At 59.8% G+C, this 54,802-nt stretch overlaps 1 protein-coding gene across 1 annotated transcript; it reads left to right on the forward strand.

Moving 5' to 3' along the window:
- Positions 1-7,414: 7,414 nt before the first annotated feature.
- On the forward strand, positions 7,415-53,094 carry LOC139684141 (fructose-bisphosphate aldolase A). The gene is made up of 9 exons (XM_071579737.1): positions 7,415-7,508; positions 9,228-9,346; positions 21,639-21,842; positions 24,065-24,127; positions 28,171-28,331; positions 29,178-29,261; positions 34,354-34,528; positions 46,016-46,215; positions 52,850-53,094. The coding sequence occupies exons 2-9, from the start codon at positions 9,235-9,237 to the stop codon at positions 52,943-52,945; spliced, it is 1,095 nt and encodes a 364-aa protein (XP_071435838.1). The 5' UTR covers positions 7,415-7,508; positions 9,228-9,234; the 3' UTR covers positions 52,946-53,094.
- Positions 53,095-54,802: the final 1,708 nt, after the last annotated feature.

Consider the following 54,802-nt stretch of genomic DNA (forward strand, 5'->3'; position numbering starts at 1 on the left):
GACCAAAGAACACAACACATGACAGAGGAGCTGGATTATGTGCTTGGTCTGGGGATAAAGGCACTGAGCTACTGGTCAGGGTGCTCTGATTACACTCACCCTCTAGAAACTGAGTTTATTAATACAGTTCCAGCCACATGTTACAGCACAGAGGATAAATAAGGAAATAAATTGCTCACTTTAGCTTCAGCACAGCTCCACCAGAAATAATATATTTTAAAAATTCAGGGCATAAAACCCCCAACATCACTGGTAAGTTAATCCTTATAGCACAGGGCTGAAGGAGGGATAGAAATGGATTATTTCATCCAGGTCACAATAACCACTTTTTCTTTCCATATTTTCTTCTTTTCATGTGTGTTAATTCATGTCATCAAACCCACTTTGCAAACCTGAGCAATTCAGAGCTCCTGCAGGAAAAGACCCTGTGGCTGAGCACACATTGCTCCTGTGGAACAGGAGTGAAGAAAATTCAATCCATCCAGAGCCACAAAGGCAAAATCCAATTTGCTTCCAGTCCCATCATGTCACTTCTCCAGCTGCACCAACTGCTTAGAAGAGGTTTTAAATCCCCATTGCTGTCACCATGTCTCTGAAACACTATAAATTTTGGTGGGGAAGCTGTGCCCCATGTTAGCTGCTGGACACAGCCTGCACTCTGAGCTGTTTGCCCACTTCTAACACCCTCTGCAAACAGGACCACACCTTTCAGTGCTGCCTGAGAGGTGCAGGCACCACCAGGGGAACAGCCAGGCAAGGCTGGGATTGGGGATGGGGCTTTGCTGAGCTGCTCTGCCAGCCCTGCCCTGGGATTTTCCAAAGCCCTTTAACTGCTAGAGCTAAAGAGGGTTAAGGGTTTTTAAAACCCCCATCTGCACTCACAGAGAGACCCAAACAGCAGCCCATGGAGCTTGTGCTTTCTTTGGAAACCTGGCCTTGAAGGCACAGCCAAGGCCTCTCTGTCATTTGGGTTGTGATAAACATCACAAGGGGCAAGGAATGGTCTGTTCTCCTCATAAAGCATTCCTGCTGGGGCACAGTCTTCAAAACACAAAGTGGCAGAATGCAGAAATAAGTTGCAAACCAAGTGGGAACACCAAAGGACCAGCATGAGGTGAGTGTCACCTGGTCAGCTGGAAAGTCCAACACTGTGCAACCAAACCAAGACCTCCAAGCAAATCCTCTTGGTCCAAAGACACACAAACACTGCAGCAACCAGGAGACTTTTTCTATGGAACTCAGGAAGGAGCTCCCCACTCCCAGCAGAGCTGTGTCCCAGGTCAGCACAGCCACGGGGGTGGGATGGGACCGTGGTACCCACCGGTTTGGGGCAGTGGATGTACCGTGCCAGGCTGATGATCAGGTCGTGGGTGATTGGATCCACCAAGTTCCGAAAGCTGGCGTAGCGGTACAGGACATCATCCAGAGAGGTGGACTCCATCCCCAGATCCTGCAGGGACAGGGCAGAGCAGCAGTATTAAGGAGCTGAAAAAGCCAGCACTATGGGGATGTTAAAAGGAGCCCACAGTGGTGGTGCCTGTGGAGAAGCCAAGAAGAAAGTGATCCCCATCACCACCCAACACAAGGAAGGGACACATGAGCACATCACCTGCACTCCTGTCCTCCATCTGCTCTGCAAAGAGGCATTAGGGGGGCAGGATGAACATCCTCATGCCAGTAATAAATCCATGCAAGCCATAAATAAATAATCAATCTGAACAAGCCATAAATCCACTGAGCTAATGCTGCGCTTGCAACAAAGGAAAACCAAAGATGACTCCAAAGAATGTGACAGCTCAGTCAACATGAAACTGAAGGTGAAAAAGGAGAAATTTATGAGGTAAAAATGAGGATTTTGGGGAGAAAAATGAGGAATTTGAGGGATTCGTGAGGTAAAAATGGTGATTTTTGGTGAAAAATGAGAAAATTGTGAGGTAAAATTTGGATTTTTGGTGAAAATGAGGATTTTTGTGAAATTTATGAGGTAAAAATGTTGATTTCTGACGAAAAAGGAGAAATTTGTGAGGTAAAAATGTGGATTTTGGGGTAAAAAATGAGGATTTTGGGGAGATTTGTGAGGTAAAAATGTCGATTTTTGGTGAAAAAGGAGAAATTTATGAGGGAAAAATGTGGATTTTGGGGAGAAAAATGAGGATTTTTGAGGGATTTGTGAGGGAAAAATGAGGATTTTGGGGAGAAAAATGAGAAACTTATGAGGGAAAAATGAGGATTTTTTGAGATTTTTGAGGTAAAAATGTGGATTTTGGGGTAAAAAATGAGGATTTTTTGAGATTTATGAGGTAAAAATGGGGATTTTGGGGAGAAAAATGAGGATTTTGGGAGATTTGTGAGGGGAAAATTTGGATTTTGGGTGAAAATTGAGAGATTTGTGAGGGAAAAATGAGGATTTGGGGTAAGAAAATGAGAATTTTTGAGGGATTTGTGAGGGAAAATGAGGATTTTTGGTGAAAAATGAGAAATTTGTGAGGAAAAAATGTGGATTTTGAAGAAAAATGAGGATTTTTGAGGTAAAAATGTGGATTTTTTGGTTAAAAATGAGGATTTTGGGTGAAAATGGAGAGATTTGTGAGGGAAAAATTGTTGATTTTTGGTGAAAAAGGAGAAATTTATGGGGTAAAAATGAGGATTTTTGGAATTTCTGAGGGAAAAATGAGGATTTTGGGGTAAAATGAGAAATTTGTGAGGGAAAAAATGTGGATTTTGGGGAGAAAAATGAGGAATTTGAGGGATTCGTGAGGGAAAAATGAGGATTTTTGGTGAAAAATGAGAAAATTGTGAGGTAAAATTTGGATTTTGGGGTGAAAAATGAGGATTTTTGTGAAATTTATGAGGTAAAAATGTTGATTTTTGGTGAAAAATGAGAAATTTTTGAGGTAAAAATGAGGATTTTGGGAGATTTGTGAGGGAAAAATGTGAATTTTTGGTGAAAAATGGAGAGATTTGTGAGGGAAAAATGTGGATTTTTTGACATTTTTGAGGTAAAAATGAGGATTTTGGGGTGAAAAATGAGGATTTTTGAGGGATTTGTGAGGGAAAAATGAGGATTTGTGGTGAAAAAGGAGAAATTTGTGAGGTAAAAATGAGGATTTGGGAGTGAAAATTTGGATTTTGGGAGATTTGTGAGGGAAAAATGTGGATTTTTTGAGATTTTTGAGATAAAAATGAGGATTTTGGGGTGAAAAATGAGGATTTTCGGGAGATTTGTGAGGGAAAAATGGGGGTTTTGGGGAGAAAAATGAGAAATTTGGGAGATTTGTGAGATAAAAAGGAGGATTTTGAAAGAAAAATGAGAAATTTGTGAGGGAAAAATGTGAATTTTGGGTGAAAATTGCGAGATTTGTGAGGTAAAAATGAGGATTTGGGGTAAAAAATGAGGATTTTGGGAGATTTGTGAGGGAAAAATGTGAATTTTTGTTGAAAAATGAGAAATTTGTGAGGTAAAATGTGGATTTTATGAGGCAAAAATGAGGATTTTGGGTAAAAAATGAGAATTTTTGGAGATTTGTGAGGGAAAAATGTGGATTTGGAGGAGAAAAATGAGGATTTTATGAGGCAAAAATGAGGATTTTGGGCTGAAAATTGAGAAATTTATGAGGTAAAAATGAGGATTTTGGGAGATTTGTGAGGGAAAAATGTGGATTTTTGGTGAAAAAGGAGAAATTTATGAGGGAAAAATGAGGATTTGGGGGAAAAAATGAGTATTTTGAGACATTCGTGAGGTAAAAATTCTAATTTTGGGTGAAAATTGAGAGATTTGTGAGGGAAAAAAGTGGATTTTGGGAAGAAAAATGAAGATTTTGGGAGGTTTGTGAGGGAAAAATGAGGATTTGTGAGGGAAAAATGAGGATTTTTGGTGAAAAATGAGAAATTTATGAGGTAAAAATGTGAATTTTGGGGTAAAAAATGAGGATTTTGGGGAGAAAAATGAGGTAAAAATGAGGATTTTGGGGTAAAAAATGAGGATTTTGGGGAGATTTGTGAGATAAAAATGAGGATTTTGGAAGAAAAATGAGAAATTTGTGAGGGAAAAATGGATTTGGGGGTGAAAATTGAGGCGTTTGGGAGAAATTTGTGAGGGAAAAATGAGGATTTTTGGTGAAAATTGAGGATTTTTGTGAGATTTATGAGGTAAAATTGTTGATTTTTGGTGAAAAATGAGAAATTTGTGAGGTAAAAATGGGGATTTCGGGGAGAAAAATGAGAATTTTGGGAGATTTATGAGATAAAAATGTGGATTTTGGGTGAAAATTGAGAGATTTGTGAGGGAAAAATGAGGATTTTTGGTGAAAAAGGAGAAAATTGTGAGGGAAAATTTGGATTTTGGGGTGAAAAATGAGGATTTTTGTGAAATTTATGAGGTAAAAATGTTGATTTTGGGGAGAAAAATGAGAATTTTGGGAGAGATTTGTGAGGGGAAAATGTGGATTTTGGAAGAAAAATGAGGATTTTTGAGGTAAAAATGTGGATTTTTGGTGAAAAAGGAGAAATTTTTGAGGTAAATATGTGGATTTTTGGAGATTTCTGAGGGAAAAATGAGAATTTTGGGAGATTTATGAGGGAAAAATGAGGATTTTTGGTGAAAAATGAGAAACTTATGAGGGAAAAATGAGGATTTTTTGAGATTTATGAGGTAAAAATGAGGATTTTGGGGCAAAAAATGAGGATTTTGGGAGATTTGTGAGGGGAAAATGAGGATTTTTGGTGAAAAAGGAGAAATTTATGAGGGAAAAATTTGGATTTTGGGGTGAAAAATGAGAAATTTGTGAGGGAAAAATGTGGATTTTGGAAGAAAAATGAGGATTTTTGAGGTAAAAATGTGGATTTTTTGGTTAAAAATGAGGATTTTGGGTGAAAATGGAGAGATTTGGGAGGGAAAAATTGTTGATTTTTGGTGAAAAAGGAGAAACTTATGAGGTAAAAATGAGGATTTTTGGAGATTTCTGAGGGAAAAATGTGGATTTTGGGGTAAAATGAGAAATTGGTGAGGGAAAAAAGTGGATTTTGAGGTAAAAAATGAGGATTTTTGAGGGATTTGTGAGGGAAAAATGGTGATTTTTGGTGAAAAAGGAGAAATTTGTGAGGGAAAAATGTGGATTTTGGGGAGAAAAATGAGAATTTTGGAAGGTTTGTGAGGGAAAAATGTTGATTTTTCGTGAAAAAGGAGAAATTTATGAGGTAAAAATGTGGATTTTGGGTAAAAAATGAGGATTTTGGGGAGATTTGTGAGGGAAAAATGAGGATTTTCTGAGGTAAAAATGTGGATTTTGGGGAGAAAAACGAGAAATTTGTGAGGGAAAAATGTGAATTTTGGGAGAAAAATGAGAAACTTATGAGGGGAAAATGAGGATTTTTTGAGATTTCTGAGGTAAAAATGTGGATTTTGGGTAAAAAATGAGAATTTTTGGAGATTTGTGAGGGAAAAATGTGGATTTGGAGGAGAAAAATGAGGATTTTGAGAGATTTGTGAGGGAAAATGAGGCTTTTATGAGGCAAAAAATGAGGATTTTGGGGTGAAAATTGAGAAATTTATGAGGTAAAAATGTGAATTTTGGGGAAAAATGAGAAATTTGTGAGGAAAAATTGTGGATTTTGAGGAGAAAAATGGGGATTTTTGAGGGATTTGTGAGGGAAAAATGAGGATTTTTGGTGCAAAATGAGGATTTTTGTGAGATTTATGAGGTAAAATTGTTGATTTTTGGTGAAAATAGAGAAATTTTTGAGGTAAAATTGTGGATTTTTGGAGATTTTTGAGGTAAAAATGGGGATTTTGGGGCGAAAAATGAGGATTTTGGGAGAGATTTGTGAGGGAAAAATGAGGATTTTTGGTGAAAAATGAGAAATTTGTGAGGTAAAAATGTGGATTTATGAGGCAAAAATGTGAATTTTGAGGAGAAAAATGGGGATTTTTGAGGGATTTGTGAGGGAAAAATGTGGATTTTGGAAGAAAAATGAGGATTTTTGAGGTAAAAATGTGGATTTTTGGTGAAAAATGAGAAATTTATGAGGTAAAAATGTGGATTTTTGGAGATTTCTGAGGGACAAATGAGGATTTTGGGGAGAAAAATGAGGATTTTGGGAGATTTGTGAGGGAAAAATGAGGATTTTTGGTGAAAAAGGAGAAATTTGTGAGGGAAAAATTTGGATTTTGGAAGAAAAATGAGGATTTTTGAGGTAAAAATGTGGATTTTTTGGTTAAAATGAGGATTTTGGGTGAAAATGGAGAGATTTGTGAGGTAAAAATGTGGATTTTGGGTAAAAAATGAGGATTTTGGGAGGTTTGTGAGGGAAAAATTTGGATTTTCTGAGGTAAAAATGTGGATTTTGGAGAGAAAAACGAGAAATTTGTGAGGGAAAAATTTGGATTTTTTGAGGTAAAAATGAGGATTTTGGGAGAGATTTGTGAGGGAAAAATGAGAATTTTGGTGAAAAATGAGAAATTTGTGAGGGAAAAATGAGGATTTTTGAGATTTCTGAGGTAAAAATGAGGATTTTGGGGTAAAAAATGAGGATTTTTGAGGGATATGTGTGGGAAAAATGAGGATTTTGGGTGAAAAATGAGGATTTTTCTGAGATTTATGAGGTAAAATTGTTGATTTTTGGTGAAATTGAGAAATTTGTGAGGGAAAAATTGTTGATTTTTGGTGAAAAATGAGAATTTTGGGAGATTTGTGAGATAAAAAGGAGGATTTTGGAGGAAAAATGAGAAATTTGTGAGGGAAAAATGAGGATTTTGGGGAGAAAAAGGAGAATTTTGGGAGATTTGTGAGGTAAAAATTTGGATTTTGGGTGAAAATTGAGAGATTTGTGAGGGAAAAATGAGGATTTGGGGTAAAAAAATGAGGATTTTTGAGGGATTTGTGAGGGAAAAATGAGGATTTGTGGTGAAAAATGAGAAATTTGTGAGGGAAAAAAATTTGGGGTCCAAAGATTCCAATTTTGGGGTGAAAAGGGACCGATTTGGGGGTAAAAGGAACAATTTGGGGGAAAAGTTGCAATTTTGGGGTAAAAAGGGACCAATTTGGGGTCCAAAGACTCGAATTTGGGGCGAAATTTGTAATTTTGGGGTGAAAAAAGTCCAATTTTGGGGTAAAAAAAAATCCAATTTTGGGGTGAAAGGAACAATTTTGGGGTGGAAGTTTCAATTTTGGGGTAAAAAGCCGCAATTTTGGGGTAAAAAGGAGCAGATTTGGGGTCCGGTCTCGGCTCCTTCGGGCCCCACCCGGGTGTGGGAGGGGGGTGGGCGGGGCCCCCTCCCCTTGGCCCCGCCCCCTCCTCCCCTTGGCCCCGCCTCCTCCCCTCCTTGGCCCCGCCCCCTCCCCTCCTTGGCCCCGCCCCCTCCCCCTCCTTGGCCCCGCCCCGTCCCCTTGAGCCGCCCTTGGGCCTTTCCCGGATCCTGCCCCGCCCTCCCCATTCCGGGAGCGGCTCCAGCGGGGACAGACCCGGGACAGACTCGGGACACCCCCAGGACACCCCCAGGACACCCCCAGGTCTGTGTCACCTTCCCCCGAATCTTGGGGTGTCCCCTGCCCCCCCAATGTCCCCTCCAATGTCCCCCCAATGTCCCCCCAATGTCCCCCCAGTGTCCCCCCCAATGACCCCCCAATGTCCCCCCAATGTCCCCCCAATGTCCCTCCAATGTCCCCCCCAATGCCCCCCCCCCAATGTCCCCCCAATTTTCCCCCCAATGTCCCCCCCAATGTCCCCCCCAATGTCCCCCCCCAATGTCCCCCCAATTTTCCCCGCAATGTCCCCCCCCAATGTCCCCCCCAATGTCCCCCCCAATGTCCCCCCAATGTCCCCCAGTGCCCCCACTGTCCCCTCTGTGCCCGCAGTGCCACCATGTCCGCCCCAGTGCCCCCCAGTGTCCCCCAGTGTCCCCCAGTGTCCCCCCCAATGTCCCCCCAGTGTCCCCCAGTGTCCCCCCCAGTGTCCCCCCAATGTCCCCCCAATGTCCCCCAGTGTCCCCCCCAGTGTACCCCCAATGTCACCCAATGCCCCCCCGTGCCCTCCCGTGCCCCCCACTGCCCCCCAGTGCCCCCCCGTGTCCCACTGTCCCCCCTGTGCCCGCAGTGCCACCATGTCCCCCCCCAGTGCCCCCCCGTGTCCCACTGTCCCCTCTGTGCCTGCAGTGCCACCATGTCCCCCCCCAGTGCCCCCCAGTGCCCCCCAGTCTCCCCCATTCCCCCCCAGTGCCCCCCAGTGTCCCCCCTGTCCCCCCTGTGCCCGCAGTGCCACCATGTCCCCCCTCAGTGTCCCACTGTCCCCACTGTCCCCCCTGTCCCCGCAGTGCCACCATGTCCCCCCCAGTGTCCCACTGTCCCCCCTGTCCCCGCAGTGCCCCCCAGTGTCCCCCCCAGTGTCCCACTGTCCCCCCTGTCCCCGCAGTGCCACCATGTCCCCCCCAGTGCCCCCCACTGTCCCCACTGTCCCCCCTGTGCCCGCAGTGCCACCATGTCCCCCCCAGTGTCCCCCACTGTCCCCACTGTCCCCCCTGTGCCCGCAGTGCCACCATGTCCCCCCCAGTGCCCCCAGTGCCCCCAGTGTCCCACTGTCCCCCCCCGTCCCCCCAGTGCCCCCCAGTGCCCCCCAGTGTCCCACTGTCCCCCCCTGTCCCCCCAGTGCCCCCCAGTGCCCCCCAGTGTCCCACTCTCCCCTGTGTGCCCGCAGTGCCACCATGTCCCCCCCAGTGCCCCCCAGTGTCCCCCCCAGTGTCCCACTGTCCCCCCTGTGCCCGCAGTGCCACCATGTCCCCCCCAGTGCCCCCCAGTGTCCCCCCCAGTGTCCCACTGTCCCCCTGTCCCCGCAGTGCCACCATGTCCCCCCCAGTGCCCCCAGTGCCCCCCAATGCCCCCCAATGCCCCCCAATGCCCCCCAATGTCCCCCCAGTGTCCCCCAGTGTCCCCAATGTCCCCCCCAGTGCCCCCCAATGCCCCCAAGTGTCCCCCAGTGCCCCCCAATGTCCCCCCCAGTGTCCCCCAGTGCCCCCCAGTGTTCCCCCCAGTGTTCCCCCCAGTGTTCCCCCCACTGCCCCCCAGTGCCCCCCAGTGCCCCCCAGTGTCCCACTGTCCCCCCTGTCCCCGCAGTGCCACCATGTCCCCCCCAGTGTCCCACTGTCCCCCTGTCCCCGCAGTGCCACCATGTCCCCCCCCGTGCCCCCCAGTGCCCCCAGTGCCCCCCCATGTCCCACTGTCCCCCTGTCCCCGCAGTGCCACCATGTCCCCCCCCGTGCCCGCGCTCACCCCCGAGCAGAAGCAGGAACTGGCCGCCATCGCCCAGCGCATCGTGGCCCCCGGCAAGGGCATCCTGGCTGCTGATGAGTCCACTGGTGGGCACTGGGAGGCACTGGGAGGGACTGGGGGGCACCGGGAGGCACTGGGAGGGACTGGGGGGCACTGGGAGGGCAGTGGGAGGGACTGGGGGGCACTGGGAGGGCAGTGGGGGGGCACCGGGAGGCACTGGGGGGCACAGGGGGACACTGGGAGGGCAGTGGGAGGGACTGGGGGGCACTGGGAGGGCAGTGGGGGAGCACCGGGAGGCACTGGGAGGGACTGGGAGGCACTGGGAGGGCAGTGGGGGGGCACCGGGAGGCACTGGGAGGGACTGGGAGGCACTGGGAGGGCAGTGGGGGGGCACTGGGGGGCACAGGGAGGGCAGTAAGGGGCACCAGGAGGGTACTGGGGGGCACTGGGAGGACCTGGGAGGCAGTGGGAGGCACTGAGAGGGCACTGAGGGGCACTGAGAGTGACTGGGGGGCACTGAGAGGGTACTGGGAGTGACTGGGAGGTCACTGGGAGTCACTGGAGGCGCTGAGAGGGCACTGGGAGTGACTGGGGGGCACTGAGAGGGCACTGGGAGGGACTGGGGGGCACTGAGAGGGCACTGGGAGTGACTGGGGAGCACTGGGAGCGACTGGGGGGCACTGAGAGGGCACTGGGAGGGACTGGGGGGCACTGAGAGGGCACTGGGCGTGACTGGAGGACACTGAGAGGGCACTGGGAGTGACTGGGGGCACTGAGAGGGCACTGGGAGGGCACTGGGAGTGACTGGGGGCACTGAGAGGGCACTGAGATACTGGGAGTGACTGGGAGTGACTGGGGGCACTGGGAGTGACTGGGAGTGACTGGGGGCACTGGGAGGGCACTGAGAAACTGGGAGTGACTGGGGGGGCACTGGGGGCACTGGGAGGGCATTGAGATACTGGGAGTGACTGGGGGCACTGGGAGGGCACTGGGAGTGACTGGAGACGCTGAGAGGGCACTGGGAGTGACTGGGGGGCACTGAGAGTGACTGGGGGGCACTGAGAGGGTACTGGGAGTGACTGGGAGGTCACTGGGAGTCACTGGAGGCACTGGTAGGGCACTGGGAGTGACTGGGGGCACTGAGAGGGCACTGGGAGTGACTGGGGGGCACTGAGAGGGCACTGGGAGTGACTGGGGGGCACTGGGAGGGCACTAGGAGTGACTGGGGGGCACTGAGAGGGCACTGGGAGTGACTGGGGGCACTGGGAGGGCACTGGGAGTGACTGGGGGGCACTGAGAGGGCACTGGGAGTGACTGGGGGGCACTGGGAGGGCACTGGGAGTGACTGGAGGGCACTGGGAGGGCACTGGGGGTGACTGGGGAGCAATGGGAGTGCACTGGAGGGTACTGGGATGGCCTGGGGGGCACTGGGAGTGACTGGGGGCACTGGGAGGGCACTGAGGGACACTGGGAGTGACTGGGAGTGACTGGGGGGCACTGGGAGGGCACTGAGATACTGGGAGTGACTGGGGGCACTGGGAGTGACTGGGGGCACTGGGAGGGCACTGAGGGACACTGGGAGTGACTGGGAGTGACTGGGGGGCACTGAGAGGGCACTGGGCGTGACTGGAGGACACTGAGAGGGCACTGGGAGTGACTGGGGGGCACTGGGCAGGACTGGGGGGCACTGGGAGTGACTGGGAGGGCACTGGGAGGCACTGGGAGTGACTGGGGGGCACTGGGAGGGCACTGGGAGTGACTGGGGGCACTGGGAGGCACTGGGAGTGACTGGGGGCACTGAGAGGGCACTGGGAGTGACTGGGAGGGCACTGGGAGGCACTGGGAGTGACTGGGGGGCACTGGGAGGGCACTGGGAGTGACTGGGGGCACTGGGAGGGCACTGAGATACTGGGAGCACTGGGCGGGCACTGGGAGGGCACTGAGATACTGGGAGTGACTGGAAGTGACTGGGGGCACTGGGAGGGCACTGAGATACTGGGAGTGACTGGGGGCACTGGGGGCACTGGGATGGCACTGAGATATTGGGAGTGACTGGGGACACTGGGAGGGCACTGGGAGTGACTGGGAGTGACTGGGAGCACTGGGACTGACTGGGGGCACTGGGAGGGCACTGAGATACTGGGAGTGACTGGGAGTGACTGGGGGCACTGGGAGGGCACTGTGATACTGGGAGCACTGGGCGGGCACTGGGAGGGCACTGAGATACTGGGAGTGACTGGGGACACTGGGAGGGCACTATGAGACTGGGAGCACTGGGAGTGACTGGGGGCACTGAGAGGGTACTGGGCGTGACTGGGGGGCACTGGGAGGGCACTGGGTGGGACTGGGAGGCACTGGGGCACTGGGAGCACTGGGCGGGCACTGGGAGGGCTCTGGAAGGGCACTGGGTGGGACTGGGGGGCACTGGGCGGGGACTGGGAGGGACTGGAAGGGCACTGGGTGGGCACTGAGAGGAACTGGGGGCACTGGGAGCACTGGGCGGGCACTGGGAGGAACTGGGGGGCACTGGGAGCACTGGGAGGGACTGGGCAGGCACTGGGAGGAACTGGGTGCAGTGACAGGAACTGGGCGGGACTGGGAGTGACTGGGAATGACTGGAAGGGCACTGGGAGGAACTGGGCGGGACTGGGAGGAGATGGGCACTGAGAGGGCACTGGGAGTGACTGGGAGAGCCCTGGCAGGAACTGGGGTATACTGGGAGGGACTGGGCAGGGCTGGAAGACTGGGAAGCACTGGGGGCTACTGGGAGGCACTGGGAGCTACTGGGAGGCACTGGGGGCTACTGGGAGGCACTGGGAGCTACTGGGAATAACTGGTCCATACTGGGAGTCACTGGTTCGTACTGGGAGTAGCTGGTCCATACTGGGAGTCACTGGTTCGTACTGGGAGTAGCTGGTCCATACTGGGAGTCACTGGTCCCTACTGGGAGACAGTGGTACCTACTGGGAGTCACTGGTTCGTACTGGGAGTCACTGGTTCGTACTGGGAATAACTGGTCCCTACTGGGAGTCACTGGACTGAACTGGGAGTCACCGATCCATACTGGGAGTCACTGGTCCCTACTGGGAGTCACTGGTCCGTACTGGGAGTCACTGGTTCGTACTGGGAATAACTGGTCCCTACTGGGAGTCACTGGTTTGTACTGGGAGTCACTGGTCCATACTGGGAGTCACTGGTCTGAACTGGGAGTCACTGGTCCGTACTGGGAGTCACTGGTTCCTACTGGGAGTCACTGGTTCGTACTGGGAGTAGCTGGTCCCTACTGGGAGTCACTGGTTCGTACTGGGAGTCACTGGTTCCTACTGGGAGTCACTGGTCTGTACTGGGAGTCACTGATCTGTACTGGGAGTCACCGATCCGTACTGGGAGTCACTGGTCTGTACTGGGAGTCACTGGTTCCTACTGGGAGTCACTGGTCTGTACTGGGAGTCACTGGTCCATATTGGGAGTCACTGATCTGAACTGGGAGTCACTGGTCTGTACTGGGAGTAACTGGTCTGTACTGGCACTCAGTGGTCCCTACTGGGAGTCAGTGCTCTGTACTGGGAGTCACTGGTCCATAGTGGCTCTAACTGGTCCATACTGGCTCGAACTGGTCCATAGTGATCCATATGGGTCCATACTGGCTCTGACTGGTCCATACTGGTCTCTAACTGGTCCGTACCGGTCCGTGACTGGTCTGTACTGGTGGCAGGCAGCATCGCCAAGCGGCTGAGCTCGGTGGGCGCCGAGAACACGGAGGAGAACCAGTGACTGACTGGTCCAGACTGGTCCAGACTGGTCCATAGTGACTCTGACTGGTCCGTACTGGTCCATAGTGACTCTTAACTGGTCCATACTGGTCCATACTGGCTCTAACTGGTCCGTACTGGTCCGTACTGGTCCATACTGGTCCATAGTGATTCTAACTGGTCTCAAGTGGTCTGTAGTGACTCTAACTGGTCCATACTGGTCCATAGTCGCTCTAACTGGTGCATAGCAGTTCTAAGTGGTCCATACTGGTCCATAGTGACTCTAACTGGTCTGTACTGGTTCATAGTGGCTCTAACTGGTCTGTACTGGTCTATAATGGCTTTGACTGGTCCATAGTGGCTCTAACTGGTCCATACTGGTCCATAGTGACTCTAACTGGTCTATACCGGTCCATACTGGTCCATAGTGACTCTAACTGGTCCATACTGGTCCATACTGGTCCATAGTGACTCTAACTGGTCCACAGTGGTCCATAGTGACTCTAACTGGTCCGTTCTGGCTCTAACTGGTCCATAGTGACTCTAACTGGTCCATACTGATCCATAGTGGCTCTAACTGGTCCGTACTGACTCTAACTGATCCATAGTGACTCTAACTGGTCCGTATTGGCTCTAACTGGTTCATAGTGACTCTAACTGGTCCATAGTGGCTCTAACTGGTCCATAGTGGTCCGTAGTTACTCTAACTGGTCCATACTGGTCCATACTGGTCCGTAGTGACTCTGACTGGTCCATACTGGTCCGTAGTTACTCTAACTGGTCCATACTGGTCCATACTGGTCCGTAGTGACTCTAACTGGTTCGTACTCATCTCTGCTGGTCCGCAGTGACTCTAACTGGTCCATACTGGTCCATACTGGTCCATAGTGACTCTAACTGGTCCATACTGGTCCATAGTGACTCTAACTGGTCCATAGTGTCTCTAACTGGTCCATACTGGTCCATAGTGACTCTGACTGGTCCATAGTGACTCTAACTGGTCCCTACTGGTCCCTACTGGTCCGTACCGATCCGTGACTGGTCCGTACTGGTGGCAGGCAGCATCGCCAAGCGGCTGAGCTCGGTGGGCGCCGAGAACACGGAGGAGAACCAGTGACTGACTGGTCCAGACTGGTCCAGACTGGTCCATAGTGGTCGATAGTGACTCTAACTGGTCCATAGTGGTCCATACTGGCTCTAACTGGTCCGTACTGGTCCGTACTGGTCCATACTGGTTCATAGTGATTCTAACTGGTCTCAAGTGGTCCAGAGTGACTCTAACTGGTCCATACTGGTCCATAGTGACTCTGACTGGTCTATAGTGACTCTAACTGGTCCATACTGGTCCATACTGGTCCATAGTGACTCTAACTGGTCCATAGTGACTCTAACTGGTCCATACTGGTCCATACTGGTCAATAGTGACTCTAACTGGTCCATACTGGTCCATAGTGGCTCTAACTGGTCCGTACTGGCTCTAACTGGTCCATAGTGGTCCATAGTGACTCTAACTGGTCCATACTGGTCCATAGTGCCTCTAACTGGTCCATAGTGGTCCATAGTGATTCTGACTGGTCCATACTGGTCCATAGTGCCTCTAACTGGTCCATAGTGGTCCATAGTGATTCTAACTGGTCCATACTGGCCCATAGTGACTCTAACTGGTCCATACCGGTCCGTGACTGGTCCCTAACTGGTCCGTACTGGTCCCTACTGGTCCGTACCGGTCCCTAACTGGTCCGTACTGGTGGCAGGCAGCATCGCCAAGCGGCTGAGCTCGGTGGGCGCCGAGAACACGGAGGAGAACCAGTGACTGACTGGTCCAGACTGGTCCATACTGGTCCATAGTGACTCTAACTGGTCCATACTGGTCCATGGTGGCTCTAACTGGTCCATACTGGTCCATAGTGACTCTAACTGCTCCATACCAGTCCATACTGGTCCATAGTGACTCTAACTGGTCCACACTGGTCTATAATGTCTGTAACTGGTCCATAGTGACTCTAACTGGTCCATACTGGTCCATAGTGACTCTAACTGGTCCATAGTGACTCTAACTGGTCCATACTGGTCCATAGTGACTCTAACTGGTCCACAGTGACTCTAACTGGTCCGTACTGGTCCGTACTGGTCCATACTGGTCCATACCGGTCTGTGACTGGTCCGTACTGGTGGCAGGCAGCATCGCCAAGCGGCTGAGCTCGGTGGGCGCCGAGAACACGGAGGAGAACCAGTGACTCTGACTGGTCCATAGTGGTCCATAGTGACTCTAACTGGTCCATACCGGTGCGTGACTGGTCCGTACTGGTCCCTACTGGTCCGTACCGGTGCGTGACTGGTCCGTACTGGTGGCAGGCAGCATCGCCAAGCGGCTGAGCTCGGTGGGCGCCGAGAACACGGAGGAGAACCAGTAACTGACTGGTCCAGACTGGTCCATACTGGTCCACAGTGACTCTAACTGGTCCGTACTGGTTCATACTGGTTCTAACTGGTCCATACTGGTCCATAGTGACTCTAACTGGTCCGTACTGGTCCATACTGGTCCGTATTGATCCCTATTGGTCCATAGTGACTCTAACTGGTCCACAGTGACTCTTAACTGGTCCATAGTGTCTCTAACTGGTCCATAGTGACTCTAACTGGTCCATACTGGTCCATAGTGACTCTAACTGGTCCATACTGGTCCATACTGGTCCGTAATGACTCTAACTGGTCCATACTGGTCTATAATGTCTCTAACTGGTTCATAGTGAGTCTAACTGGTCCATAGTGACTCTAACTGGTCCACAGTGACTCTAACTGGTCCATACTGGTCCATAGTGGTCCATAGTGACTCTAACTGGTCCGTACTGGTCCATACTGGTCCGTATTGATCCCTATTGGTCCATAGTGACTCTAACTGGTCCATACTGGTCCATAGTGACTCTAACTGATCCATAGTGACTCTTAACTGGTTCATAGTGACTCTAACTGGTCCATACTGGTCCATAGTGACTCTAACTGGTCCGTACCGGTCCGTGACTGGTCCGTACCGGTCCGTGACTGGTCCGTACTGGTGGCAGGCAGCATCGCCAAGCGGCTGAGCTCGGTGGGCGCCGAGAACACGGAGGAGAACCAGTGACTGACTGGTCCTGACTGGTCCAGACTGGTCCATAGTGGTCCATAGTGACTCTAACTGGTCCATAGTGGTCCATACTGGCTCTAACTGGTCCGTACTGGTCCGTACTGGTCCATACTGGTCCATAGTGATTCTAACTGGTCTCAAGTGGTCCAGAGTGACTCTAACTGGTCCATACTGGTCCATACTGGTCCATAGTGACTCTAACTGGTCCATAGTGACTCTAACTGGTCCATACTGGTCCATACTGGTCAATAGTGACTCTAACTGGTCCATACTGGTCCATAGTGGCTCTAAGTGGTCCGTACTGGCTCTAACTGGTCCATAGTGACTCTAACTGGTCCATAGTGGTCCATAGTGACTCTAACTGGTCCATACTGGTCCATAGTGGTCCATAGTGACTCTAACTGGTCCATACTGGTCCATAGTGCCTCTAACTGGTCCATAGTGGTCCATAGTGATTCTGACTGGTCCATACTGGTCCATAGTGACTCTAACTGGTCCATAGTGTCTGTAACTGGTCCATACTGGTCCATAGTGACTCTAACTGGTCCATAGTGGTCCATAGTGATTCTAACTGGTCCATACTGGTCCATAGTGACTCTAACTGGTCCATAGTGTCTGTAACTGGTCCATACTGGTCCATAGTGACTCTAACTGGTCCATACTGGTCCATACTGGTCAATAGTGACTCTAACTGGTCCATACTGGTCCATAGTGGCTCTAAGTGGTCCGTACTGGCTCTAACTGGTCCATAGTGACTCTAACTGGTCCATAGTGGTCCATAGTGACTCTAACTGGTCCATACTGGTCCATAGTGGTCCATAGTGACTCTAACTGGTCCATACTGGTCCATAGTGCCTCTAACTGGTCCATAGTGGTCCATAGTGATTCTGACTGGTCCATACTGGTCCATAGTGACTCTAACTGGTCCATAGTGTCTGTAACTGGTCCATACTGGTCCATAGTGACTCTAACTGGTCCATAGTGTCTGTAACTGGTCCATACTGGTCCACAGTGACTCTAACTGGTCCGTACCGGTCCGTGACTGGTCTGTACTGGTGGCAGGCAGCATCGCCAAGCGGCTGAGCTCGGTGGGCGCCGAGAACACGGAGGAGAACCAGTGACTGACTGGTCCAGACTGGTCCATAGTGACTCTAACTGGTCCATACTGGTCCATACTGGTCCGTAGTGACTCTAACTGGTCCATACTGGTCTATAATGTCTCTAACTGGTTCATAGTGCCTCTAACTGGTCCATAGTGGTCCATAGTGATTCTGACTGATCCATACTGGTCCATAGTGACTCTAACTGGTCCATACCGGTCCGTGACTGGTCCCTAACTGGTCCGTACTGGTCCCTACTGGTCCGTACCGGTCCCTAACTGGTCCGTACTGGTGGCAGGCAGCATCGCCAAGCGGCTGAGCTCGGTGGGCGCCGAGAACACGGAGGAGAACCAGTGACTGACTGGTCCAGACTGGTCCATACTGGTCCATAGTGACTCTAACTGGTCCATACTGGTCCATGGTGGCTCTAACTGGTCCATACTGGTCCATAGTGACTCTAACTGCTCCATACCAGTCCATACTGGTCCATAGTGACTCTAACTGGTCCACACTGGTCTATAATGTCTGTAACTGGTCCATAGTGACTCTAACTGGTCCATACTGGTCCATAGTGACTCTAACTGGTCCATAGTGACTCTAACTGGTCCATACTGGTCCATAGTGACTCTAACTGGTCCACAGTGACTCTAACTGGTCCGTACTGGTCCGTACTGGTCCATACTGGTCCATACCGGTCTGTGACTGGTCCGTACTGGTGGCAGGCAGCATCGCCAAGCGGCTGAGCTCGGTGGGCGCCGAGAACACGGAGGAGAACCAGTGACTCTGACTGGTCCATAGTGGTCCATAGTGACTCTAACTGGTCCATACCGGTGCGTGACTGGTCCGTACTGGTCCCTACTGGTCCGTACCGGTGCGTGACTGGTCCGTACTGGTGGCAGGCAGCATCGCCAAGCGGCTGAGCTCGGTGGGCGCCGAGAACACGGAGGAGAACCAGTAACTGACTGGTCCAGACTGGTCCATACTGGTCCACAGTGACTCTAACTGGTCCGTACTGGTTCATACTGGTTCTAACTGGTCCATACTGGTCCATAGTGACTCTAACTGGTCCGTACTGGTCCATACTGGTCCGTATTGATCCCTATTGGTCCATAGTGACTCTAACTGGTCCACAGTGACTCTTAACTGGTCCATAGTGTCTCTAACTGGTCCATAGTGACTCTAACTGGTCCATACTGGTCCATAGTGACTCTAACTGGTCCATACTGGTCCATACTGGTCCGTAATGACTCTAACTGGTCCATACTGGTCTATAATGTCTCTAACTGGTTCATAGTGAGTCTAACTGGTCCATAGTGACTCTAACTGGTCCACAGTGACTCTAACTGGTCCATACTGGTCCATAGTGGTCCATAGTGACTCTAACTGGTCCGTACTGGTCCATACTGGTCCGTATTGATCCCTATTGGTCCATAGTGACTCTAACTGGTCCATACTGGTCCATAGTGACTCTAACTGATCCATAGTGACTCTTAACTGGTTCATAGTGACTCTAACTGGTCCATACTGGTCCATAGTGACTCTAACTGGTCCATACTGGTCCATAGTGGTCCATAGTGACTCTAACTGGTCCGTACTGGTCCATACTGGTCCGTATTGATCCCTATTGGTCCATAGTGTCTCTAACTGGTCCATAGTGACTCTAACTGGTCCATACTGGTCCATAGTGGTCCATAGTGACTCTAACTGGTCCATACTGGTCCATAGTGACTCTAACTGGTCCATAGTGACTCTAACTGGTCCATAGTGACTCTTAACTGGTCCGCAGTGACTCTAACTGGTCCATACTGGTCCATACTGATCCGTAGTGACTCTAACTGGTCCGTACTGGCTCTAACTGGTCCGTAGTGACTCTAACTGGTCCATAGTGACTCTAACTGGTCCGTACTGGTCCGTGACTGGTCCGTACTGGTGGCAGGCAGCATCGCCAAGCGGCTGAGCTCGGTGGGCGCCGAGAACACGGAGGAGAACCAGTGACTGACTGGTCCAGACTGGTCCATACTGGTCCATAGTGACTCTAACTGGTCCATACTGGTCCATAGTGGTCCATAGAGACTCTAACTGGTCCATATTGGTCCATACTGGTCCATAGTGACTCCAATTGGTCCATAGTGTCTCTAACTGGTCCATAGTGACTCTAGCTGGTCCATACTGGTCCATAGTGGTCCATAGTGACTCTAACTGGTCCATAGTGGTCCATAGTGACTCTAACTGGTCCGTACTGACTCTAACTGGTCTATAGTGACTCTAACTGGTCCGTATTGGCTCTAACTGGTTCATAGTGACTCTAACTGGTCCATAGTGACTCTAACTGGTCCGTACTGGCTCTAACTGGTCCATAGTGGCTCTAACTGGTCCATACTGGTCCATAGTGACTCTAACTGGTCCGTACCGGTCCGTGACTGGTCCGTACTGGTGGCAGGCAGCATCGCCAAGCGGCTGAGCTCGGTGGGCGCCGAGAACACGGAGGAGAACCAGTGACTCTGACTGGTCCAGACTGGTCCATAGTGACTCTAACTGGTCCATACTGGTCCATAGTGGTCCATAGTGACTCTAACTGGTCCGTACTGGTCCCTACTGGTCCGTACCGGTGCGTGACTGGTCCATACTGGTGGCAGGCAGCATCGCCAAGCGGCTGAGCTCGGTGGGCGCCGAGAACACGGAGGAGAACCAGTGACTGACTGGTCCAGACTGGTCCATACTGGTTCATCGTGACTCCAATTGGTCCATAGTGACTGTAACTGGTCCATAGTGGCTCTAACTGGTCCAGACTGGTCCGTAGTGACTCTGACTGGTCCATACTGGTCTATACTGGTCCGTAGTGACTCTAACTGGTCCGTACTCATCTCTGCTGGTCCGCAGTGACTCATACTGGTCCATACTGGTTCATAGTGGTCCATAGTGGTCCATAGTGGCTCTGACTGGTCTATAGTGACTCTAACTGGTCCATACTGGTCCATACTGGTCCATAGTGACTCTAACTGGTCCATAGTGGCTCTAACTGGGCTATAGTGACTCTAACTGGTCCATACTGGGTCATACTGGTCCATAGTGCCTCTAACTGGTCCATACTGGTCCATAGTGACTCTAACTGGTCCATAGTGACTCTAACTGGTCCATACTGGTCCATACTGGTCCGTACCAGTCCGTGACTGGTCCGTACTGGTGCCAGGCAGCATCGCCAAGCGGCTGAGCTCGGTGGGCGCCGAGAACACGGAGGGGAACCAGTGACTGACTGGTCCAGACTGGTCCATAGTGACTCTAACTGGTCCATACTGGTCCATAGTGGTCCATAGTGACTCTAACTGGTCCATACTGGTCCATACTGGTCCATAGTCACTCTAACTGGTCCATAGTGGCTCTAACTGGTCCATAGTGACTCTAACTGGTCCATACTGGTCCGTAGTGACTCTAACTGGTCCGTACTCATCTCTGCTGGTCCGCAGTGACTCTAACTGGTCCATACTGGTCCATACTGGTCCATAGTGGTCCATTGTGACTCTAACTGGTCCATAGTGGTCCATACTGGTCCATAGTGACTCTAACTGGTCCATAGTGTCTGTAACTGGTCCATACTGGTCCATAGTGACTCTAACTGGTCCATAGTGGCTCTAACTGGTCCATACTGGTCCATAGTGGCTCTAACTGGTCCATACTGGTCCATAGTGACTCTAACTGGTCCATACTGGTCTATAATGTCTCTAACTGGTCCGTAGTGACTCTAACTGGTTCATAGTGACTCTAACTGGTCCATACTGGTCCATAGTGACTCTAACTGGTCCATAGTGACTCTAACTGGTCCATACTGGTCCATAGTGATCCATAGTGGTCCATAGTGACTCTAACTGGTCCATACTGGTCCATAGTGACTCTAACTGGTCCATAGTGACTCTAACTGGTCCATACTGGTCCATAGTGGCCCATAGTGACTCTAACTGGTCCATAGTGGCTCTAACTGGTCCATACTGGTCCGTAGTTACTCTAACTGGTCCATACTGGTCCATAGTGACTCTAACTGGTCCGTAGTGACTCTAACTGGTCCATAGTGACTCTAACTGGTCCGTACCGGTCTGTGACTGGTCCGTACTGGTGGCAGGCAGCATCGCCAAGCGGCTGAGCTCGGTGGGCGCCGAGAACACGGAGGAGAACCAGTGACTGACTGGTCCGTACTGGTCCGTACTGGTCCCTACTGGTCCGTACCGGTCCGTGACTGGTCCGTACTGGTGGCAGGCAGCATCGCCAAGCGGCTGAGCTCGGTGGGCGCCGAGAACACGGAGGAGAACCAGTGACTGACTGGTCCAGACTGGTCCAGACTGGTCCGTACTGGTCCATAGTGACTCTAACTGGTCCGTACCGGTGCGTGACTGGTCCGTACTGGTGGCAGGCAGCATCGCCAAGCGGCTGAGCTCGGTGGGCGCCGAGAACACGGAGGAGAACCGGCGCTGGTACCGGCAGCTGCTGTTCACGGCGGACAAGCGGGTGGACCCCTGCATCGGGGGCGTCATCCTCTTCCACGAGACCCTCTACCAGAAGGCCGACGACGGGCGCCCCTTCCCCAAGGTCATCAAGGACAAGGGAGCCCTGGTGGGGCATCAAGGTGGGCACCGGCCTGGGGACACCCTGGGGACACCCTGGGGACACCCTGGGGGTCTTGGGGCACCTTGGGGGTCTTGGGGACACCTTGGGGACACCTTGGGGGTCTTGGGGACACCTTGGGGTCACTTTGGGGACACCCCAGGGGTTTTGGGGACACCTCGGGGGTCTTGGGGACACTTTGGGGACACCCTGGGGGTGTTTGGGGGTCTTGGGGACACCTTGGGGGTGTTTGGGGTCTTGGGGGACACCTTGGGGATGCTTTTGGGGACATTGAGGGTCTTGGGGACACCTCGGTGGTCTTGGGGACACCTCGAGGGTCTTGGGGACACCTTTGGGACACCTTGGGGACGCTTTGGGGACATTGAGCGTCTTGGGGACACCTCGGGGGTCTTGGGGACAACCTCGGGGGTCTTGGGGACACCTTGGGGATGCTTTGGGGACATTGAGAGTCTTGGGGACACCTTGAGAGTCTTGGGGACACCTTGGGGACACTTTGGGGACACCTTGGGGACATCTTGGGGGGCTTGGGGACACTTTGGGGACACCTCAGAGATGTTGGGGGGGTTGGGGACACCTTGGGGTCACTTTGGGGACATTGAGGGTCCTGGGGACACCTTGGGGACATCTTGGGGGTCTTGGGGACACCTTGGGGGTCTTGGGGACACCTTGGGGACACCTTGGGGGTCTTGGGGACACCTTGGGGACACCTTGGGAGTCTTGGGGACACTTTGGGGGACACCTTGGGGGTCTTGGGGACACCTTGGGGACACCTTGGGGACATTGAGGGTCTTGGGGACACCTTGGGGTCACCTCAGAGGTGTTGGGGGTTTTGGGGACACCTTGGGGACATTGAAGGTCTTGGGGACATTCTGGGGACACCTTGGGGGTCTTGGGGACACCTTGGGGACACCTTGGGGACACCTTGGGGACATTGGGAGTGTTGGGGACACTTTGGGGACTTTGAGGGTCTTGGGGACACCTTGGGGACACCTCAGGGATGTTGTGGTGACACTGGGGGGGCCTTGGGGACATTTGGGGGTTTGGAGCTCCTTGGCCGGGTCTGTCACCTCATGGGGGGACCCCGATGGCCCTGCTGGTGGCCCTGGTGGCCCTGGTGGCCCTACTGGTGGCCCTGCTGGTGGCCCTGCTGGTGGCTCTGCTGGTGGCCTTGGTGGCCCTGCTGGTGGCCTTGGTGGTGGCCCTGCTGGTGGCCCTGCTGGTGGCTCTGCTGGTGGCCTTGGTGGCCTTGGTGGCCCTGCTGGTGGCCTTGGTGGCCCTGGTGGCCCTGTTGGTGGCCTTGGTGGCCCTGCTGGTGGCCTTGGTGGCCCTGCTGGTGGCCCTGCTGGTGGCCTTGGTGGCCTTGGTGGCCCTACTAGTGGCCCTGGTGGTCCTGCTGGTGGCCCTGGTGGCCCTGCTGGTGGTCTTGGTGGCCTTGGTGGCCCTGGTGGCCCTGCTGGTGGCCCTGGTGGCCCTGCTGGTGGTCTTGGTGGCCTTGGTGGCCCTGGTGGCCCTGCTGGTGGCCCTGGTGGCCCTGCTGGTGACCCTGGTGGTGGCCTTGGTGGCCTTGGTGGCCCTGCTGGTGGCCTTGGTGGCCCTGCTGGTGGCCCTGCTGGTGGCCTTGGTGGCCTTGGTGGCCCTGGTGGCCCTGCTGGTGGCCTTGGTGGCCCTGGTGGTGGCCTTGGTGGCCCTGCTGGTGGCCTTGGTGGCCCTGGTGGCCCTGCTGGTGGCCCTGGTGGCCCTGGTGGCCCTACTGGTGGCCCTGCTGGTGGCCCTGCTGGTGACCTTGGTGGCCCTGCTGGTGGCCCTGCTGGTGGCTCTGCTGGTGGCCTTGGTGGCCCTGCTGGTGGCCTTGGTGGTGGCCTTGGTGGCCCTGCTGGTGGCCCTGCTGGTGGCTCTGCTGGTGGCCTTGGTGGCCTTGGTGGCCCTGCTGGTGGCCTTGGTGGCCTTGGTGGCCCTACTGGTGGCCCTGGTGGCCCTACTGGTGGCCTTGGTGACCCTGCTGGTGGCCCTGGTGGCCCTGGTGGTGGCCTTGGTGGCCCTGCTGGTGGCCCTGCTGGTGGCCCTGGTGGTGGCCCTGGTGGCCTTGGTGGCCCTGCTGGTGGCCCTGCTGGTGGCCTTGGTGGCCTTGGTGGCCCTACTGGTGGCCCTGGTGGCCCTACTGGTGGCCTTGGTGGCCCTGGTGGTGGCCTTGGTGGCCCTGGTGACCCTGTCCCTGTCCCCAGGTGGACAAGGGGGTGGTGCCCTTGGCTGGCACCAACGGCGAGACCACGACCCAGGGTGAGTGACAGTTGTGTGCCCAATGTCCCCTGTGCCACCCCCTGTGCCACCCCCTGTGCCACCCCCTGTGCCACCTCCTGTGCCCTGTGCCACCTCCCTGTCCCCTGTGCCACCCCCTGTGCCACCTCCCTGTGCCCAGTGTCCCCTGTGCCACCTCCCAATGTCCCCTGTGCCCAATGTCCCCTGTGCCACCTCCCTGTGCCACCTCCTGTGCCCAGTGTCCCCCTGTGCCACCTCCCTGTGCCACCTCCTGTGCCCAGTGTCCCCTGTGCCACCTCCCTGTGCCCAGTGTCCCCTGTGCCACCCCCTGTGCCACCTCCCTGTGCCCAATGTCCCCTGTGCCACCTCCTGTGCCACCTCCCTGTGCCCAGTGTCCCCTGTGCCACCTCCCTGTGCCACCTCCCTGTGCCCAATGTCCCCTGTGCCACCTCCCTGTGCCACCTCCTGTGCCACCCCCTGTGCCCAGTGTCCCCTGTGCCACCTCCCTGTGCCCAGTGTCCCCTGTGCCACCTCCCTGTGCCACCTCCCTGTGCCCAATGTCCCCTGTGCCACCTCCCTGTGCCACCTCCTGTGCCACCCCCTGTGCCACCTCCCTGTGCCCAATGTCCCCTGTGCCACCTCCCTGTGCCACCTCCCTGTGCCACCTCCCTGTGCCACCTCCCTGTGCCCAATGTCCCCTGTGCCACCCTCCCTGTGCCCGGTGTCCCCTGTGCCACCTCCCTGTGCCACCTCCCTGTGCCCAGTGTCCCCTGTGCCACCCCCTGTGCCACCTCCCTGTGCCCAGTGTCCCCTGTGCCACCCCCTGTGCCACCTCCCTGTGCCCAGTGTCCCCTGTGCCACCTCCTGTGCCACCTCCCTGTGCCCAATGTCCCCTGTGCCACCCCCTGTGCCACCTCCCTGTGCCACCTCCCTGTGCCACCTCCCTGTGCCCAGTGTCCCCTGTGCCACCCCCTGTGCCACCTCCCTGTGCCCTGTGCCACCTCCCTGTGCCCAGTGTCCCCTGTGCCACCCCCCTGTGCCACCTCCCTGTGCCCTGTGCCACCTCCCTGTGCCCAGTGTCCCCTGTGCCACCCCCTGTGCCACCTCCCTGTGCCCAGTGCCACCTCCCTGTGCCCAGTGTCCCCTGTGCCCAATGTCCCCCTGTGCCACCCCCCTGTGCCACCTCCCTGTGCCCAATGTCCCCTGTGCCACCCCCTGTGCCACCTCCCTGTGCCCAGTGCCACCTCCCTGTGCCACCTCCCTGTGCCCAATGTCCCCTGTGCCACCTCCCAGTGTCCCCTGTGCCACCTCCCTGTGCCCAATGTCCCCTGTGCCACCCCCTGTGCCACCTCCCTGTGCCCAGTGTCCCCTGTCCCCTGTGCCACCTCCCTGTCCCCTGTGCCACCTCCCTGTGCCCAATGTCCCCTGTGCCACCTCCCAATGTCCCCTGTGCCACCCCCTGTGCCACCTCCCCCCCAATGTCCCCCCCCAATGTCCCCCCCAATGTCCCCCCCAGTGTCCCCCCCCAATGCCCCCCCCAATGTCCCCCCCAATGTCCCCAATGTCCCCCAATGTCCCCCCAATGTCCTCCCCAGTGTCCCCAATGTCCCCAATGTCTCCCCCAATCCCCCCCAATGTCCCCCCAATGTCCCCAATGTCCCCCCCCAGTGTCCCCCCTGTCCCCCCCAATCTCCCCAATGTCCCCAATCCCCCCAATGTCCCCAATCCCCCCCAGTGTCCCCACTGTCCCCCCCTGTCCCCCCAGTGTCCCCCCAATGTCCCCCAATGTCCCCAATGTCCCCCCCAATGTCCCCCCCCCAATGTCCCCCCCAATGTCCCCCCAATGTCCCCAAATCCCCCCCAATGTCCCCCCCAATGTCCCCCCAATCCCCCTCAATCCCCCCAATCCCCCCCAATGTCCCCCCCCAATCCCCCCCAATGTCCTCCCCAATGTCCCCCCAATGTCCCCAATGTCCCCCAATGTCCCCCAATGTCCCCAATGTCCCCCAATGTCCCCCAATGTCCCCCAATGTCCTCCCCAATCTCCCCAATCCCCCCCCAATGTTCCCCCAATGTCCCCCCACTGTCCCCCAATGTGCCCCCAATGTCCCCAATGCCCCCCCAATGTCCCCCCCAATGTCCCCCAATGTCCCCCAATGTCCCCCCAATGTCCCCCCAATGTCCCCAATGTCCCCCCAATGTCCCCCCCACTGTCCCCAATCCCCCCAATCCCCCCCCAATGTCCCCCCAATGTCCCCCCAATCCCCCCCAATGTCCCCAATGTCCCCACTGTCCCCAATCCCCCCCAATGCCCCCCCAATGCCCCCACTGTCCCCAATCCCCCCACTGTCCCCCCTGTCCCCCCTGTCCCCCCACTGTCCCCCCCTGTCCCCCCACTGTCCCCAATCCCCCCCAATGTCCCCCCAATGTCCCCCAAATCCCCCTCAATCCCCCCCAATGTCCCCCAAATGTCCCCCCAATGTCCCCCCAATGTCCCCCAATCCCCTCAATCCCCCCAATCCCCCCCCAATACCCCCCAATGTCCCCCCCAATGTCCCCCCCCAGTGTCCCCCCTGTCTCCCCCAATGTCCCCAATGTCCCCACTGTCCCCAATCCCCCCCAGTGTCCCCAATCTCCCCAATCCCCCCCTGTCCCCCCAATGTCCCCAATCCCCTCCAGTGTCCCCAATCCCCCCACTGTCCCCCCTGTCTCCCCCAGTGTCCCCCCCTGTCCCCCCAATCTCCCCAATCCCCCCAATGTCCCCCCTGTCCCCCCTGTCCCCCCAATGTCCCCAATCCCCTCCAGTGTCCCCAATCCCCCACTGTCCCCCCTGTCTCCCCCAATGTCCCCACTGTCCCCAATCCCCCCCAGTGTCCCCAATCCCCCCCAATGTCCCCAGTGTCCCCCCAATCCCCCCCCAATGTCCCCAATCCCCCCCAGTGCCCCCACTGTCCCTCAATGTCCCCAATGTCCCCAATCCCACCCAATGTCCCAATCCCCCCCAGTGTCCCCAATCCCCCCCAATGTCCCCAGTGTCCCCCCAATCCCCCTAATCCCCCCAATGTCCCCCCCAATCTCCCCAATCCCCCCCAATGTCCCCCCCAATGTCCCCAATCCCCCCAATGTCCCCACTGTCCCCAATCCCCCCCAGTGTCCCCAATCCCCCCCAATGTCCCCACTGTCCCCAATCCCCCCCAGTGTCCCCAATCCCCCCCAATGTCCCCAATCCCCCCCAGTGTCCCCAATCCCCCCCAATGTCCCCAGTGTCCCCAATCCCCCCAATGTCCCCAATGTCCCCAATGCCCCTCTGTCTCCCCCAATGTCCCCACTGTCCCCAATCCCCCCCAGTGTCCCCCCGTCTCCCCCAATGTCCCCACTGTCCCCAATCCCCCCCAATCCCCCCAATGTCCCCAATGTCCCCCCACTGTCCCCCCTGTCGCCCCCAATGTCCCCACTGTCCCCAGTGTCCCCAATCCCCCCCAGTGTCCCCCCTGTCCCCTCAATGCCTCCCAATGCCCCCCCAATGCCCCCCCAATGTCCCCAATCCCCCCAGTGTCCCCACTGTCCCCAATCCCCCCCACTGTCCCCAATCCCCCCCACTGTCCCCAATCCCCCCAATGTCCCCAATCCCCCCCACTGTCCCCAATCCCCCCCAATGTCCCCAATCCCCCCAATGTCCCCCAGTGTACCCAATGTCCCCCCAATGCCCCCCTAATGTCCCCAATGTCCCCAATGTCCCCCCAATATCCCCAATGTCCCCCCAATGTCCCCCCCAATGTCCCCCCAATGTCCCCCCAATGTCCCCAATCTCCCCAATGTCCCCAATGTCCCCCCCAATCTCCCCAATCCTCCCCACTGTCCCCCTGTCCCCCCCAATGTCCCCAATCTCCCCAATCCCCCCCAATGCCCCCCCAATGTCCCCCACTGTCCCCAATCCCCCCGGTGTCCCCAATCCCCCCCCAATGCCCCCCCACTGTCCCCAATCCCCCCCGGTGTCCCCAATCCCCCCCAATGTCCCCAATCCCCCCCGGTGTCCCCAATCCCCCCTGTCCCGCTGTCCCCAGGGCTCGATGGCCTGATGGAACGCTGTGCCCAGTACAAGAAGGACGGTGCCGACTTTGCCAAGTGGCGCTGTGTGCTCAAGATCTCGGCGCACACCCCGACCCGCCTGGCGGTGATGGAGAACGCCAACGTGCTGGCCCGCTATGCCAGCATCTGCCAGCAGGTGTGGGGGCACCTGGGGGGCTTGGGGGCACCTGGGGGGGCTTGGGGGCACCTGGGGGGGAGTTGGGGGCACCTGGGGGGGGGTTGGTGGCACCTGGAGGGGAGTTGGGGGCACCTGGAGATGGTTTTGTGGCACCTTGAGGGGGTTTGGTGGCACCTGGAGGGGGTTTGAGGGATCTAAAGGGGGTTTGGTGGCACCTGGAGGGGGTTGGGGGCACCTGGGGGGGGGGTTGGTGGCACCAGGAGGGGGTTTGGTGGCACCTGCACAGGATTTGGTGGCACCTGGAGATGGTTTGGTGGCACCTGGAGATGGTTTGGTGGCACCTGGAGGGGGGTGGCACCTGGTTGGGGTTCAAGGGATCTAAAGGGGGTTTGGTGGCACCTGGAGGGGTTTGGTGGCACCTGGAGATGGTTTGGTGACACCTGGAGGGGGTTCGAGGGATCTAAAGGGGGTTTGGTGGCACCTGGAGGGGTTGGTGGCACCTGGAGATGGTTTGCTGGCACCTGGAGGGGGTTTGGTGGCACCAGGAAGGGGTTTGGTGGCACCTGGAGAGGGTTTGGTGGCACCTGGAGGGGGTTTGGTGGCACCTGGAGATGGTTTGGTGGCACCTGGAGGTGTTTGGTGGCACCTGGAGATGGTTTGGTGGCACCTGGAGGGGGTTCGAGGGATCTAAAGGGGGTTTGGTGGCACCTGGAGGGTTTTGTGGCACCTGGAGGGGTTTGGTGGCACCTGGAAGGGGTTTAGTGACACCTGGAGGGGTTTGGTGGCACCTGGAGGGGTTTGGTGGTGGCACCTGGAGGGGTTGGTGACCCCGCTGTCCCTCGCGTGTCCCCTCGGTGTCCCCAGAACGGGATTGTCCCCATCGTGGAGCCCGAGATCCTCCCCGACGGTGACCACGACCTCAAGACCTGCCAATATGTCACCGAGAAGGTTTGTCACCTCCCCCTGTCCCCAGGGGGTCACCTGTGTCCCCAACTGTCCCCTCACTGTCCCCATGTCCCCTCACTGTCCCCATGTCCCCACCTGTCCCCATGTCCCCTCACTGTCCTCTCTGTCCCCTTGTCCCCACTGTCCCCACTGCCCCTATGTCCCCACACTGTCCCCCATGTCCATGTCCCCCCATGTCCCCTCACTGTCCCCAGTGTCCCCTCACTGTCCCCATGTCCCCACACTGTCCCCATGTCCCCATATCCCCCAAATGTCCCCTCTGTCCCCATGTCCCCTCTGTCCCCACCTGTCCCCCCTGTCCCCTCACTGTCCCCATGTCCCCTCACTGTCCCCATGTCCCCATGTCCCCTCACTGTCCCCTCTGTCCCCATGTCCCCTCACTGTCCCCTCACTGTCTCCTCACTGTCCCCACACTGTCCCCATGTCCCCTCTGTCCCCACACTGTCCCCATGTCCCCTCACTGTCCCCATGTCCCCACACTGTCCCCATGTCCCCACACTGTCCCCATGTCCCCACCTGTCCCCCCTGTCCCCTCACTGTCCCCATGTCCCCACATCGTCCCCATGTCCCCACACTGTCCCCATGTCCCCACTCTCCCCTCTGTCCCCATGTCCCCTCTGTCCCCACCTGTCCCCTCTGTCCCAACTGTCCCCCTCTCTCCCCCACCTGTCCCTCTGTCCCCTCACTGTCCCCATGTCCCCTCTGTCCCCCATGTCCCCAATGTCCCCTCTGTCCCCATGTCCCCATGTCCCCACCTGTCCCCATGTCCCCACTCTCCCCTCTGTCCCCATGTCCCCAATGTCCCCTCTGTCCCCATGTCCCCTCACTGTCCCTTGTCCCCACCTGTCCCCTGTCCCCACCTGTCCCCACCTGTCCCCATGTCCCCTCACTGTCCCTTGTCCCCACCTGTCCCCTGTCCCCACCTGTCCCCACCTGTCCCCATGTCCCCTCACTGTCCCCATGTCCCCTCACTGTCCCCATGCCCCCACCTGTCCCCATGTCCCCACCTGTCCCCATGTCCCCAGTGTCCCCAACTGTCCCTTGTCCCCACCTGTCCCCTCTGTCCCCATGTCCCCTCACTGTCCCCTCACTGTCCCCTCACTGTCCCCACCTGTCCCCATGTCCCCATGTCCCCTCACTGTCCCCATGTCCCCAATGTCCCCTCACTGTCCCCATGTCCCCACCTGTCCCCATGTCCCCTCACTGTCCCCATGTCCCCACATCGTCCCCATGTCCCCAATGTCCCCTCACTGTCCCCACACTGTCCCCTCTGTCCCCATGTCCCCTCACTGTCCCCAATGTCCCCTCACTGTCCCCATGTCCCCACTGTCCCCATTGTCCCCTCTGTCCCCATGTCCCCTCACTGTCCCCTCACTGTCCCCAACCTGTCCCCATGTCCCCAATGTCCCCTCACTGTCCCCTCTGTCCCCATGTCCCCACCTGTCCCCTCTGTCCCCATGTCCCCTCACTGTCCCCATGTCCCCACACTGTCCCCATGTCCCCACCTGTCCCCCCTGTCCCCTCACTGTCCCCATGTCCCCACACTGTCCCCATGTCCCCACTCTCCCCTCTGTCCCCATGTCCCCTCTGTCCCCACCTGACCCCTCTGTCCCAACTGTCCCCCTCTCTCCCCACCTGTCCCCCCCTGTCCCCTCACTGTCCCCATGTCCCCACACTGTCCCCATGTCCCCACTCTCCCCTCTGTCCCCATGTCCCCTCTGTCCCCACCTGTCCCCTCTGTCCCAACTGTCCCCCTCTCTCCCCCCACCTGTCCCTCTGTCCCCACCTGTCCCCTCTGTCCCCACCTGTCCCCTCTGTCCCCATGCCCCCACCTGTCCCCTCTGTCCCCACCTGTCCCCTCTGTCCCCACCTGTCCCCATGTCCCCTCACTGTCCCCATGTCCCCACCTGTCCCCATGTCCCCACCTGTCCCCTGTCCCCATGCCCCCACCTGTCCCCTCTGTCCCCACCTGTCCCCTCTGTCCCCACCTGTCCCCATGTCCCCTCACTGTCCCCATGTCCCCACCTGTCCCCATGTCCCCACCTGTCCCCTGTCCCCATGTCCCCACCTGTCCCCTCTGTCCCCATGTCCCCACCTGTCCCCATGTCCCCTCACTGTCCCCCATGTCCCCACCTGTCCCCATGTCCCCACTCTCCCCTCTGTCCCCATGTCCCCACTCTCCCCTCTGTCCCCATGTCCCCACCTGTCCCCATGTCCCCACTGTCCCTTCACTGTCCCCATGTCCCCTTGTCCCCATGTCCCCCCTGTCCCCATGTCCCCTCACTGTCCCCAGTGTCCCCTCACTGTCCCCATGTCCCCACCTGTCCCCTCACTGTCCCCACCTGTCCCCACCTGTCCCCATGTCCCCATGTCCCCACCTGTCCCCATGTCCCCTCACTGTCCCCTCTGTCCCCATGTCCCCTCACTGTCCCCTCTGTCCCCACACTGTCCCCATGTCCCCACCTGTCCCCATGTCCCCAGTGTCCCCTCACTGTCCCCATGTCCCCACCTGTCCCCTCTGTCCCCATGTCCCCATGTCCCCCCATGTCCCCTCACTGTCCCCATGTCCCCACCTGTCCCCTCACTGTCCCCACCTGTCCCCACCTGTCCCCATGTCCCCATGTCCCCACCTGTCCCCATGTCCCCACCTGTCCCCTCTGTCCCCATGTCCCCTCACTGTCCCCTCACTGTCCCCATGTCCCCACCTGTCCCCATGTCCCCATGTCCCCACCTGTCCCCATGTCCCCATGTCCCCACCTGTCCCCATGTCCCCACTCTCCCCTCTGTCCCCATGTCCCCTCACTGTCCCCATGTCCCCAATGTCCCCTCTGTCCCCATGTCCCCTCACTGTCCCCATGTCCCCAATGTCCCCTCTGTCCCCATGTCCCCTCACTGTCCCTTGTCCCCACCTGTCCCCTGTCCCCACCTGTCCCCATGTCCCCACCTGTCCCCATGTCCCCTCGTCCCCATGTCCCCTCTGTCCCCATGTCCCCTCACTGTCCCCATGTCCCCACACTGTCCCCATGTCCCCTCACTGTCCCCATGTCCCCACCTGTCCCCATGTCCCCTCGTCCCCATGTCCCCTCTGTCCCCATGTCCCCTCACTGTCCCCATGTCCCCACACTGTCCCCATGTCCCCTCACTGTCCCCATGTCCCCACACTGTCCCCATGTCCCCACACTGTCCCCCATGTCCCCAATGTCCCCTCTGTCCCCTCACTGTCCCCTCTGTCCCCACACTGTCCCCATGTCCCCACACTGTCCCCACTGTCCCCTCTGTCCCCACCTGTCCCCTCTGTCCCCACCTGTCCCCTCTCTCCCCTCTGTCCCCTTGTCCCCTCTGTCCCCACTGTCCCCACCTGTCCCCATGTCCCCAATATCCCCTCACTGTCCCATGTCCCCACCTCTCCCCACTGTCCCATCTGTCCCCTCTGTCCCCATGTCCCCATGTCCTCAGCATTGTCCCCACATTGTCCCCATGTCCTCACCTGTCCCCATGTCCCCCTCTGTCCCCACCTGTCCCCACCTGTCCCCACCTGTCCCCACCTGTCCCCACTGTCCCCATGTCCCCTCTGTCCCCATGTCCCCACAATGTCCCCACTATCCCCTCTGTCCCACCATTGTCTCCATGTCCCCACAATGTCCCCAACTGTCCCCATGTCCCCAATGTCCCCACTGTCCCCTCTGTCCCCATGTCCCCAATGTCCCTTCACTGTCCCCATGTCCCCACCTGTCCCCAGTGTCCCCACACTGTCCCCTCTGTCCCCATGGCCCCACCTGTCCCCATGTCCCCACCTGTCCCCATGTCCCCAGTGTCCCCACCTGTCCCCATGTCCCCATGTCCCCATGTCCCCTCACTGTCCCCTCGTCCCCATGTCCCCACCTGTCCCCTCTGTCCCCACCTGTCCCCATGTCCCCACCTGTCCCCATGTCCCCTCACTGTCCCCATGTCCCCAGTGTCCCCATGTCCCCTCACACTGTCCCCATGTCCCCTCACTGTCCCCATGTCCCCACCTGTCCCCATGTCCCCTCACTGTCCCCATGTCCCCACTGTCCCCTCTGTCCCCATGTCCCCACCTGTCCCCATGTCCCCACCTGTCCCCATGTCCCCTCACTGTCCCCATGTCCCCACCTGTCCCCATGTCCCCACCTGTCCCCATGTCCCCTCACTGTCCCCATGTCCCCATGTCCCCTCACTGTCCCCATGTCCCCACTGTCCCCTCTGTCCCCATGTCCCCACCTGTCCCCATGTCCCCACTGTCCCTACCTGTCCCCATGTCCCCATGTCCCCACCTGTCCCCATGTCCCCATGTCCCCACCTGTCCCCTCTGTCCCCATGTCCCCTCACTGTCCCCATGTCCCCACCTGTCCCCACTGTCCCCTCACTGTCCCCATGTCCCCTCTGTCCCCACTGTTTCCATGTCCCCACATTGTCCCCATGTCCCCACACTGTCCCCACTCTCCCCTCTGTCCCCATGTCCCCACCTGTCCCCATGTCCCCACTGTCCCCTCTGTCCCCATGTCCCCTCACTGTCCCCATGTCCCCACCTGTCCCCATGTCCCCAGTGTCCCCACCTGTCCCCTCTGTCCCCATGTCCCCTCACTGTCCCCATGTCCCCACTGTCCCCTCTGTCCCCATGTCCCCACCTGTCCCCATGTCCCCACCTGTCCCCATGTCCCCTCACTGTCCCCATGTCCCCTCACTGTCCCCATGTCCCCACTGTCCCCTCTGTCCCCATGTCCCCACCTGTCCCCATGTCCCCACCTGTCCCCATGTCCCCTCACTGTCCCCATGTCCCCCACACTGTCCCCCATGTCCCCCACACTGTCCCCATGTCCCCTCACTGTCCCCATGTCCCCACTCTCCCCTCTGTCCCCTCACTGTCCCCTCTGTCCCCTCTGTCCCCATGTCCCCTCACTGTCCCCATGTCCCCACATCGTCCCCATGTCCCCATGTCCCCACACTGTCCCCATGTCCCCAATGTCCCCCATGTCCCCACCTGTCCCCATGTCCCCTCACTGTCCCCATGTCCCCATGTCCCCATGTCCCCACCTGTCCCCACCTGTCCCCTCAGGTTTTGGCCGCCGTGTACAAGGCGCTGAGTGACCACCACGTGTACCTGGAGGGGACTTTGCTGAAGCCCAACATGGTGACCCCGGGCCACGCCTGTGCCACCAAGTACAGCCCCGAGGAGATCGCCATGGCAACGGTCACCGCCCTGCGCCGGACGGTGCCACCCGCCGTGCCAGGTGTGCCACCTGTGTGTCCCTGTGTGTCCCTGTGTGTCCCTGTGTGTCCCTGTGTGTCCCTGTGCCACCCCCTGTGCCACCAAGTACAGCCCCGAGGAGATCGCCATGGCAACGGTCACCGCCCTGCGCCGGACGGTGCCACCCGCCGTGCCAGGTGTGCCACCTGTGTGTCCCTGTGTGCCACCCTGTGTGTCCCTGTGCCACCCCAGAGTGTCCCTGTGTGTCCCTCTGTGTCCCTGTGCCACCCCCTGTGCCAACAAGTACAGCCCCGAGGAGATCGCCATGGCAACGGTCACCGCCCTGCGCCGGACGGTGCCCCCTGCCGTGCCAGGTGTGCCACCCTGTGCCACCCTGTGTGTCCCTGTGCCACCCCTGTGTGTCCCTGTGTGTCCCTGTGTGTCCCTGTGCCACCCCCTGTGCCACCAAGTACAGCCCCGAGGAGATCGCCATGGCAACGGTCACCGCCCTGCGCCGGACGGTGCCCCCCGCCGTGCCAGGTGTGCCACCTGTGCCACCCCCTGTGTCACCCTGTGTGTCACCCTGTGTGTCCCTGTGCCACCCCCTGTGTGTCCCTGTGTCCCTGTGCCACCCCCTGTGCCACCAAGTACAGCCCCGAGGAGATCGCCATGGCAACGGTCACCGCCCTGCGCCGGACGGTGCCGCCCGCCGTGCCAGGTGTGCCACCTGTGCCACCCTGTGTCACCCCCTGTGTCACCCCTGTGTGTCCCTATGTGTCCCTGTGTCTCTGTGTCACCCCCTGTGTGTCCCTGTGTCCCTGTGCCACCCCCTGTGCCACCAAGTACAGCCCCGAGGAGATCGCCATGGCAACGGTCACCGCCCTGCGCCGGACGGTGCCACCTGCTGTGCCAGGTGTGCCACCCTGTGCCACCCTGTGTGTCCCTGTGTCACCCCGTGTCCCTGTGCCACCCCCTGTGTCCCTGTGCCCACTGTGCCAACCCAGTGTGTCCCTGTGCCCCCCTGTGCCACCCCAGAGTGTCCCTGTGCCACCCAATAGTGTCCCTGTGCCACCCTCTGCCCCCTGTGCCACCCCAGTGTGTCCCTGTGCCCCCCTGTGCCCCCCTGTGCCCCCCTGTGCCCCCAGTGATGCCCCCTGTGCCCCGGGCAGGGATCACGTTCCTCTCTGGTGGGCAGAGCGAGGAGGAGGCCTCGGTGACCCTCAGTGCCATCAATGGTGCCCCCTGTGCCACCCCAGTGTGTCCCTGTGCCCCCTGTGCCACCCCAGAGTGTCCCTGTGCCCCCCTGTGCCACCCCAGTGTGTCCCTGTGCCCCCTGTGCCCCCCTGTGCCCCCAGTGATGCCCCCTGTGCCCCGGGCAGGGATCACGTTCCTGTCAGGTGGGCAGAGTGAGGAGGAGGCCTCGGTGAACCTCAATGCCATCAATGGTGCCCCCTGTGCCCCCCTATGCCCCCCTGTGCCCCCCCAGAGTGTCCCTGTGCCCCCCTGTGCCCCCTGTGCCCCCTGTGCCCCCAGTGATGCCCCCTGTGCCCCGGGCAGGGATCACGTTCCTGTCGGGTGGGCAGAGTGAGGAGGAGGCCTCGGTGACCCTCAATGCCATCAATGGTGCCACCTGTGCCACCCTGTGTGTCCCTGTGCCCCCTGTGCCACCCCAGTGATGCCCCCTGTGCCCCCCTGTGCCCCCTGTGCCCCCCTGTGCCACCCTGTGCCCCCAGTGATGCCCCCTGTGCCCCGGGCAGGGATCACGTTCCTCTCTGGTGGGCAGAGCGAGGAGGAGGCCTCGGTGACCCTCAGTGCCATCAATGGTGCCCCCTGTGCCCCCCTATGCCCCCCTGTGCCCCCTGTGCCACCCCTGTGCCCCCCTGTGCCCCCTGTGCCCCCTGTGCCCCCAGTGATGCCCCCTGTGCCCCGGGCAGGGATCACGTTCCTGTCGGGCGGGCAGAGCGAGGAGGAGGCCTCGGTGACCCTCAATGCCATCAATGGTGCCCCCTGTGCCACCCTGTGCCCCCCTGTGCCCCCCCATGCCCCCCTGTGCCCCCAGTGATGCCCCCTGTGCCCCCAGTGATGCCCCCTGTGCCCCCTATGCCCCCCTGTGCCCCCAGTGATGCCCCCTGTGCCCCGGGCAGGGATCACGTTCCTCTCTGGTGGGCAGAGCGAGGAGGAGGCCTCGGTGACCCTCAATGCCATCAATGGTGCCCCCTGTGCCACCCTGTGCCCCCCTGTGCCACCCCAGTGTGTCCCTGTGCCCCCAGTGATGCCCCCTGTGCCCCCTGTGCCACCCCAGAGTGTCCCTGTGCCCCCCTGTGCCCCCTGTGCCCCCAGTGATGCCCCCTGTGCCCCGGGCAGGGATCACGTTCCTGTCAGGTGGGCAGAGTGAGGAGGAGGCCTCGGTGAACCTCAATGCCATCAATGGTGCCCCCTGTGCCCCCCTGTGCCCCCCTGTGTCCCCCTATGCCCTCCTATGCCCCCCTGTGCCCCCAGTGATGCCCCCTGTGCCCCGGGCAGGGATCACGTTCCTGTCAGGCGGGCAGAGTGAGGAGGAGGCCTCGGTGACCCTCAATGCCATCAATGGTGCCACCTGTGCCCCCCAGTGTGTCCCTGTGCCCCCCTGTGCCCCCTGTGCCCCCCTGTGCCCCCAGTGATGCCCCCCCTGTGCCCCGGGCAGGGATCACGTTCCTCTCTGGCGGGCAGAGTGAGGAGGAGGCCTCGGTGACCCTCAATGCCATCAATGGTGCCCCCTGTGCCACCCTGTGTGTCCGTGTGCCCCCAGTGATGCCCCCTGTGCCCCCCTGTGCCCCCCCTGTGCCCCCAGTGATGCCCCCTGTGCCCCGGGCAGGGATCACGTTCCTCTCTGGCGGGCAGAGCGAGGAGGAGGCCTCGGTGAACCTCAATGCCATCAATCAGTGCCCCCTGTGCCACCCTATGCCCCCCTGTGCCCCCCTGTGCCCCCCTGTGCCCCCCAGTGATGCCCCCTGTGCCCCCCTGTGCCCCCTGTGCCCCCAGTGATGCCCCCTGTGCCCCCCTGTGCCACCCTGTGTGTCCCTGTGCCCCCCTGTGCCCCCCTGTGCCCCCTGTGCCACCCTGTGTGTCCCTGTGCCACCCTGTGCCACCCCAGTGTGTCCCTGTGCCCCCCTGTGCCACCCTGTGTGTTCCTGTGCCCTCTGTGCCACCCCAGAGTGTCCCTGTGCCCCCTGTGCCACCCTGTGTGTCCCTGTGCCCTCTGTGCCACCCCAGAGTGTCCCTGTGCCCCCCTGTGCCCCCCTGTGCCCCCAGTGATGCCCCCCTGTGCCCCGGGCAGGGATCACGTTCCTCTCTGGCAGGCAGAGCGAGGAGGAGGCCTCGGTGACCCTCAATGCCATCAATGGTGCCCCCTGTGCCACCCTGTGTGTCCCTGTGTGTCCCTGTGCCCCCAGTGATGCCCCCTGTGCCCCCTGTGTGTCCCTGTGCCCCCCTGTGTGTCCCTGTGCCCCCAGTGATGCCCCCCTGTGCCCCCCTGTGCCCCCCTGTGCCCCCCCAGAGTGTCCCTGTGCCCCTGTGCCCCCAGTGATGCCCCCCAGTGCCCCCCTGTGCCCCCAGTGATGCCCCCTGTGCCCCGGGCAGGGATCACGTTCCTCTCTGGCGGGCAGAGTGAGGAGGAGGCCTCGGTGACCCTCAATGCCATCAATGGTGCCACCTGTGCCACCCTGTGTGTCCCTGTGCCACCTGTGCCACCCCAGAGTGTCCCTGTGGCCCCTGTGCCACCCCTGTGTGTCCCTGTGCCCCCCTGTGCCACCCTGTGCCCCGGGCAGGGATCACGTTCCTGTCAGGTGGGCAGAGTGAGGAGGAGGCCTCGGTGAACCTCAATGCCATCAATGGTGCCACCTGTGCCACCCTGTGCCCCCCTGTGCCCCCTGTGCCCCCTGTGCCCCCCAGTGATGCCCCCTGTGCCCCCAGTGATGTCCCCTGTGCCCCGGGCAGGGATCACGTTCCTGTCAGGTGGGCAGAGTGAGGAGGAGGCCTCGGTGAACCTCAATGCCATCAATGGTGCCCCCTGTGCCCCCCTGTGCCCCCCTGTGCCCCCTGTGCCCCCCCGTGCCCCCTGTGCCCCCAGTGATGCCCCCTGTGCCCCGGGCAGGGATCACGTTCCTCTCTGGCGGGCAGAGCGAGGAGGAGGCCTCGGTGACCCTCAATGCCATCAATGGTGCCCCCTGTGCCCCCCTGTGTGTCCCTGTGCCCCCCTGTGCCCCCCTGTGCCACCCAGTGTGTCCCTGTGCCCCCCTGTGCCCCCCTGTGCCCCCCTGTGCCCCCTGTGCCCCCCTGTGCCCCCTGTGCCCCCAGTGATGCCCCCTGTGCCCCGGGCAGGGATCACGTTCCTGTCAGGTGGGCAGAGTGAGGAGGAGGCCTCGGTGACCCTCAATGCCATCAATGGTGCCCCCTGTGCCCCCCTGTGTGTCCCTGTGCCCCCCTGTGCCCCCCTGTGCCACCCTGTGTGTCCCTGTGCCACCCTGTGCCCCCCTATGCCCCCCTATGCCCCCCTGTGCCCCCAGTGATGCCCCCTGTGCCCCGGGCAGGGATCACGTTCCTCTCTGGCGGGCAGAGTGAGGAGGAGGCCTCGGTGAACCTCAATGCCATCAATGGTGCCCCCTGTGCCACCCTGTGTGTCCCTGTGCCACCCCAGAGTGTCCCTGTGCCCCCTGTGCCCCTTGTGCCCCCCTGTTCCACCCTGTGTGTCCCTGTGCCCCCCTATGCCCCCTGTGCCCCCCTGTGCCCCCAGTGATGCCCCCTGTGCCCCCCTGTGTGTCCCTGTGCCCCCCTGTGCCCCCTGTGCCACCCCTATGCCCCCCTGTGCCCCCCAGTGATGCCCCCTGTGCCCCCCTGTGCCCCCTGTGCCCCCCTGTGCCCCCTGTGCCCCCAGTGATGCCCCCTGTGCCCCCCTGTGTGTCCCTGTGCCCCCTGTGCCCCCCTGTGTGTCCCTGTGCCCCCCTGTGCCACCCCCGTGTCCCTGTGCCCTCTGTGCCCCCCAGTGTGTCCCTGTGCCCCCCTGTGCCATCCCAGTGTGTCCCTGTGCCCTCCCAGTGTGTCCCTGTGCCCACCTGTGCCCTCCCAGTGTGTCCCTGTGCCCACCTGTGCCACCCCAGTGTGTCCCTGTGACCCCTGTACCACCCCTGTGCCACCCCAGAGTGTCCCTGTGCCCCCTTTGCCACCCTGTGTGTCCCTGTGCCCCCTGTGCCACCCCAGTGTGTCCCTGTGCCCCCTGTGCCACCCCAGAGTGTCCCTGTGCCCCCTGTGCCACCCCAGAGTCACCCTGTGCCACCTGTGCCCCCTGTGCCCCCCCAGTGTGTCCCTGTGCCCCCTCTGTGCCACCCTGTGTGTCTCTGTGCCCCCTGTGCCCCCTCTGTGCCACCCTGTGCCACTCTGTGCCCTCCCAGTGTGTCCCTGTGCCCCCTGTGCCACCCTGTGCCCCCTGTGCCACCTCAGAGTGTCCCTGTGCCCCCTGTGCCACCCCAGAGTGTCCCTGTGCCCCCTGTGCCCCTCTGTGACACCCCAGTGTGTCCCTGTGCTCCCTGTGCCCTCCCAGTGTGTCCCTGTGCCCACCTGTGCCACCCCAGTCTGTCCCTGTGACCCCTGTGACCCCTGTACCACCCCTGTGCCACCCCAGTGTCTCCCAGTGCCACCTCTGCCACCCCAGTGTGTCCCTTTGCCCTCTGTGCCACCCCAGTGTGTGCCTGTGCCCCCCTGTGCCCCCCAGTGTGTCCCTGTGCCCCCTGTGCCCTCCCAGTGTGTCCCTGTGCCCCCCTGTGCCATCCGAGTGTGTCCCTGTGCCCACCTGTGCCACCCCAGAGTGTCCCTGTGCCCCCCTGTGCCCCCTGTGCCCCCCTGTGCCCCCCTGTGCCCCCAGTGATGCCCCCTGTGCCCCGGGCAGGGATCACGTTCCTGTCAGGCGGGCAGAGTGAGGAGGAGGCCTCGGTGACCCTCAATGCCATCAATGGTGCCCCCTGTGCCCCCCTGTGTGTCCCTGTGCCCCCTGTGCCCCCCAGTGATGCCCCCCTGTGCCCCGGGCAGGGATCACGTTCCTCTCTGGCGGGCAGAGTGAGGAGGAGGCCTCGGTGACCCTCAATGCCATCAATGGTGCCCCCTGTGCCACCCTGTGTGTCCCTGTGCCCTCTGTGCCACCCCAGTGTGTCCCTGTGCCACCCTGTGCCTCCCTGTGCCACCCCAGAGTGTCCCTGTGCCCCCTGTGCCACCCCAGTGACTCCCTGTGCCACCTCTGCCACCCCAGTGTGTCCCTGTGCCCCCTGTGTCACCCCAGTGTGTCCCTGTGCCCCCCTGTGCCCCCAGTGATGCCCCCTGTGCCCCGGGCAGGGATCACGTTCCTGTCTGGGGGGCAGAGTGAGGAGGAGGCCTCAGTGAACCTCAATGCCATCAATGGTGCCCCCTGTGCCACCCTGTGTGTCCCTGTGCCCCCTGTGCCCCCCAGTGATGCCCCCTGTGCCCCGGGCAGGGATCACGTTCCTGTCAGGTGGGCAGAGTGAGGAGGAGGCCTCGGTGAACCTCAGTGCCATCAATGGTGCCGCCTGTGCCACCCTGTGCCCCCCTGTGCCCCCAGTGATGCCCCCTGTGCCCCCCTGTGCCCCCAGTGATGCCCCCAGTGATGCCCCCTGTGCCCCCAGTGATGCCCCCTGTGCCCCGGGCAGGGATCACGTTCCTGTCGGGCGGGCAGAGTGAGGAGGAGGCCTCGGTGAACCTCAATGCCATCAATGGTGCCCCCTGTGCCACCCTGTGTGTCCCTGTGCCCCCTGCGCCACCCCAGTGTGTCCCTGTGCCCCCCTGTGCCCCCTGTGCCCCCAGTGATGCCCCCTGTGCCCCGGGCAGGGATCACGTTCCTCTCAGGTGGGCAGAGCGAGGAGGAGGCCTCGGTGAACCTCAATGCCATCAATGGTGCCCCCTGTGCCACCCTGTGTGTCCCTGTGCCCCCTGTGCCACCCTGTGTGTCCCAGTGCCACTCTGTGCCCCCCCAGTGTGTCCCTGTGCCCCCTGTGCCACCCTGTGTGTCCCTGTGCCCCCTGTGCCACCCCAGAGTGTCCCTGTGCCCCCCTGTGCCCCCTGTGCCACCCTGTGTGTCCCTGTGCCCCCTGTGCCACCCCAGAGTGTCCCTGTGCCCCCCTGTGCCCCCCTGTGCCCCCAGTGATGCCCCCTGTGCCCCGGGCAGGGATCACGTTCCTCTCTGGCGGGCAGAGTGAGGAGGAGGCCTCGGTGAACCTCAATGCCATCAATGGTGCCACCTGTGCCACCCAGTGTGTCCCTGTGCCCTCCTGTGCCACCCCAGAGTGTCCCTGTGCCACCCTGTGCCCCCCCTGTGTGTCCCTGTGCCCTCTGTGCCACCCCAGAGTGTCCCTGTGCCCTCTGTGCCACCCCAGTGTGTCACTGTGCCACCCAATAGTGTCCCTGTGCCACCCTGTGCCCCCCTATGCCCCCCTGTGCCCCCAGTGATGCCCCCTGTGCCCCCAGTGATGCCCCCTGTGCCCCGGGCAGGGATCACGTTCCTGTCAGGCGGGCAGAGTGAGGAGGAGGCCTCGGTGAACCTCAATGCCATCAATGGTGCCCCCTGTGCCACCCTGTGTGTCCCTGTGCCCCCCTGTGCCCCCCTGTGTGTCCCTGTGCCCCCCTGTGCCCCCAGTGATGCCCCCAGTGATGCCCCCTGTGCCCCCTGTGCCCCCTGTGCCCCCCTGTGCCCCCAGTGATGCCCCCTGTGATGCCCCCTGTGCCCCCTGTGCCCCCTGTGCCCCCTGTGATGCCCCCTGTGCCCCCAGTGATGCCCCCTGTGATGCCCCCTGTGCCCCCTGTGCCCCCTGTGCCCCCCTGTGCCCCCTATGCCCCCCTGTGCCCCCTGTGATGCCCCCTGTGCCCCGGGCAGGGATCACGTTCCTGTCAGGTGGGCAGAGCGAGGAGGAGGCCTCGGTGAACCTCAATGCCATCAATGGTGCCCCCTGTGCCCCCTGTGCCCCCAGTGATGCCCCCTGTGCCCCGGGCAGGGATCACGTTCCTGTCGGGCGGGCAGAGTGAGGAGGAGGCCTCGGTGAACCTCAATGCCATCAATGGTGCCACCTGTGCCACCCCTGTGCCCCCCAGTGTGTCCCTGTGCCCCCCCTGTGCCACCCTGTGTGTCCCTGTGCCCCCTGTGCCACCCCAGTGTGTCCCTGTGCCCCCCTGTGCCCCCCTGTGCCCCCCAGTGATGCCCCCTGTGCCCCGGGCAGGGATCACGTTCCTGTCGGGCGGGCAGAGTGAGGAGGAGGCCTCGGTGACCCTCAATGCCATCAATGGTGCCCCCTGTGCCACCTGTGTGTCCCTGTGCCACCCCTGTGCCCCCTGTGCCACCTGTGTGTCCCTGTGCCCCCCAGTGTGTCCCTGTGCCCCCTGTGCCCCCCAGTGTGTCCCTGTGCCCTCTGTGCCACCCCAGTGTGTCCCTGTGCCCCCCTGTGCCACCCCAGAGTGTCCCTGTGCCCCCTGTGCCACCCTCTGCCCCCTGTGCCACCCCGTGTGTCTCTGTGCCCCCGTGCCCCCCCTGTGCCACCCCAGAGTGTCCCTGTACCCCTGTGCCACCCTGTGTGTCCCTGTGCCCCCCTGTGCCCCCTGTGCCACCCTGTGTGTCCCTGTGCCCCCAGTGATGCCCCCTGTGCCCCCCTGTGCCACCCTGTGTGTCCCTGTGCCCCCCTGTGCCCCCCTGTGCCCCCTGTGCCACCCTGTGTGTCCCTGTGCCACCCTGTGCCACCCCAGTGTGTCCCTGTGCCCCCCTGTGCCACCCTGTGTGTCCCTGTGCCACCTGTGCCACCTGTGCCACCCCAGAGTGTCCCTGTGCCACCCAATAGTGTCCCTGTGCCACCCTCTGCCCCCTGTGCCCCCAGTGATGCCCCCTGTGCCCCGGGCAGGGATCACGTTCCTCTCTGGCGGGCAGAGTGAGGAGGAGGCTTCGGTGACCCTCAATGCCATCAATGGTGCCCCCTGTGCCACCCTGTGTGTCCCTGTGCCCCCCTGTGCCACCCCAGTGTGTCCCTGTGCCCCCAGTGATGCCCCCTGTGCCCCCCTGTGTGTCCCTGTGCCCCCCTGTGCCCCCCTGTGCCCCCAGTGATGCCCCCTGTGCCCCCCTGTGCCCCCTGTGCCCCCAGTGATGCCCCCTGTGCCCCCCTGTGCCACCCCAGTGTGTCCCTGTGCCCCCCTGTGCCCCCCTCTGCCCCCTGTGCCCCCCTGTGCCCCCAGTGATGCCCCCTGTGCCCCGGGCAGGGATCACGTTCCTGTCGGGCGGGCAGAGTGAGGAGGAGGCCTCGGTGAACCTCAATGCCATCATTCGGTGCCCCCTGTGCCACCCTGTGTGTCCCTGTGCCCCCCTGTGCCCTCCCAGTGTGTCCCTGTGCCCCCCTGTGCCATCCCAGTGTGTCCCTGTGCCACCCTGTGTGTCCCTGTGCCACCCTGTGCCACCCCAGAGTGTCCCTGTGCCCCCCCAGAGTGTCCCTGTGCCACCCTGTGTGTCCCTGTGCCCCCTGTGCCACCCCAGAGTGTCCCTGTGCCCCCAGTGATGCCCCCTGTGCCCCGGGCAGGGATCACGTTCCTCTCTGGCGGGCAGAGTGAGGAGGAGGCCTCGGTGAACCTCAATGCCATCAATGGTGCCCCCTGTGCCCCCCTGTGCCCCCTGTGCCCCCCTGTGCCCCCAGTGATGCCCCCTGTGCCCCCCCTGTGCCCCCCTGTGCCCCCAGTGATGCCCCCTGTGCCCCGGGCAGGGATCACGTTCCTGTCAGGTGGGCAGAGTGAGGAGGAGGCCTCGGTGAACCTCAATGCCATCAATGGTGCCCCCCTGTGCCCCCCTGTGTGTCCCTGTGCCCCCCTGTGCCCCCCCAGAGTGTCCCTGTGCCCCCCTGTGCCCCCAGTGATGCCCCCTGTGCCCCGGGCAGGGATCACGTTCCTCTCAGGTGGGCAGAGCGAGGAGGAGGCCTCGGTGACCCTCAATGCCATCAATGGTGCCCCCTGTGCCACCCTGTGTGTCCCTGTGCCCCCTGTGCCACCCCAGTGTGTCCCTGTGCCACCCTGTGCCTCCCTGTGCCACCCCAGAGTGTCCCTGTGCCCCCTGTGCCACCCCAGTGACTCCCTGTGCCACCTCTGCCACCCCAGTGTGTCCCTGTGCCCCCTGTGTCACCCCAGTGTGTCCCTGTGCCCCCCTGTGCCCCCAGTGATGCCCCCTGTGCCCCGGGCAGGGATCACGTTCCTCTCAGGTGGGTAGAGTGAGGAGGAGGCCTCGGTGAACCTCAATGCCATCAATGGTGCCCCCTGTGCCCCCCTATGCCCCCCCTGTGCCACCCTGTGCCCCCTGTGCCCCCCTGTGCCCCGGGCAGGGATCACGTTCCTCTCTGGCGGGCAGAGCGAGGAGGAGGCCTCGGTGAACCTCAATGCCATCAATGGTGCCCCCTGTGCCACCCTGTGTGTCCCCCTGTGTGTCCCTGTGCCCCCCCTGTGCCCCCTGTGCCCCCAGTGATGCCCCCTGTGATGCCCCCTGTGCCCCCTGTGCCCCCCCTGTGCCCCCAGTGATGCCCCCTGTGCCCCTGGCAGGGATCACGTTCCTCTCAGGTGGGCAGAGCGAGGAGGAGGCCTCGGTGACCCTCAATGCCATCAATGGTGCCCCCTGTGCCCCCTGTGCCCCCCCAGAGTGTCCCTGTGCCCCCCAGTGATGCCCCCTGTGCCCCCAGTGATGCCCCCTGTGCCCCGGGCAGGGATCACGTTCCTGTCAGGTGGGCAGAGTGAGGAGGAGGCCTCGGTGAACCTCAATGCCATCAATGGTGCCCCCTGTGCCCCCTGTGCCCCCTGTGCCCCCAGTGATGCCCCCTGTGCCCCCTGTGCCCCCCTGTGTGTCCCTGTGCCCCCCTGTGCCACCCTGTGTGTCCCTGTGCCCCCTGTGCCCCCAGTGATGCCCCCTGTGCCCCCTGTGCCCCCCTGTGCCCCCTGTGCCCCCAGTGATGCCCCCTGTGCCCCGGGCAGGGATCACGTTCCTGTCAGGTGGGCAGAGTGAGGAGGAGGCCTCGGTGAACCTCAATGCCATCAATGGTGCCCCCTGTGCCACCCTGTGCCCCCCCAGAGTGTCCCTGTGCCCCCTGTGCCATCCCAGTGTGTCCCTGTGCCACCCCTGTGCCACCCCTGTGCCCCCCTGTGCCCCAGTGATGCCCCCTGAGCCCCCTGTGCCACCCTGTGCCCCCCCGTGCCCCCCCTGTGCCCCCCTGTGCCACCCCATAGTGTCCCTGTGCCACCCCTGTGCCCCCTGTGCCCCCTGTGCCCCCTGTGCCCCCAGTGATGCCCCCTGTGCCCCGGGCAGGGATCACGTTCCTCTCTGGTGGGCAGAGTGAGGAGGAGGCCTCGGTGAACCTCAATGCCATCAATGGTGCCCCCTGTGCCACCCTGTGTGTCCCTGTGCCCCCCTGTGCCACCCCTGTGCCACCCAGTTTGTCCCTGTGCCCCCCTGTGCCCCCAGTGATGCCCCCTGTGCCCCGGGCAGGGATCACGTTCCTGTCGGGTGGGCAGAGTGAGGAGGAGGCCTCGGTGAACCTCAATGCCATCAATCGGTGCCCGCTGCCCCGGCCATGGGCACTCACCTTCTCCTACGGCCGTGCCCTCCAGGCCTCGGCACTCAAGGCCTGGGCGGGCAAGAAGGACAACACCAAGGCTGCCCAGGAGGAGTACGTGAAACGGGCACTGGTAGGTGGGCACGGGGCGTGGGGGGCACCTTGGGGACACCTCAGGGGCATCCTGGGGGCACCAGGGATGTGGTGGCACCTTGGGGGGGGTCTGGAGGCGGTTTGGTGGGTGGCACTTGGGGACATTGGGGACAAGGACAGGGTCAGATGGGCACTGGGTGGGCACTGGGAGGGCACCTGGGGCTTGAGGACACCTTGGGGACACCTTGGGGACACTTGGGGACATCCTGGGGGCACCAGGGACGTGGTGGCACCTTGGGGTGGGTCTGGAGAAGGTTTGGTGGGTGGCACTTGGGGACAAGGACAAGGACAGGGTCAGATGGGCACTGGGAGGGCACTGGGAGGGCACCTGGGGGGTTGGGGACACCTCGGGGACATCTCAGGGATCTTGTGGGTCTTGGGGACACCTCAGGGACACTTTGGGGACATCCTGGTGGCACCAGGGATGTGGTGGCACCTTGGGGTGGCTGTGGAGGAGGTTTGGTGGGTGGCACTTGGGGACAAGAACAAGGGCAGGGTCAGATGGGCACTGGGAGGGCACTGGGGCTTGGGGACACATTGGGGACACCTTGGTGGCACCTTGGGGACATCCTGGTGGCACCAGGGACGTGGTGGCACCTTGGGGTGGGTGTGGAGGAGGTTTGGTGGGTGGCACTTGGGGACAAAGACAAGGACAGGGTCAGATGGGCACTGGGAGGGCACTGGGTGGGCACCTGGGGCTTGGGCACACCTTGGGGACATCTCAGGGACAGTTTGGGGACACCTCGGGGGCATCCCGGGGGCACCAGGGACGTGGTGGCACCTTGTGGTGGGTCTGGAGGAGGTTTGGTGGGTGGCACTTGGGGACAAGGACAAGGACAGGGTCAGGTGGGCACTGGGAGGGCACTGGGAGGGCACCTGGGGCTTGGGGACACCTTGGGGACATCCTGGTGGCACCTTGGGGACATCCTGGTGGCACCAGGGATGTGTTGGCACCTTGGGGTGGGTCTGGAGGAGGTTTGGTGGGTGGCACTTGGGGACAAGGACAGGGTGGGCACGAGAAGGTCAGGTGGGCACTGGGAGGGCACTGGGAGGGCACCTGGGGCTTGGGCACACCTTGGGGACACCTTGGGGACATCCTGGTGGCACCTTCGGGGCATCCTGGTGGCACCAGGGACGTGCTGGCACCTTGGGGTGGGTGTGGAGGAGGTTTGGTGGGTGGCACTTGGGGACAAGGACAAGGACAGGGTCAGATGGGCACTGGGAGGGCACCTGGGGCGTGGTGGCACATTGGGGACATCGTGGTGGCACCTTGGGGACATCCTGGTGGCACCAGGGATGTGGTGGCACCTTTGGGTGGGTCTGGAGGAGGTTTGGTGGGTGGCACTTGGGGACATTGGGGACAAGAACAGGGTCAGGTGGGCACTGGGAGGGCACCTGGGGCGTGGTGGCACCTTGGGGACACCTTGGGGACATCCTGGTGGCACCAGGGACGTGGTGGCACCTTGGGGTGGGTCTGGAGGAGGTTTGGTGGGTGGCACTTGGGGACAAGGACAAGGACAAGGACAGGGTGGGCACGAGAAGGTCAGGTGGGCACTGGGAGGGCACCTGGGGATTGGGGACACCTTGGGGACATCCTGGTGGCACCTTCGGGGCATCCTGGTGGCACCAGGGACGTGCTGGCACCTTGGGGTGGGTCTGGAGGAGGTTTGGTGGGTGGCACTTGGGGACAAGGACAAGGACAAGGACAGGGTGGGCATGAGAAGGTCAGGTGGGCACTGGAAGGGCACTGGGAGGGCACCTGGGGCATGGTGGCACCTTGGGGACATCTCAGGGATCTTGTGGATCTTGGGGACACATTGGGGACACCTTGGGGACATCCTGGTGGCACCAGGGACGTGGTGGCACCATGGGGTGGGTGTGGAGGAGGTTTGGTGGGTGGCACTTGGGGACAAGGACAAGGGCAGGGTGGGCATGAGAAGGTCAGGTGGGCACTGGGAGGGCACTGGGAGGGCACCTGGGGCTTGGGGACACCTTGGTGACACCTTGGGGACATCCTGGTGGCACCAGGGACGTGGTGGCACCTTGGGGTGGGTCTGGAGGAGGTTTGGTGGGTGGCACTTGGGGACATTGGGGACAAGGACAGGGTCAGATGGGCACTGGGAGGGCACCTGGGGCGTGGTGGCACCTTGGGGACATCCTGGTGGCACTTTGGGGACATCCTGGGGGCACCAGGGACGTGGTGGCACCTTGGGGTGGGTGTGGAGGAGGTTTGGTGGGTGGCACTTGGGGACAAGGACAAGGAAAGGGTCAGATGGGCACTGGGAGGGCACCTGGGGCATGGTGGCACCTTGGGGACATCTCAGGGATCTTGTGGATCTTGGGGACACCTTGGGGACATCTTGGGGGCATCCTGGTGGCACCAGGGACGTGGTGGCACCTTTGGGTGGGTCTGGAGGAGGATTGGTGGGTGGCACTTGGGGACAAGGACAAGGACAAGGGCAGGGTGGGCATGAGAAGGTCAGGTGGGCACTGGGAGGGCACCTGGGGCTTGGGCACAAATTGGGGACACCTTGGGGACATCCTGGGGGCACCAGGGATGTGTTGGCACCTTGGGGTGGGTCTGGAGGAGGTTTGGTGGGTGGCACTTGGGGACATTGGGGACAAGGACAGGGTCAGATGGGCACTGGGAGGGCACTGGGAGGGCACCTGGGGCTTGGGCACACCTTGGGGGCATCCTGGGGGCACCAGGGACGTGGTGGCACCTTGGGGTGGGTGTGGAGGAGGTTTGGTGGGTGGCACTTGGGGACAAGGACAAGGACAAGGGCAGGGTGGGCACGAGAAGGTCAGGTGGGCACTGGGAGGGCACCTGGGGCGTGGGGGGCACCTTGGGGACACCTTGGGGACATCCTGGTGGCACCAGGGACATGGTGGCACCTTTGAGTGGGTCTGGAGGAGGTTTGGTGGGTGGCACTTGGGGACAAGGACAAGGAAAGGGTCAGATGGGCACTGGGAGGGCACCTGGGGCGTGGTGGCACCTTGGGGACATCCTGGTGGCACTTTGGGGACATCCTGGTGGCACCAGGGACATGGTGGCACCTTTGGGTGGGTCTGGAGGAGGTTTGGTGGGTGGCACTTGGGGACATTGGGGACAAGGACAGGGTCAGATGGGCACTGGGAGGGCACTGGGAGAGCACCTGGGGCTTGGGGACACCTTGGGGACATCCCGGTGGCACCAGAGACGTGGTGGCACCTTGGGGTGGGTGTGGAGGAGGTTTGGTGGGTGGCACTTGGGGACACTGGAGACAAGGACAGGGTCAGATGGGCACTGGGAGGGCACTGGGTGGGCACTGGGAGGGCACCTGGGGCTTGGGGACACCTTGGGGACACCTCAGGGACAGTTTGGGGACATCCTGGTGGCACCAGGGGCATGGTGGCACCTTGGGGTGGGTGTGGAGGAGGTTTGGTGGGTGGCACTTGGGGACAAGGACAAGGAAAGGGTCAGACGGGCACTGGGAGGGCACCTGGGGCGTGGTGGCACCTTGGGGACATCCTGGTGGCACTTTGGGGACATCCTGGTGGCACCAGGGACATGGTGGAACCTTGGGGGGGGTGTGGAGAAGGTTTGGTGGGTGGCACTTGGGGACAAGGACAAGGACAGGGTCAGGGTGGGCATGAGAAGGTCAGGTGGGCACTGGGAGGGCACCTGGGGCTTGGGGACACCTTGGGGACACCTCAGGGACAGTTTGGGGACATCCTGGTGGCACCAGGGACATGGTGGCACCTTGGGGACACCTCGGGGGCATCCTGGTGGCACCAGGGACATGGTGGCACCTTGGGGTGGGTCTGGAGGAGGTTTGGTGGGTGGCATTTGGGGACAAGGACAAGGACAGGGTCAGGTGGGCACTGGGAGGGCACCTGGGGCTTGGGCACACCTTGGGGACACTTGGGGACATCCCGGTGGCACCAGGGATGTGGTGGCACCTTGGGGTGGGTCTGGAGGAGGTTTGGGTAGGTGGCACTTGGGGACAAGGACAAGGACAGGGTCAGGTGGGCACTGGGAGGGCACCTGGAGCGTGGTGGCACCTTGGGGACATCCTGGTGGCACTTTGGGGACATCCTGGTGGCACCAGGGACATGGTGGCACCTTGGGGTGGGTCTGGAGGAGGTTTGGTGGGTGGCACTTGGGGACAAGGACAATGACAAGGGCAGGGTGGGCATGAGAAGGTCAGGTGGGCACTGGAAGGGCACTGGGAGGGCACCTGGGGCATGGTGGCACCTTGGGGACATCTCAGGGATCTTGTGGGTCTTGGGGACACCTTGGGGACACTTTGGGGGCATCCTGGTGGCACCAGGGACGTGCTGGCACCTTGGGGTGGGTCTGGAGGAGGTTTGGTGGGTGGCACTTGGGGACAAGGACAAGGACAGGGTCAGATGTGCACTGGGAGGGCACCTGGGGCATGGTGGCACCTTGGGGACATCCTGGTGGCACCTTGGGGACATCCTGGTGGCACCAGGGACATGGTGGCACCTTGGGGTGGGTGTGGAGGAGGTTTGGTGGGTGGCACTTGGGGACGTTGGGGACAAGGACAGGGTCAGGTGGGCACTGGGAGGGCACCTGGGTCTTGGGGACACCTTGGGGACACCTTGGGGACACCTTGGGGACATCCTGGTGGCACCAGGCATGTGGTGGCACCTTGGGGTGGGTCTGGAAGAGGTTTGGTGGGTGGCACTTGGGGACAAGGAGGATCCCCCCAATGTCCCTGCAATGTCCCCCCACTGTCCCCACTGTCCCCAATGTCCCCAATGTCCCCTCTCCCCCCAATGTCCCCACTGATGTCCCCACTGTCCCCAATGCCCCCACTGTCCCCTCTCTCCCCCCACTGTCCCCACTGATGTCCCCACTGATGTCCCCACTGTCCCCACTGATGTCCCCACTGTCCCCACTGTCCCCTTCCTGGGCCAACTCTCTCCCCAATGTCCCCAATGATGTCCCCACTGTCCCCACAATGTCCCCTCTGTCCCCAATGTCCCCTCTCTCCCCAGTGTCCCCAATCCCCCCCACTGTCCCCTCTCTCCCCAATGTCCCCCACAATGCCCCCAATGTCCCCAGGCCAACTCTCTCCCCACTGTCCCCAATGATGTCCCCAATGTCCCCACTGTCCCCTCTCTCCCCACTGTCCCCAATGTCCCCCAATGTCCCCAATGTCCCCACTGTCCCCACTGTCCCCAGGCCAACTCTCTCCCCACTGTCCCCCCTGTCCCCCCTGATGTCCCCACTGTCCCCACTGTCCCCCCTGTCCCCCCCAATGTCCCCAAATGTCCCCCCTGTCCCCCCTGATGCCCCCCAGTGTCCCCAAATGTCCCCCCTGTCCCCCCCGATGTCCCCACTGTCCCCAAATGTCCCCAAATGTCCCCAGGCCAACTCTCTCCCCACTGTCCCCACTGTCCCCCCAATGTCCCCAAATGTCCCCCCTGTCCCCAGGCCAACTCTCTCCCCACTGTCCCCCCTGTCCCCCCTGATGTCCCCACTGTCCCCAAATGTCCCCTCTGTCCCCAGGCCAACTCTCTCCCCACTGTCCCCCCTGATGTCCCCACTGTCCCCACTGTCCCCCTGATGTCCCCAATGTCCCCAAATGTCCCCAGGCCAACTCTCTCCCCAATGATGTCCCCACTGTCCCCCCTGTCCCCCCTGATGTCCCCAATGTCCCCAAATGTCCCCCCTGTCCCCAGGCCAACTCTCTCCCCACTGTCCCCCCTGTCCCCCCTGATGTCCCCACTGTCCCTGATGTCCCCCCCAATGTCCCCAATGTCCCCAAATGTCCCCAAATGTCCCCAGGCCAACTCTCTCCCCACTGTCCCCACTGTCCCCCCTGTCCCCCCTGATGTCCCCAATGTCCCCACTGTCCCCCCCAGTGTCCCCAATGTCCCCAAATGTCCCCCCTGTCCCCAGGCCAACTCTCTCCCCACTGTCCCCCCTGTCCCCCCTGATGTCCCCACTGTCCCCCCTGTCCCCCCAATGTCCCCAAATGTCCCCCCTGTCCCCAGGCCAACTCTCTCCCCAATGCCCCTCAATGTCCCCAATGATGTCCCCAATGCCCCCCAATGTCCCCACTGTCCCCCCTGTCCCCCCTGATGTCCCCAATGTCCCCACTGTCCCCCCTGTCCCCACAATGTCCCCAAATGTCCCCCCTGTTCCCAGGCCAACTCTCTCCCCACTGTCCCCAATGATGTCCCCACTGATGTCCCCACTGTCCCCAATGATGTCCCCACTGTCCCCCCTGATGTCCCCACTGTCCCCAATGATGTCCCCACTGTCCCCCCTGTCCCCAGGCCAACTCTCTCCCCACTGTCCCCACTGTCCCTGATGTCCCCCCAATGTCCCCAATGTCCCCAAATGTCCCCCCTGTCCCCAGGCCAACTCTCTCCCCACTGTCCCCCCTGTCCCCCCTGATGTCCCCACTGTCCCTGATGTCCCCCCTGATGTCCCCACTGTCCCCCCTGTCCCCCCAATGTCCCCAAATGTCCCCCCTGTCCCCCCAATGTCCCCAAATGTCCCCCCTGTCCCCAGGCCAACTCTCTCCCCACTGTCCCCCCTGTCCCCCCTGATGTCCCCAGTGTCCCCAATGTCCCCAAATGTCCCCAAATGTCCCCAGGCCAACTCTCTCGCCTGCCAAGGCAAATACACTCCAAGTGGCACCGTCGGCGCCGCCGCCTCCGAGTCGCTCTTCGTGTCCAACCACGCCTACTGACCACGCCCACCCGGCCAGGCCCCGCCCACCGCCGGGCCGGCCCCGCCCACTGCCGGGCCGGCCCCGCCCACCGCCGGGCCAGCCCCGCCCACCGCCGGGCAAGCCCCGCCCCCTGCGTGGGATCGTCAATAAAGAGCAAAAACCGGCGAGTTTTGGGTGTTTTAATTAATTGGGGACCCCAATTAGGGGTCTGAGTTAATTGGCGGACCCCAATTAGGGGGTCTGAGTTAATTAGGGGACCTCAATTTGAAGGTCTTGGTTAATTTGGGACCCCAATTAGGGGATCTGAGTTAATTGGAGACCCCAATTAGGGGGTCTGAGTTAATTGGGGATGCCAATTAGGGGTCTGAGTTAATTGGGGACCCCAATTAGGGGGTCTCAGTTAATTAGGGGACCCCAATTAGGGGGTCTGAGTTAATTGGGGATCCCAATTAGGGATCTGAGTTAATTGGGGGACCCCAATTAGGGGGTCTGAGTTAATTTGGGGACCCCAATTAGGGGGTCTGAGTTAATTGGGGATCCCAATTAGGGATCTGAGTTAATTGGGGGACCCCAATTAGGGGGTCTGAGTTAATTGGGGGACCCCAATTAGGGGTCTGAGTTAATTGGGGACTCCAATTAGGGGGTCTGAGTTAATTGGGGGACCCCAATTAGGGGGTCTGAGTTAATTGGGGACCCCAATTAGAGGGTCTGAGTTAATTGGGGTACCCCAATTAGGGGGTCTGAGTTAATTGGGGACCCCAATTAGAGGCTCTGAGTTAATTGGAGATCCCAATTAGGGGGTCTGAGTTAATTGGGGACCCCAATTAGGGGGTCTGAGTTAATTGGGGACCCCAATTAGGGGTCTGAGTTAATTGGGGAACCCAATTAGGGGTCTGAGTTAATTGGGGAACCCAATTAGGAGGAGTCAGTTAATTGGGGACCCCAATTAGGGGGTCTGAGTTAATTGGGGATGCCAGTTAGGGGGTCTCAGTTAATTGGGGACCTCAATTAGGGGTCTGAGTTAATTGGGGACCCCAATTAGGGGTCTCAGTTAATTGGGGACCCCAATTAGGGGGTCTGAGTTAATTGGGGACCCCAATTAGGGGTCTGAGTTAATTGGGGACCCCAATTAGGGGGTCTGAGTTAATTGGGGACCCCAATTAGGGGATCTGAGTTAATTGGGGACCCCAATTAGGGGATCTGAGTTAATTAGGGATGCCAATTAGGGGGTCTGAGTTAATTGGGGACCCCAATTAGGGGTCTGAGTTAATTGGGGATGCCAATTAGAAGGTCTGAGTTAATTGGAGACCCCAATTAGGGGGTCTGAGTTAATTAGGGGACCCCAATTAGGGGGTCTGAGTTAATTAAGGGACCCCAATTAGGGGGTCTGAGTTAATTGGGGACCTCAATTAGGGGGTCTGAGTTAATTGGGGATGCCAATTAGGAGTAGTCAGTTAATTGGGGACCCCAATTAGGGGTCTGAGTTAATTGGGGACCCCAATTAGGGGGTCTGAGTTAATTGGGGACCCCAATTAGGGGGTCTGAGTTAATTGGGGACCCCAATTAGGGATCTGAGTTAATTGGGGATCCCAAATAGGGGACCTGAGTTAATTGGGGACCCCAATTAGGAGGAGTCAGTTAATTGGGGACCCCAATTAGGGGGTCTGAGTTAATTGGGGACCTCAATTAGGGGATCTGAGTTAATTGGGGAGCCCAATTTGAAGGTCTTGGTTAATTTGGGAGCCCAATTAGGGGGTCTGAGTTAATTGGGGACCCCAATTAGGGGATCTGAGTTAATTAGGGATGCCAATTAGGGGATCTGAGTTAATTGGGGACCCCAATTAGGGGGTCTGAGTTAATTGGGGACCCCAATTA

Source organism: Pithys albifrons, chromosome 32, assembly GCF_047495875.1.
Source record: "Pithys albifrons albifrons isolate INPA30051 chromosome 32, PitAlb_v1, whole genome shotgun sequence".
Taxonomy (NCBI): Eukaryota; Metazoa; Chordata; class Aves; order Passeriformes; family Thamnophilidae; genus Pithys; species Pithys albifrons.

Excerpts from the sequence above, each read along its gene's own strand:
- LOC139684141 (XM_071579737.1), top strand. The coding sequence starts at position 9,235 with ATGTCCCCCCCCGTGCCCGCGCTCACCCCCGAGCAGAAGCAGGAACTG. Across the intron at positions 29,262-34,353 it reads GCCAATATGTCACCGAGAAG|GTTTTGGCCGCCGTGTACAA; the intron begins GTTTGTCACCTC and ends CTGTCCCCTCAG. Across the intron at positions 34,529-46,015 it reads GGTGCCACCCGCCGTGCCAG|GGATCACGTTCCTGTCGGGT; the intron begins GTGTGCCACCTG and ends TGCCCCGGGCAG.